The 58,475-nt window shown below is 36.9% G+C and overlaps 3 protein-coding genes and 1 long non-coding RNA gene across 5 annotated transcripts; 2 read left to right on the forward strand and 2 right to left on the reverse strand.

Annotated features, from left to right (window-relative positions):
* Window positions 1-1,458: 1,458 nt before the first annotated feature.
* Window positions 1,459-9,708, forward strand: hpdb (4-hydroxyphenylpyruvate dioxygenase b). Its single transcript, XM_048210727.1, has 15 exons — window positions 1,459-1,590; window positions 4,260-4,408; window positions 4,515-4,541; window positions 4,777-4,839; window positions 5,278-5,382; window positions 5,516-5,558; window positions 5,640-5,722; window positions 5,823-5,912; window positions 6,482-6,585; window positions 6,684-6,761; window positions 8,259-8,421; window positions 8,509-8,580; window positions 8,707-8,829; window positions 9,017-9,133; window positions 9,302-9,708. The coding sequence occupies exons 2-15, from the start codon at window positions 4,406-4,408 to the stop codon at window positions 9,410-9,412; spliced, it is 1,182 nt and encodes a 393-aa protein (XP_048066684.1). The 5' UTR covers window positions 1,459-1,590; window positions 4,260-4,405; the 3' UTR covers window positions 9,413-9,708.
* A 4,965-nt stretch (window positions 9,709-14,673) lies between these two features.
* Window positions 14,674-32,433, reverse strand: setd1bb (SET domain containing 1B, histone lysine methyltransferase b). The gene is made up of 19 exons (XM_048210409.1): window positions 32,110-32,433; window positions 31,847-31,989; window positions 31,581-31,679; window positions 30,664-30,928; window positions 30,394-30,515; window positions 27,928-29,268; window positions 27,000-27,665; window positions 26,734-26,889; window positions 25,626-25,713; window positions 25,241-25,425; window positions 25,006-25,093; window positions 22,536-22,952; window positions 21,792-22,010; window positions 19,002-20,198; window positions 18,580-18,743; window positions 18,176-18,301; window positions 15,686-15,805; window positions 15,393-15,530; window positions 14,674-15,234 (listed from the first exon to the last, which is right to left on the reverse strand). The coding sequence occupies exons 1-19, from the start codon at window positions 32,150-32,152 to the stop codon at window positions 15,061-15,063; spliced, it is 5,751 nt and encodes a 1,916-aa protein (XP_048066366.1). The 5' UTR covers window positions 32,153-32,433; the 3' UTR covers window positions 14,674-15,060.
* LOC125280090 lies at window positions 31,934-32,458 on the forward strand. The gene is made up of 2 exons (XR_007187527.1): window positions 31,934-32,065; window positions 32,196-32,458. It is a non-coding gene; the product is annotated as an uncharacterized LOC125280090 (long non-coding RNA).
* Window positions 32,459-40,520: 8,062 nt separating this feature from the next.
* On the reverse strand, window positions 40,521-57,544 carry LOC125279229 (class I histocompatibility antigen, Gogo-OKO alpha chain-like). 2 transcript variants are annotated; one of them, XM_048208678.1, is made up of 6 exons: window positions 57,209-57,544; window positions 46,460-46,711; window positions 45,971-46,246; window positions 45,491-45,781; window positions 44,241-44,366; window positions 40,521-40,777 (listed from the first exon to the last, which is right to left on the reverse strand). In XM_048208678.1, the coding sequence occupies exons 1-6, from the start codon at window positions 57,255-57,257 to the stop codon at window positions 40,671-40,673; spliced, it is 1,101 nt and encodes a 366-aa protein (XP_048064635.1). In that variant the 5' UTR covers window positions 57,258-57,544; the 3' UTR covers window positions 40,521-40,670. The 2 variants fall into 2 exon arrangements, with proteins under 2 accessions (XP_048064635.1, XP_048064634.1); XM_048208677.1 differs by having other exon boundaries at window positions 44,241-44,372.
* Window positions 57,545-58,475: the final 931 nt, after the last annotated feature.

Below are 58,475 nucleotides of genomic sequence, written 5' to 3' on the forward strand. Positions count from 1 at the left end.
ATGCATTTTGGATATTACATTGCTTGACCAGCAGGTGTCGCTACCAGCTTATGTGATAATAGAATAATCGAAGATGTGCACTCTTTTGTGGTATGTTGTAGTAGATAATGCGTTGTGGAAAATTGAGTTATATTTTCATTTTTAATCTTTCAGATGTGACTGCCTTTCTGTTGTTGATGTTGTAATAATAATAATTGCTTTTAAATTGCAGAGGGATATATCATACATTTGTCTGTGCCTAAATATATGTGAGAGAATATGAACTGTTGGCATTAGGCAGTTGTACTGTTTTAATCTGATATGGGGATTTTTATTAACAAAGTTCATAGTTATAGGACCGATTTGAACTTTGTAAGTGAAATGCATAATTTAACAAAACAAAACAAAATTACATGCAATGAACAAGTTATTCCTTGGTTTCACAGACAAAGCTCAACCTAGTCCTAGACTAAAATGCATGTTTGAGCTGTTTTAACATATCTTAAAACATGTCAGTGCCATTATTTTGTTTTGTCTCACACCAGAAATGATTTTTTTTTCTAGGGCATGTTTATAAAAGCTACTTAAATTTCCTAATATAGGACTAAATCCTTGCTTAGTCTAAGCCCTGTCTGTGAAACCAGGCCTATAAGTTCTAATGGAACTGTATGCAAATATATGCAAATGAAATACAATACAAATGAATGAAATTGTAGCATTAATTTCTTTATTACTGACAATATACATTCAGTAATGTGCATAAATAATAGCAATGTCATACCTATAATGACATGTGCAAAGTAAATGTAAACAATTCGTAAAATCGTAATTATTAAAATTGTGAAAATCATAAACAACAAAATAACATTTTACCAGTCACAATTTGTAATCTTATTTTATATCTTATATATATCTTTTTTCTTTCTTTTTTTATGTACAAAACATTACACATGCCTTACTGTTCATTTGATTAATACAACTGGACAGTACAAATTAAAATACATAGATTAGGATCCTTGAAGAAATGTATATATATATATATATATATATATATATATATATATATATATACAAAGATTGAGAGAGTTTAAATTGTACCTCATCCTGTATAGGCTATTTTTTATGTCTTAGTAATCAGTATTATACATACTATTCATCTCCTTGGTGCATCTATTTTTTCTTTGAGATTCATTTTGTATGATTTTTCTTGGTCGTCTTCAATAATTCCACAGAATAGCACAGAAGAGAACACTTGTGCTCCTCAGCTCTCTTCGCAGCTGTTCATATTGAATGATCTTATCTTATGATCTCTATCATTGATTTTGAAAGTACAGAATGATGCTGGTGTCTCCCCTCATGGCATTTTAATGACCTTTTCCAAATAACAATAGTGTTTGGGTCGCAGACCTTTCTAGCATGTTGGCTTACCAGTGCGAGTCCTGCTTCGCAAAACCTTCTTGCCTTTCTGTGCAGGAGGCAGAGCAGGAGGCAACGGCCCAGGAGGATGACTTACCGCCTCATCTCTCCTCAGCAACATCAGAGCGCTGTTGTTGGTTTCAGCACCCCAGCCCCCCAGTGGCTCTGAATTGGAGCGAGGCCCCAGGGACAGAGGTAGGCAAGTTTTAGGGGTGATAGTGGTCATTGTGCGGTTGAGCACTCGTCTCCTAGTTGTTCCCAGGGGAGGCATGCTGGGAGGTCTGTGTTTCTTGGTCTCCATGGGTTCGACTGTGTGGTTTCTGGGAAGTGCAGCGGGAGTTGTGCGAGCCAGCGCTTGTATCCTCAGTAAATTAGTTAGGCGGGTCTCCAGGCCGCAGAGCGCCTGCTCCGTGTAGCTTTCCATCTCACGGCGAAGCTGAGCGAGCTCCTCTCTCAAATCCTTCTTTAATGTCTCTACGTTCAACAGTATCTCCTTTAACAAGGCTACACATAATTCTTCACCTCTCTCCTTCTCTCCAGTCATTTGCTCTTCTACAGTCTCTTCCTGGACCGCCTGATCCGCTGCGTTCTCCTCAGATGAGCTGATCTCGACTGTGGGTGTAGATTCATCATGTTCCTTCTTGTTCTTCTCCAGTTCCTTGATTTGGTTTACAACATCCAGTATGCCCATGCGCTGACCATCCAAACCGGCCTGCGTCCGGATTTGACTCCTCACCAAAGAGAATACTGAATGGACTCTAGACTGCTTTTCTTTGTCCGTAACCACCTCTGCTGCTTCATTCTTCTCCACCATTTCTTCATGAACATCATGTTCCTCAGCTTCAACCTGCATGTTTATTTCCTCCTTCTCTCTGTCATCTCTGCTTCGCGTCTTTTGCAACCATTTCTGCAGGATGGCTGGGTTTTCTGCTGTCTGCTCATTCATGATGCTTGGCTTTCTTTGTTCTCTTTCCTTTACTTTTCTTCACTCTTCATGCTTGTTTTATAATCTTTTTATAGCTTGCCTCATGTTTTATTATCTCTTTGTTGTTTCTTGGCTCTACTCTGATCTCTCTTATGACTTGTGCTGAGATCACGTTGAGCTAAGAGAAACCAACAGTGCCGTTTTTCTCCTGAGAACTGTAACTGTCCAATCAGTGTCGGCCACAGACTGTCACTCACTGTTCTCTCGGGAAACATACCTCATGTGCATCAATATCTTTCCCCTAAACGCTCACACATGCTCATTTGTATTACAGCCAATGCCAGTCTACTGCTCAAATACCTGTTCTCAGTAGGTTTATACCTCTGAGAACACATGCATCAGAGTTTCACACTTACATCAGATGGATTCACGGTAACAGTAGCACTGTGATGATCATCTGGTACAGTTCAGCAAAGAGTTTTTTTTTTTTTAGGCCATGCAAATGATGCTTTTATCCAGACAGAAAACTGATGTTAATACTTTATGAAAGCTCCTCAATGCTTAATGCATTATATGCATAATATTAATATATTAAGCCACTTAAAGTGTAAACGCAAATTATTATATGTTACATCACACCTGATATAACTGTCCTCAGCATCAACATTGTTCTCAGCGGCAGCTTAAACACTGTTAATGAAGTCCCCAGAGGGTTAAAAGCATTTTGCAAGCTATTTAAGAGGGGGAGAGGGGGCTGCTACAGTAAATGTTATATTTATGTGGCATTTTCTAGTTGGAAGGGGAGTGACAGGGAGGAGTTTGAATTTTAGGAGTCAGTATGACACTGCAGTTCTTTGGAATCATTTAAATTGATTGTTTCCATACTGAAATTTAACACGAATAACTAGGAATTGATTTGGTTGTAACTTAATGTAGCCTACATTCATATAGTCAGAAATACAAACTCGCATGTAAATGCGTTGGTTTGTGCAGGTTTAATATTGAGGAATTATTAATTATAATGGAGTCTTGTTGATTTATTTTAAAGGGATAGTTCACCCAAAAATAAAAATTCTGTCATCATTTACTAACCCTCAGGTTGTTCTAAACCTGTATAAATTTCTTTGTTCTGAAGGAAGATATGTTAAAGAATGTGAGAAACTGAACAGTTCTGGGGCACCATTGACTACCGTAGTATTTTTTTTCCTACTATGGAAGTCAATTTTGCCCCAAAGCAGCCTGGTTACAAACTTTCTTCAAAATATCTTCCTTTGTGTTCAGTAGAACAAAGAAATTTATACAGATTTGGTTTGGGTGAACCATCCCTTTAAGGACTTTCCGCCATAACCAAATGATGTAGCCTATTTTGTATCTTCTGAATCAAACATAATAACACAGAAAAGGTGATGTCTATCTCTATTTTGATGGTCAAGGATTATAAAGATACCATATAAAACATCATTAATTAAAAGTTTAACTTAACTTTTAAAATTTTACCTCAGAGAGAAAAACGTGTCTCAGTCTTCAAGACATCGTGAACTAAACCGTCTCACATACTCGCACTGAAAACTACAAGCGCAACTCAACCAGCCAATAGGGTTGAAGGAACCGTGTTCCTCCTCTTTTGCATTCAGACAAACAACTAAAGTTACGAAAAAAAACAAAACCTCAAAAACCGCAGCATGTCTTATTAAACGGATAGAATTCGAATATCGACTAATCTGTTGTACATTTAACTGGTTTTGTAGGCTATTTTTAGAGTTAGCCTAGATGTTTACATTGCACTTACCTACTCCTTAGACTGCCGGTATAGTTTTAAAACCATAATAATTAACGTTATATAATAAACTAGTTTTATTATGAAACTAGTATGTTATATTATATATTATAAAGGTATATTAAAATGTATAGTAAAATAGTATAACTTTTATATCAACAGCAGAGCATCATGCAGTGCTGCTCTCCTCCTCACGGAGCGCCGCTGGGCGGAGTCTCACACAACACTACAAATTCACATCTGCAGCATCTGCACTCACCACCTCACCTCATTTCTGCCACTGACCCAAGAAGAAGAACCACTAAAAGATGGTAAAACACTTGATTTTTAAGTTATTTTAAGATTTTGATGCATTTTGATTTGCTAACTGACCAAACAATTCAAACAAGCCTAAATTTCTCATTTCTTTTACCACAGACAACCTACACTGACAAAGGTGAAAAGGTACGATAACATTATATTTTAAAAATATATGCCTGTGTAAGAAGATACTCTAATAAGAAACTTCTCCTAATGTTTCACTGCCACCTGCATGCTGGACTTTATGTTTCTAATTTTACGTGTAGGCTACATCATTATAACTCTTCAGATTCTAGATTAATTCTGCTATGAAACTTCTTAATAGAAGAATTGAAGATTAAGTGCATCACAGTCATTGCTGTTTTTAATATGTCAACAGCACGAGCAGGGCAGGTTTGTCTGCTTCGACCACATCACTTTCTGGGTTGGAAATGCCAAACAGGTAATTCTTTTACAATATAAGTTGTAGATTTTGTTTGTTTCTGAATATTAGAGGAGGTGTCCAGTAGGGAGATGCTATTGGCTCTTTTCAGGGGTGGGGGCAATAAGCATGCAGCTGCAAAAACCACCATCCTCCACTCAACTAATGTCTTCCATATTGAGACTTTTTGGGCACTTTCCCCAGTAGATGGAGCCATTACCATTCTACACATGTAGAAAAACAAAATATGTCTGTATGTTTTCACTTTGAAGATTCAGTTTGTGAATAAGTTTCATTTATATAAATGTATATAGATACAGATATAGATTAACAGTTTATTTAAAATTCATATAGCCATATTCTTTTATTGTATTTTTTTGAAACTTTATTCAAAATGGTTCAAATCTCCCCATCTTGTCATTCTCTCTGTTTTCCTCTCTGTGCTGTGATGCATCTCAGGCAGCTTCTTATTACTGTAATAAACTTGGTTTTGAGCCCTTGGCATATCGTGGGCTGGAGACAGGCAGTCGTGATGTTGTGTCTCATGTAGTGAAACAGGGGAAGGTAAGAGTCAGATTGTGTCCATCCTCTTCATTCCTTATGCATTCTGAAGCCTGGCCAGTTTGATTTGCTTTGGGTCAGAATTTAAAAAGGCCACATAAAGTGTTCGCTGATCAATGTTTTCTATTTCCTGTAGATTATTTATGTCTTCACCTCTGCCTTGAATCCTGGTAATAAAGGTAAGACTGATTTGATATTTGGTATTTGATTATATTTTAAACCACATTCTGTACTACTAATCTGTCCTTTTCCTTGAACAGAGATAGGAGATCACCTGGTGAAACATGGAGATGGTGTTAAAGATGTAGCTTTCACTGTAGAAAACTGTGACTTCCTGGTGGAGGTAAATGATAATGGTTTTCGCTCATGTTTTATCTCTTAAAAACACTTTCTGGGGATCATTTGCAATAATCACCTATTGGTTTATTATTATTTTCCTGCAGAAAGCGAGAGAACGAGGTGCCATTATCGTTAAAGAGCCTTATGTTGTGGAGGATAAGTTTGGCAGGGTGAAGTTGGCAATACTTCAGACAGTATGTATAATTTCATTTTTTTTAATAATACTTTTATTGAGCAAGAATGCATTAAATTGACCAAAAGTTACAATAAAGTCATGTATATTACAAATGATTTATATTTCAAATAACTTTCTATTCATCAAAGAATCCTGAAAAAAAAGTATCACGATTTCCACAAAACTGTTAAGCAGCACAACTGTTTTCAACATTGATAATAATAATAAAAAATGTTTATTGAGCACCAAATGAGCATATGAGAATGATTTCTGAAGGATCATGTGACACTGAAGACTGGAGTAATGATGCTGAAAATTCAACTGATTGATTGATTGAACAAATTGATTATGCTTTAAAATGTATTAAAATAGAAAAATGTTATTTTAAATTGTAATAATATTTCACAATATTCTTGTTTAACTGTATATTTGATCAAATAAATTCAGCCGTGTTGAGCATAAAAGACTTCTTTCATTAAATCCTACTGACCCCAAACAATCAAACGGTAGTGTGTTTATGTATATGCATTTAAATCTTTGAAATTTTGTCCCACTTCCGCTCTGATTCCTATTTCCTTATTATTTTAGTATGGTGACACCACTCATACTCTTATAGAGCGGACAGGATACAATGGGCTTTTCCTCCCAGGATTCCACGCTCCTCTGTTTTGTGACCCTTTCTTGGCAAAACTGTGAGTGTGTTGATGTGTCCTTGTCTTCTCATATAAGAGGTCCATATCTCAGATCATGCATGGGTGGATTGTTATATAACGTGATTGTTCTTTCACAGGCCAAGCGGGAAGCTGGACTTCATTGACCATGTGGTTGGAAATCAGCCAGACAATGAGATGGTGCCAATAGTAGAGTGGTACAAAACTTTTCAAAACACATTGTTGAACTTATTTCAAATGCGAAATTGGTAACAGGTAGACAACATCAGACCTCTGTGCCAGGGTTGATAAAGGATTAGTTCACTTTCAAATTAAAATTTCCTGATAATTTACTCACCCCCATGTCATCCAAATGTTCATTCTTTCTTCAGTCAAAAAGAAATTAAGGTTTTTGATGAAAACATTCCAGGATTTTTCTCCTTATAGTGGACTTCAATGGAGCCCAAACGGTTGAAGGTCAAAATTACAATTTCAGTGCAGCTTCAAAGCATTCTACATGATCCCAGGCGAGGAATAAGGGTCTTATCTAGAGAAACCATCGCTCATTTTCTAAAAAAAATTTAAAAATTATATACGTTTTAACCAGAAATGCTTATCTTGAACTAGCTCTCTTCTTCTTCTTCTCTATTTGAATTCAGTGCTAAGTGTATTACTGCCCTCCACAGGTTAAAGTTTTAACTAATTGTTATATACTTGCACTAGCATATTGTATATGACAATTTAGTTCAAAATTTGACCTGTGGAGGGCAGTAATACACTTAGCAGCGTCTACACTGCTGGAATTCAAACAGAGAAGAAGAAGAGAGCTAGTTCAAGATGAGCATTTATGGTTAAAATGTATATAAATTTTAATTTTTTTTTTAGAAAATGAGCAATGGTTTCTCTAGATAAGACCCTTATTTCTCATCTGGGCTCGTGTAGAACACTTTGAAGCTGCACTGAAACTGTAATTTTGACCTTCAACCATTTGGGGTCCATTGAAGTCCACTATATGGAGAAAAATCCTGTAATGTTTTCATCAAAAACCTTAATTTCTTTTTGACTGAAGAAAGAAAGACATGAACATCTTGGATGACATGGGGGTGAGTAAATTATCAGGAAATTTTAATTCGAAAGTGAACTAATCCTTTAAGACTGTAAAGCATAAAAGAAGTCACGAGAGGTATACTCGCTTAGAACATCGCAAGTCTTTGGGGGGAAACTCCCTATCCATGCCATCCAGTCAGAATACACCAAGAGCCCCTCCCCAGTGATCAGTCAGCAGTGTGTCTCCATGGTGAGGATAGAGTAAAGACTCCGAGGAAAGATCAGAAGAGACTCAGATAGAATAGACGGAGACAGCACATGTTTGCATTTCAGTCTGTGGTAGTGGACGATTGAATATTATGCAAGAAAACTCCTTAGTAATTATGACTCAGCAAAATTACTTTTCAAAGGATCTGAGACACCATCTGGAGACAGTTAGATACAGTGGGGAGGGGGAGAGGGAGGAAAAGAGGGTGGTGAGGGGTGGGAGTAGCAGAATTATCTAAACCAGACCCCATCACATCATGTCCAGCTTTTGTTAAAGGGTTAGTTCACCCAAAAATGAAATTTCTGTGGTTTAAATTTCTTTTAAGTTTCAAAAGTATTTATGCAGTGCTTTTCACATCAGGATCACTATGTTAAACTGACCTATATGTATTTGTATGAAGGTATCAGAGGAACCTGCTGTTCCACCGATTCTGGTCGGTAGATGACAAGCAGTTACAGACTGAATACAGTGCGCTGCGCTCCATAGTGGTGGCCAACTATGAAGAAAGCGTGAAAATGCCGATCAATGAACCAGCAATGGGAAAGCGCAAGTCCCAGATCCAGGCACGTATTACAGACATGACATATACTTACTTTCATCTGTCTATGCATGCATCTATCCATTCATCTAACTATCTTTTCTCCTTTTAGGAGTATGTGGAGTACTATGGTGGCCCGGGGGTTCAACACATCGCCATGAACACCTCTGACATCATTACAGCAGTGAGTAAAACAACATTGATACAGGGATAAATTAAATTTGTAGTGTGCAAAAGGTTAGAATTGTTCTTTGTGAATGCTGAAAAAGTTTACTTTAGGTATATTGCATTGACAAGGATATGTTTTCAGATCCGTAACCTAAAGGAACGTGGTATGGAGTTCATGTCAGTGCCTGACACTTATTACCAGCAGCTCAGGGAGAAGCTGAAGCTTTCCAAAGTCAAAATTGTTGAGGACATCAGCATACTGGAGGTACAATACAGTTATCAATGTGTTTAAGCTTACTATCAGAAGGTGAATCAATGCAGAGTCTAAATTGACTTTTTAGTTGAAGGGAAGAGTTGAAGAGTTATTGGCCACCTAATGGTCAATTTAAATTAAAATTTCTGTTGCAAGTCTGAAGCAGAATGTGAAAATAATTTGGTATTGTTTTAAACAGGAACTTAGAATCTTGGTGGATTATGATGACAATGGCTACTTGCTCCAGATCTTCACCAAGCCAGTACAGGACAGACCCACCGTGTTTCTAGAGGTCATCCAGAGACACAACCATCAAGTAAGACTGCTATTATAAATCTCAGAATGTAGCAAATATTGTTTCAGAACATCCATCCATCCATCCATCATATTTAAATTTGCAAAAACTATTCTTCAGAAATGTCACCCAAATGTGTAGATGAATGGTAGTCCATAAATAAGTAGTGCATTCCTCTATTTTTTTCAGGGTTTTGGTGCTGGAAATTTCAAATCTCTGTTTGAGGCTATTGAAGCTGACCAGAACGCCAGAGGAAATCTCACCATCCTTACACCCAATGGCATATCAGAGAAACTCTGAACAGGCTATTCATAGTAACTGCATGGTACATGTTAAAATATGAACAGCACTCTTGTTTGGTATATTTGGCATATTTTTGTTTAGCTTTCAAGCATGTGCCATTATATTTTGTACCCACATGTTTCTTTACCAAAAGACACTTTTGACCCTGTGGACTTTTAGAAAAGAAACCACCACAGTGTCATATCCACAACATCTCAACATATGTTTTATGTTTAACAGCATTCTGTGGTGGAAATAACTGTAGTGGAAATTACATTTTTGGAATAAAATGTCTTTCATCTTAACAAAGCTAATTTCATTGTTTATGTATCACTTCACTTATGCATAATTTGACAAAATTACAGCTTGACTGGAAATGAAGCGCAAAAAAAATAATAATAATCTTTTCATGAGAATAATCGTGATTTTTTGTTTGTTTCACGTCTTACTTTTCTTCTCATATTCTTAACTGACACTGCCTCCTTGGTAAACAAGCACACTACGTTTACAATAAACTTTATGGGCAAAAAATATTTATTGTGTTGAAAATAAATTCGTGTAAAAGAATCATATAATATAAATAAAGTCATTATATGACCAATCATACTTTTTTGATAATAATGTATCCACCTGTTTCCGCGGGGCGCTACTGTAAAAGAGAACGTGGGTACAACTTCCGGTGAGGCGGCGGAAGCAGCATACCAATAGTATTTTGTGTGCTAATTAGCAAAGAGGCTAAGTGTTTTTTGGATCATTGTTTACTTTGTAAAGTTGCAAATCTTTATGAGAGATGTCATTACGGTGCTCAGGGACAACATCTCGGTTTACTACATTATTAGTTAATATCACAATACAATAAACAGTTTTCGTGCCCTTAATTGCTCTTTACTTTACTGACCTTCCACAAAAGTGCTGCTGCATGACTACAAGAGCATCCTGGCCCTGCAATACATGAACAACCCGCTGTCTGTACTTCACCTGTCACTGATGCTAGCACCAAAGCCTTATGTGATATTTTACTCCTAACATATCGTGCGTGCCAGAGCCAGTCGCGTTTCCACTGTATGCGATGCTAAAGGCTACTTATGTTAACCATTGCGATATTAAATACACACGTTTATGGAAAATATCAAAGACTGCTTGAGGAACGAAGACAATTCTTATGTGATTATAATCGTGTATTTATTTGGTTTAATGTTTTATCTGTCTCTTCTCTGTGCCTGTTGATTCCTGACAAATGCATATCTTTCACAGATTCACGCACTCCGGTTAACTCGTATAACTCATGAGCTCCCTCTGTTGCTCTGTTGCTCTGGCTGAAAGGATCAGGATAGATAGACGGAGAGATCGCGCAAACATCCTCGGATAGCAATAATAATTTAGAGGAAAATAAATAGAAATGCTCAGAAAAGTGACGTAAACATAGGGTATGTTATCAATATATTTCTAAATGTGTAAGCCTTTGGATTTAAAAGCCTTAGTGGAGTAACTGAATAGGTCTGTGTTTTCTTTTTATGTCAATATAAATATCAGTTAGATTTAGCATGATTGATGTGGACTCCTGACATAAATTAATACATTACTATTACTGTAACATTTTTTTTTATTGTAAAACATTGTTCAAATATTGATGCCGGAATCTTAAATCTTTAAGTAAAAAACAAACGTTCGCAAGTTTGGATCGTTAAATCTTGAATGACTGTCAACTGTTGAATGAATGAGTGTCATGTCCAGCTTGTTTACTTCGAACCGGAAGACGCTCCTACGTTTGACGCAAGGCCTCATGGGGCGTAGGAAACTTGTGTAATCGCCTACGTCACTGTGACGTCACCGCTCTAGCTGGAGGCAAAACATAAGGAAGAACTAATAGCAGGCGCGCTAAAAGTTTGAGGTTTTGACTTTAAAATGTCGTCTTGTTGTGTTTTTGGCAGCCAGAATAGAAGGAACAGCACTTTTGGTTCAAAACTAAAGTTTTACCAGATCGCGGCAGACATTTCTTTATAGAAATCAAGAAGACAATTGAGGTTGAATGCAATACGGCGTAAAGACTGGACTGAGACGATCATAAATAATGCTCGTGTTTGCAGTGCACACTTCATATCAGGTAAAATAATCGATGCATATGTAATGGTGTGTTGGTTTTATCAGTACAAATCAGCAAGTTTCTGTTTTATTGGTGAAAAGTCGCCAACCTTCAGCGCACTAGCTAGCTTAAATGTTAAACAAACATACAGCGATAGATGTGTGTGCCATCCTTTGAATGGTCTCTTAAAATAATCCACATTGCTAGCCAAAATCATAGTTAGCCCAGCGTTAGGTTACATTAGACCAGTGGCGTAGATTTCTGAGCGATTTTTTTAATTTTCATGTTGATTTGTTACACTGATGCATATGCTGCGCGGTAAAATGCAACAGCTGTTTTTAGACTTATTGGTTTGATTATTTCACGTGTTGCGCGTAGCCTCTGCTGTTATTATCTTTGCGCGTGAGAGTTCGTTATTATGCGGTGAGTGGCAATGTGAAGCGGCACCTGAGGCTTCCCGTTTCCAGGACGCGCGTCATCTCAATGCAGTGAAATCCGGTGGAAGCTCGAGCTCCTAACTCTCCATTCATTTTAACCAATAAAAAGTTGTTAGAGAATCAAGAACCTCTGACTGCAGCGCACACAGCTTTCTTCTCGTCATTATAGTTAATTTGAGGCAGTTTACGTGGCGTTATTTGCTCTCGCTCAGATATTGCGTGTGTGGCTGTGCGCGCTCAAACTTTGTTATATGTAAATCAAACATGCTTTTTCTCTAGAATTGTCTTCTCTCCTGGATTTAATGTTTCTAGAAGCTATTAATCATCAAACTTACATAACTGACTGTTAAAATAACACCTATAAATTGTAAAGAAATTAAGTATCTTTTTATATAATAACTCCATGTACAAATTATATCATAGTCAGCCAGCTATCTAGATATTTTTATTATCTATTTAATATATATTTTTAAAGTTATATATTTAAAGTTGTGTTTATTGTAGCCTAAATGCTTATTATTATATTTAGCGAACCACTACAGATCATCAAATAGTACAATATCAGCATGAGTGTAATCAAAATGGTTATGAGTCTGGATAATCTGTAGTTTTTAGAATAGAAATAACGGTTTTTCCACGATTCAAAAAGCAAATTACACAATCAAACAAAATATGTAGGGATAATTTACTTTAGGTTATGACAAAATTTTATTGTTTAAAATTAATTTATAAATGGTTTATGGTCTGGTCTATGTATCCCTGCCTCTGCTGAATTATTTTTATCCCTGGTGGGGATAAAAAAAATATCCCTCCCGGGTGATGCTACTCCACAAACCACCAACAGAGCATATAAAATACCAAAAATAAAAATCGTTTTTTTAAAACATCGCCAAGTAAAACGATGCGTTTATATAGAACTGTCTCTTTATGACACAACAAACAGGACACTGTTCAGACGCGCATTCTGACTTCACCTCAGCGCCAGGCACAAGTCAAACGAGCGCGGAAAAGGTAACGTTAAGTGACGACGAGGGAGCTTCAGTTGAACAACAGTGAACTGCGGTCAGATGAGATATTGTTAGGCTATGTCGGTAAAACTGTCAAATCAGTCATTATACTGTGCTCATGGCGCGCACTCAAGAATTGCATGCGCAAATGCGCCGGCGCGCGTTGTGTAATTACTTTATTATAGCTTAAATAAAACGCAATAGAAACTACGAGCAATGACCGTCGTTTGAAAATGAAATTGCCAAACATGCGATTAAAGCTGCCTCATGTATTTGTTGACATGGTTTTAAAGCTATTGTTATCCAATTTGTTGGTCTTAACGTCTTAAAAATGCACATACACCAAGGAAATCTACATTTTCTCGGGGGAGCATGCGCCCCCGTACCCCCCTAACAAACTACCTCTGTAATTATGAAACTCTGCGTACATGTTCTATAAATTCTATCTAATGAAATCTGAGGTAAACGTGTATTTCTACAAATGTGCGCACTTTGAGAGTAAAAGTTTGTATATATAGCTAGTATGCACTGTGATCAAAAATAAATGGGACCAAACGCAATTGAATGTAAAGTTTGTGTCTCGTTATTCTATTAATAACTACCGATTGATTTTGAAATTAAGAATTATAAAATTAAAATGTAAAAAAATAATGTAAAAAAATAAAATTCTGGCTACGCCACTGCATTAGACAGTAAGCCTTGAAAAAATTCCCCGAACCACCCGAAAGTAATTCATATGTTGTCTTGGAAATATCCAAAACTTAATTTAATTTACAAAAATAGCTGTCACGGTCCCGCAGAGTCCGTGACAGTAATACATATTCGGACAGTTCTGAACCTTCTTCTGCATCCATGTTTAATAAATCCCTCCTAAAACATGCTAGCTTACGCCTCTTTTTGCCTCCAGCTAAGCCCCGCCCACCAGGAAACGTTGCAATGTTTACAATTTTTTTTAAGGGGTCTATGGGTTTCCTTTCCATTTTGATTCAAATGCTTGTTTTGTTTTGTTTTTTAGTCTATGGCCATCCTACGCGAGTCAAGAGTGACAAGATGGGGGTTGAATAGGCGTATTTTGATGCCGTGAGCCTTTCACATCCATAAGTGTAAATTTACCAATAAGAAACCAAACTTTATGATCTTATTGACTGAAATATCTATATATATTGACAGTATCAGAGACTCTTTAAACAAGAAAGCTTTAAGAACTTTGAAAGCTTGTGAACTTTATAATACGTTTATTTGATTTGTATTGTTTTGAACTTTTATATTTACTTCCCCCTGGCTCCCTGTTTTATTTGTTGTAATTTGTTCTTTTCCTTTTTTCTTTTTTTTTTTTTCTCTTCTTCCTTTTGATATTGTTTCATGTTATTGTTCTTTGAATAAAAAAAAAAAAAAATTCTCCAAAGACCCTTTTTTCCTTTCGTCAAAATTGTCAAAGATTAAAAAAAAAAAAAAAAAAAACACAACGTAAAGGCGTTACAAAGCTAAGCAGTGTTCAAGAAAAAGAAAAAAAAGCCGACTGAGCCGAGGAACCCTTATTGTGAAGCACAAAACAAAAAGTAAAAGTGGTGAAATTAAACATGTCTTTACCCTAGTCTATGAAGATAAGTAAAATTACAAACTAACCAAATCCTTTTTTTCATTTGTTGCATTATTGCAATGAATGTAGGCTACATTTTTTTAGCCATACACTGCCAAGGGTTATAACTAAATTTAGAGGTAATTTTAATAGGCAGAAAATAAAAACATTTATATGGAAAAATACACATTTTTATTTTCATTTATATTTTACAATAAAACTCATGAAAGCATATTTAACTTGAATCCAATTCAAACCTTCCAACAATAAACATGATGAAAACATGATGAAAAGCAGATTTAACCAGCGATGGCCTGAAATTTTTTTGCTCTGGACATTTTCCAAATCTACAAATGCTTTCTGGAGATGACATCTCCATGTTAAACTGTCATTTGCTCCTGTGAAAAATGTCTGCGACAGTCAGGAGTGTGTTATGTCCTTGTGAATATTTAAAATTCCTTATTCCTAAAAGACTGAACAGGAGTTTGTTCTTAAAAAATAGGTTTATGTTTGAAACTTGTTTACTGCTAATACTTTGAAATTGTGAGAATAGTCCTTGTCTAGTTGAGGGTTCCTCTACAGTTCTCTGCAGCACACAGGCAGGGGATCTTCTCATCCTCAATAGGGAATTTGTAATCATAAGTGATCTCTTCATTTACACCAATAGGTTGCCTAGAGTAGATGACTATCTTCTTTTGAGCTTCTACAGTGATGACTTTGGCATAGCAGTTTGGCTATGGACAGAAAAACATAAATAAAACTAGTAAGCACAAAATGTTAAAAATGGAAATTAATTAAATTCATAACAAACTCTAAACAACAAAAGGAAACAATTATTTGGCATATTGACAATGTATATGACTTAATGACTTAAAAATGTTTCTGGTCGTACATTGCAACTGTGATTGATGAATCTTGCCAGGTTACCACACTTGGTTGCATCAATGATAGTGTCCTGGTCGACCCGGAACAGATAGCTGCTTCCAATGCCCTCATTTTCATAACGCCTTTCACGCATGTCTGCTATCACCTACAGGCAATATTTGGGATATGATAATAATATATATTTAATAAAGTACATTTGTGTTCACACTAGTGAATTTGCATGAGAGCATCAATTTCACTGAGGTCTTAACTCAGAAATGAGCGCTGAAATTTCAAAATATGTTTTTTTGTGTATCTCACCTGCCGAATGCTCTGGCCTACATATTCAATTATCATTTCATCTGCAGCGATAGGTTCCTCTGCAAACAGCCCCCAGTCATGAATACGACTCTTGCCAAAACGCAGCTTCTTCTTACGAAACTGTAAAGAGGGAAATATACAGTAATTGTGCTCCATGTGGGCCATATTAAAAATGCTAAACTGATCTGTTATGGACTCTTAAGCACCATTTACATGAATAATAACTATATTAGTGTCCTGTCCACACTAATGCACAATATCGTTCTGCAGTGCAAAAAATGACTCTCTTCCTCTGTATTATTGTCTTAATTTCCAGTTCAGATATCTAAACAAACATTCTTAAATCAAGATAAATCTACATGAAAAGCAAAATTACATGAAAGTAAATTTCCACTGTGTCATTTTTGTTATAGTTGTGGTGTTAACTACCATATTCTCATAGAATTAGAATGAATATTTAAACTTTATAGTTATCGTTATATTTATTGACCTTTAAACCTTTGAACAGACCTTTAAAGGATTAGTTCACTTCAGAATTAAAATGTCATAATTTACTCACCCCCATGTCATCCAAGATGTTCATGTCTTTCTTTCTTCAATTGAAAAGAAATTAAGGTTTTTGAGGAAAACATTCCAGGATTTTTCTCCATATAGTGGACTTCAATGGCTACCACCAACAGGCTGAAGGTCCAAATTGCTGTTTCAGTGCAGCTTCAAAGGGCTCTACACAATCCTAACTGAGGAATAAGGGTCTTTACTAGCGAAACGATTGGTAATTAAAAAGAAAATATATATATATATATATATATATACTTTAACCACAAATGATCGTCTTGCACTAGCTTTGTGATGTGCCATGCATGACGTAATCATGTTGTAAAGCGCGTGACACAAGCAGAAGTCAGGGCCGGGTCTGGGGGGGTCTGGGGGGGCTAGGGGGGGCATTGCCCCCCCAGAATTTCCTTGTGCCCCCCCAAAAATGTGCAGCCAACAATAAAAATGAATAAGCCTACATAAACATTAAAAACGTCTTATCTATTGAATAAGGATCGGCCACTTTAATCACAGAAAAAAAAGTGAATATTATGCTTATAATGATTGAGTGATTTAATCTCACAAAAATGGACTTAAAATCCAAAAACATGCGAACTGGGAAGTAACGAACATTAATCAGAAAACACGTCGAAAACAAGTGTACACCTAATCTTCAAGCAAGTAGCCTAAAAAAAATATCACAATGAGGATCACATCTGCATCAGCCGAACATATTTTCTGCATGCTGAGATAGCTGTCAGCGAACATTTCCTCAGTAATTTCGTTAACAATGAATAATTTGAACATTATATCCAGGGGCGGCGCTAGGGGTGGGCTAAGGGGGCTGGAACCCCAAATGTTTTTCCAAAAGCCCTGAATCTTTCAGGTTTGAGGTTTCTGTGCTGCGTGTTTTAAAGAGAAGTGTGCATCCGAAAATACAATGTAGACTGAGACTCTATATCACAACTAAAAAGATGTTTGAGCCCTCTTTCATGACCAGGTACAAGTCAATGCTGTTTCTTTGTTCCATTTGCACTCTGTACATGGGTTGAAGCTCTCAGTTTTGAGCTTCCAAAGTGCACCAGACTGATGCATTTAACCTTAAAATACACAAAAAATTTTAACCAACTTTAACCAATACTACAAAAAATGCTCCTTTCAGGTCAGTAAATTAAAATGTCATTGGACAAATATAGATTTCGGTTAAGCCCCGAATGTTTACAATGTCTGGCTCCGCCCCTTATTATGTCCATAAATAATTCACATGGCCTACATAGCCAGTACAAATTAGGCTATAGCCTATAATTTGTTAGCCACAAAACGATTCTTGATGAATCAAAAAAACAAAAAGTTAGCTATGAATATTAGCCTAGAAAATGCTGCCCTACCAAAATTTGTGATTGCCCCCCCCCCAGTCCAGCAAGCCTAGTACCGGGCCTGGCAGAAGTACCAAGCAAGTGTTTACAAAGTGAATGTGCAAAGACTAAGTCAAACGCCCTTTACAAAAAACGATGTCAGACGATTTTGATTTTGCCCTACTGCAGTACTTCTGCCTTTTTGACCTTTCCAACGTAATTACGTAATGTATGGCGCATTGCAGAGCAGTGCAAGACAAGCATTTGTGGTTAAAAAGTATATACATTTATATATTATATATTTTTTTAGAAAATGGTCAATCGTTTCTCTAGTTAAGACCCTTATTCCTCAGCTAGGATCGTGTAGAGCCCTTTGAAGCTGCATTGAAACTTAACTTTGGTCCTTCAACCCATTGGTAGCCATTGAAGTCCACTATATGGAGAAAAATCCTGGAATGTTTTGCTCAAAAACCTTAATTTCTTTTTGACTGAAGAAAGAAAGACATGAACATAATAATCCTTTAATGTTTAAATAAAAATAGTTTGTGGCTTTAGCATCTCATAAGCTGTGTCATGCTGTTGTTGGGACAGCTGGTCTTACCTTGAGTTGGTTGAATTTGAGGAGGTCACTGTCACAGCTGAATGAGGACAACAGACGACGCTGTTCCGCTCTAAGTTCTGAACCTGATCTGGATGAAGGTGGAATCTGAGCTGGCACGCTCTTTCCCTGCACAGACCAGAACATAAATCTCAAATTACTGTCAATTACTTTTAAACTTGCAATTACTTTAAAACATGGTCTTGGTTTTTATACTGACACCTACTGGTGTGGATGCATGAAGTTTTAGTTATGTCTCTACATGGTGGCCATGGTAGAATAAAACAGCTTTTTCTAGGTTATTGATATTGCTGAGGCTTTATTTAATCCCCTATTTTATTTTAATTCTGAAACCAGTTTTAATTGTTTTAGTTTTAGTTAACAATAACAACACCATTTTTTCTCACCTGAGTATCTACAATAAACTCTTCTGAAGCAGAAAGTTCACAGAGATATCGCAGCTTTTCCCTCTTGCTGATGAAGTAATAACCCTCACTACGTGCACAACCTGTTATGTGATTCCTGATCCCATCCAGCCATCTTCTTGGCCTATCATCAGAAGTGCTGGTTGGTGCAGCAGAGTCAAGGAACAAACAACAGAGCAATGCGCATTTGGAAAATAGATTTGACACAATGTTGCATGACACAATCCACTGGATGAAAATTTCCTAACAGCAGCACAGTGTCGGCCCAGATCCAGCCCACATCTGGTTCGCATGTAATCCACATATACCAGATGTGGTCCGGATCTGGGCCACACTATGTTGCTGTCTGGGTTACATTATCAAGTATTTTGACTTTGACTTGTTTTACATGTGTTTAAGGATATGAGGATGTGGGATCCAGCGTGTTCTGCTCAACCAATCACAGTCTTTATCCTGCACCACAAGCCTCTCATAGGTGGCCTTCAGGTGCCTGATCTCCTCCTCATTCACCCCTTTAGTCCACACAGCATGGATGACCAACTTTTCTCTTCTCTCAGAGCGTGGAGAGAAGATTAGTTGACGTGTGGATGGTGATTCTCTCCATTTTCTCCATTCAAATGATGACTCCTGAAGCCTTTGATTCTCATTCAGTTGATGTTTGTCCTCTAGCAAACACTTCTGTCTGTGAGCTTCTGGTAGTGTTTGTTCTGTCCTGATATCTGAAACACAATCCAAATGCCCCAAAACCTGATTTGAAGAAGATTTAGCTGTCACATTGTTCACTTGTAAGGACGAATGAGTATCCATATTTGGGTATTGTCTTCTCCTTTGTAATTCAATCATTCGTTTCCTCATTTTAAGCCGCTCTCGTCGCCTTTTCAAACGTGCCGAGTCCAAACACGCTGTTTGACTTGAGGAGATATGGCGGTTATGAGGTGCATGACTATTATCGATACTAAAATTGTTAGTCTGTGCATCTGGCTGTGCAAAACTGGAGTTGCGATGATTGAGTCCACTAGTCCACAGCTCTCTATGCTGAACATTTCTCTCTCCATGGTTTAGGACAGGTGGAGATGAAGACATGTCTCTCCCTGGAGTCCTCGGGATCATGCTGTCAGCACATGGAGACAGAATGGAGTTAGAGGGGCTTCCCATTCTTTGTAAGGCCTCTTGCAGTAATCCCATTGGTGTTATTCCCTCAGAGTGATAAATGTGGCTGTGACCACTGAAGCAGCCTGGTGTTTTTGGTGTTTCCTCATATGTGGGGTATAAGAAAGTGAGAGGAGGACAGTGGTAAAGGGGCGAGGAGGGAAGTTCCTGGTTGCCTGTGGGAGAAGGAGGAGGTGGTAGTGGTGTAGGTGGTCCTGGAGGTAGAATATGATCCTCAGACTCCTCCATTTCCAGACATCCACCAGGTGTGTGTGGCAGCTCCACCTCCTCAACTGCAAGAGGTGAAAATCTACGGCCAAGCTCCATTTCAGGGTCACTGTCGGACAAGGATCCAGTAGGTGTGATGGGTCTGAGGTTCTCAGAATCCTCCAGTGTTTCTGTAATGACTCTCTGGTCCTCTGAATCTGTAGTATATTGTGTCTCCAAATCATCTGAAAGCAGAAAGATCCATGAATTCTGCTACTAACAACTACTTGATAATCTGGTGAATATTTATTTCATTAGTCTCATATTCTAAATATGCAAATCACATTGCGTTAGTTACGCTTTCTTTGCAAGTTGAATATGGAAGGCAGTCTGGCAAAAGCTAGATATTTTACTTTATAACGTGTTAAATATGGATATTTTAACGCATCGCTTCAGAAGGCCTTTATTAACCCCCCGAAGCCGTCTGAAGAACATTTATAATGGATGGATGCACTTTCTTGAGCTTCAAACTCATTGGCCCCATTCACTGCTATTATAAAGCTTGGATGCATCAGGATATTTATCAATATAACTCAGAACGAAGAAAGTCATATACACCTAGTATGGCTTGAGGGTGAGTAAATCTTGGGGTAATTTTCATTTTAAAGTGAACTAATCCTTGAAAATGGAATTTTTACTCCTGAAAAAACACTTTTTTTTTTTTATATGTCCACACTTGGGTTTACAAAAGCTAACATACATTTTTCAGTAACCATAAAGTGAACAGAGATTTTAAAATATTCCTCTGCTTTAGTTTGTATAGGGCACACCCACAATGTTTTTGACCAATTCAGTATAAAATAATAATAATAATAATAATAGTTGTGATTTTTATTGTGATTATTACTAAATAATATATTAAATAAATTAAGAAATGTATTGTAATATTGGAACTGTTGTACAATAAAATAAGAAATTGAGTATTTAACAAAAAACATTTAACTGTAAAATTACAAAACAAATTTTTAATCTTCGCTTTTAAAGGGTTAGTTCACCCAAAAATGAAAATAATGTCATTTATTACTCACCCTCATGTCGTTCTACACCCATTAGACCTTCATTCAAAACACTTTCAAAACACAAATTTCAAAACACTACTTCGAATCTTTTTTTTCCAAATCAGTGATTCGGATCGCGTGTCAAAGTGCTAAACTGCTGAAATCATGTGACTTTGGCGCTCGGAATCACTGACTTGAAACAAAAGATTCGAAGCAGTGTTTTGAAATCGGCCATCACTAGATATCATTGAAAAGTCATTATTTTGTTTTTGGCACACAAAAAAGTTTTCTCGTCGCTTTATAATATTAAGGTTGAACCACTGAACTCACATGAACTGTTTTAAATATGTTTTCAGTACCTTTCTGGATCTTGAGAAGTTCAATGGCATTGCTGTCTATAGAGGCCTCACTGAGCCAACAGATTTCATCAAAAATACCTTAATTTGTGTTCTGAGGATGAACGAAGGTCTTACAAGTGTAGAACGACATGAGGGTGAGTAATAAATTACATTATTTTCATTTTTGGGTGAGCAAACCCTTTAATCTTCGCTTTTAATCTTAATTTCATTTTCAAATGTTAAACCACCAAGCTTTTATTTTGACAGGTTGCTGGCAAATTGATGTATTCACTTTGAAGAAAATGTTTTAAAAATTACATATGTACATGTATACAGTATGTATGTGTGTTTGTTTGTATACATTGTGTTTTCTGTAAAGCTGCTTTTGAAAAAAAAAATGTATTGGAAATGTGTGATAGATCAGTGAAGGGTAAACCCTTACCTGACAATCCTCTGTATGTAGGAGATGGTGGGCTCGGAAGCTCTGATTCGTGTTCTGAGAAGAATATCACTGGGTCTGGGAGCTTATATTTGTTTGTTAAACAGTGTTTAACTGGGTCCTGTAAGGTGTATCTGAGAGGCTCAGACAGTTTCAGACCTTGCATGTACACTCTTACGCTCAGTTCCTCCTCTGGATCTTCTGTTCTCCTTGGACTCAAATCTGCAAGAGCAGAACAAAAAAATACATTTCAAATGACATGAATAACAAATTGCATCAAAACAGATGATATAGATGTTTCTTAATGTTTTGCTACACCAGCTGAGGTCAGAAAACTAACTCTGACAGACCTACAAGATATTATTAAGAATTATTAAGATATTATTAAGAATTTGTAGAAAACGTCTCAGGTTACGAGTGTAACCCCTGTTCCCTGAGTAAGGGAACGAGACGCTACGTCAATGATGTGATGGGAACCCATCACGTCATTGACGTAGTGTCAATAGTTCCCACGAAAGGGAACTGAAGCACATACATCCTTCTTGTAATGTAATGTAAATGTAAATTTAAAAAAAAATTATATGTCCAGTTCCAACTCTAAGTTATCTCTAAAAATAACAATTATACAGATAAAAAAGTATGTCTTTTCTATACAGTGACCTCTAGTGAACATACATAATGGTGTTATTTTCATTTTGGAAACGTTGATTTTTGCTTTATGTGAAAACAGAAAATCAATGAACTAACCAAACAATTCATGGTCCACATCATTTTCAACTAAATCTGGAGCAGACGGGGTCACAGGAGGGCCGAGATCTTCTTCCAAGTGTGTGAAAGACGAGTGAAATGGAGTGTGAATCATCTCTTGGTTTTCCTTATCATCCTCATCTGAAGAAATCCATATCTCTTCTATTCTTCTGTCCTCATGAGTTTCAGGAAAAGAACTTTCACCATCCAACTGATCATCCTCACCAGAAGATAGACAGTCTGAGGAGTCGTTGCTTCTGTCATCTGAGGACCCAAAGACAGATCTAGAAGAAGATGAGGAGTCAATAACAGATGGAGAAAAAGCTGAGGAGTCAGAGACAGTTCTGGGAGAGACTAAGGAGTCGTATCCTTGGCTTTTAGAAGCAGACGAGTTTGAACTTGTGTGGCTGATAGTATCTGGAGGATAAAAAGAGAAATGTATAAAAAAAAAAAATAGTCATACAAAATATAGAAAATACAATTATTTAAAAAATTTTAATATACACCGTATGAAAGTTTGGGGTCAGTAAAATTTTATGTAAATGATTTTGAAAGAATATCTTATGCTTGCCAAGGCTGCATTTATTTGATGAAAGATACAGTAAAAACAGTAATATTTTTAAATACTATTACAATTTAAACTGTTTTTACTTTAATATACAGTGCTCAGTGTAGATGAGTACACCCCCTTTGAAAAGTAACATTTTAAACAATATCTCAATGAACACAAAAACAATTTCCAAAATGTTGACAAGACTAAGTTTAATATAACATCTGTTTAACTTATAACATGAAAGTAAGGATGGAGAGTGATGCTCATCTTGTCTCTTCAGAATTCCCCATAGGTGTTCGATTGGGTTCAGATCAGGAGCCACTGAATCACTTTCACCCTGTTCTTCTTCAGAAATCCAACAGTGGCCTTAGATGTGTGTTTAGGATCATTGTCATGTTGGAAAAGTGCACGACGACCAAGTGCGTGGAGTGATGGTAGCATCTTCTCTTTCAGTATGGAGCAGTACATCTGTGAATTCATGATGCCATCAATGAAATGCAGCTCCAGACACCAGCAGCACTCATGCAACCCCACATAAGGACACTGCCACCACCATGTTTCACTGTAGGCACCATGCATTTTTCTTTGTATTCATCACCTTTGTGACACCATACAGTTTTGAAACCATCAGTTCCAACAACATTTATCTTGGTCTCATCACTCCAGAGTTTAGAGTCCCAGTAGTCTTCATCTTTGTCAGCATGGGCCCTGGCAAACTCTAGGCGGGCTTTTTTGTGCCTGGGCTTTAGGAGAGGCTTCTTTCATGGACGGCACCCATGCATGCCATTCCTCTGCAGTGTATGCCGTATTGTGTCACGGGAAAGAGTCACCTCAGTTTGGCTTTCTACTTATGCAGATAACTGCAGTGAATTTGCATGCCAATTTTCTTCAACTCTTCTCATCAGAAGACGCTCCTGTCGAGGTCCATGGACGACCTGGACGTCTCTGTGAGATGGTTGTAGTTCCATCTTTTTTAAATTATTGTACCACTTTTGCTACAGTATTCTGACTGATAAGTAAAGCTTTGCTGATCTTCTTGTAGCCTTCACCTTTCTGGTGTAAATAAATTATTTTCTTTCTCAGGTCTTGTGACATTTCTCTTCCATGTGGTGCCATTGCTGACAGCATGAAATGGGAAGGAGTTTTAACACCCTTTTATAGTCAACTGTCTGCTGGACACCTGTATAATGAACAATTAGACTCACCTGTGGTTGGATTCTTTTTAAATTAGACATTTGTAGTCTAAAATTTAGCTTTGCTCCAAAGACTTTCAGTGGGGTGTACTCATTTTTGCATCACCCTAATTTGAGTAAAACTGAAAATGTTGTTCTCCGAGTTATATTATTAACCTTACTTTCATGTTATAAGTTAAACAGATGTTATATAAAACTTAGTCTTGTCAACATTTTGGAAATTGTTTTTGTGTTCATTGAGATATTGTTTAAAATGTTACTTTCAAAGGGGGTGTACTCATTTACGCTGAGCACTGTATTTTAATATTTAATTTATTCCTGTGATGGCAAAGCTGAATTTTCAGCATCATTACTCCAGTCTTCAGTCACATGATCCTTCAGAAATCATTCTAATATGCAGATTTGCCGGTGAAGAAACATTTATTATTATTATCAATGTTGAAAACAGTTGTGCTGCTTAATATTTTTGTGGAAACAGTGGCAAGTTTTTTTTGTTTTGTTTTTTTTTTCCAATTTGATCATTTTAACATCCTTGCATAATAAAAACCATTGATTTAAAAAAAAAATAATAATAAAAAATAATTACTGACTCCAAACTTTAGAGCGGCAGTGTTTATATTTGTATGTAACTTAAACATATTGTATTATAAATAATATATTATTATATATTATATATAATTAAAATAATTATTTTATATAACAATTAACAAATATCAATGAAAACCTGAATCTGAGTAATCTTCATCCTCTATAACAAAGGCATGACTCTTCTTATCTTTATGTACTTCATCAGCTTTCATCTCATCACCCTCCTGAAAATCACAATAGAAACCATCAAACCTGTGTCCATTCATGACAGGGAATTGATACTCTACTGAATACAGCGTTATCTCCCAAGCAAAGTTCAAAATTTCAGCTCAGTATTATTTATTTTGTATATCAAATAAGTGAAACAATACCTGAGCAGACACAACAGCTTCCTCAGATTTTGGATCCTCCACCTTCTCAGAATTCTCTTCATCTTCTTCCTCCTCACTTTCTAACACCAGTGGCCTGGAATGTCTGCGTTTCACCATGGTGTCTTCACTGGCATTTTTGGCCATATCCTCTCCAACATTATCTGTGGCTGTTTGCTGCTCTGGCTCTTTATGAAATAAATGTTGATCATATTTTCAGTACAAGATCTACTTAAACTTTATATTGTGAGATATAAACTCACATTGAACATTGAACATTGAAATTTAAAGTCAGTGAATTAATTTCCACAGAAAATAGATTGTTTTTCCACACTCAACAATCAAGGGTTTTTCTAACTCCATGTAAAAAAGCTAATGCCAAACTGACCTTCATCCTCAGATTGTTCAAGACCAGGAGAAGGACAGATCCTTTTAACATCACTGGAGTCCTGACCTAATGGATCCTTCCTTTTTAACTGAGCATAATGAAAAGGGGACAAAAACAAAATTCATATTGATGTGATATTTAGTATAAACCCAGCGGTTCTCAACCAGGCAGCCTCAGAAAAATTTCTAGGGGACCTTAAGATGACTTAAAAATATGAAATAAGACAAAGCAAGCCCGAAAGACAATTGAAAATCATATTTTACATATTTCTTATTTTAATTCATCCCTCCAACAACCCCAACAGCCTTTTCTTTTTGAAGAAGAAGAAGAAGAGCTAAGGTTCCCACAATCTTGAAAGACCCGGATACACAAGGTAGCCTTAAACATATGATTTCTTGACCTTGAACAGTTAGGTACATTAATAAAACTGTATAAGTCCATGGTAATTTTACAATGTATATTAATTTTTGTAACCAAGCTACATACTACAGTCAAACCAAAAATTATTCAGACTTTTGTGATATTTTTGATATATTTTTACTAGTGGATGCAGGACACTATAGTTCATTAATGTAATTGAGGATAGCATTATATTATAACCAAAAATTCCTCATACAGTGGACTACCAGTAAAATTGATAAAAATTTGGAACCAAAAATTATTCAGACACTTTGACCTGACCATGTTTTGCTTAAGTGTTATCTGACATAATTAAGATTAATTTTTTCTGACACACTTTAACTCTGAGATCTTGTCATATTTTATTACCATTTTTTTTAAACTATAGTGAACAAACCGTAATAATAAATACAATGTTTACATGTCTGAATACATTTTGGTTTGACTGTATATTGGATAAAAACTGAGGTTTTTTTTTTTTTTTTTTTTTTTTTTACAAATTCCGTAAATCACTGGAAAATGAATGGTGTGAAAAATGTTGAGAACCACCTCTTCATTATTCATTACAGTTATAAACCTCTTATAAACTTCCATTTCAAAACATAATAGTGCAGGCAATACTAAAGTGTATAGCATGCACTGATCTACAGAAAACATACTAAATCCATTCTTCTGTATTTTCTATGTATATTAAGTGCCATATTTGTACCTTAAAAGATGGTAGTTTAATGGCACCATGGAGATTCATTATTTTTCCTGTGCCCAATACAGAGCCTTCTCCCCCAGCAGTCATTCTCAGGCATTGCTCCATCGCTTTGAGCTTGATGTCTTTATTTCCTCCTGATTTAACAGATGGGGTGGATACCTGGAGGTGCACAACATGATATATATGAAAATAATGTTGAAATGGTAATGGAAATATAGATCGGCACAACACAATCCATCATTGCCGCTGAAATAAGAATCAAAACCCACCTTAGCTGCCTGTTCTTTGTCATCCCACCACTGATCAAATGCTTTGAAGGCCACAATCTCTATCATCCTGCGATGTATGTCTTTCTTTACGATAGCCCGCAGCTCTGCCGCAACAACAGCTAGAACTTCATCCACTGTGGCATTATGGGGTGATTCTTTCATAGGGACATAGCCTGGTGGAGGCACTGAGGGGTCAAACCTGGGCATAGGGGGAGGAGGCCAAGGTGGTCTGAACCTCAACATGGTAGATGAACACCCAGCGGAAGGGTGAGGTGGGCGATGAGTCATGAAATTGAAAGGTGGAGGGAGGAAGGGGTGTGAGAATGAGGTTTGCCCTTGTGTTATTCTAGTAGGAATGGGAAGAGGTTTTGCACTACTCTGCCAGTTGGGTGATCTACAGACTTGCTTGTTCTTTGGAGGAGGGTACAATGAACAAGAAGTAGGTAGAGTGTAACCAGGTAACAATGGAGCCCTAGGAGGAGGAGGAGGACCCAGTTTTGTTGGCATATTAGGAGGCGGAAGGGAGGGGTAGTGAGCAGATGGTGGTATAAGGATTGGAGGTGGGGGTATTTGAGGAATCGGAGGGGGTAAAGAGCTCCTGTTAGTGCAGATCACTGGTATACTAGATGGCTTATCTGAAGTATCTTCATCTTCCTTTGGGTTGACCTAGGGTGGAGATTCATATTGATGTAAATGCTTGATAATAGAAAACATATTAATTTCTATTCAAAAGGGCTGTGTGACATTCAGAATTGAACTGAGAATACCTTTTATATTCTTAATCAATTCTAGAATTTGACCTAACTCAGCAAATGAGATGCAGAATTGCAATTTTAATGTAAGAAATTCTTATAACTTTTAACCAGAGCTAAATGTTGGCATGACATGCATGGATGGATAGATAGGTAGATAGATAGATATCTCTTACAGTAGTGCTAGAGAATATCCTGGACAAAGGCTTCTTGGTTGATTGAAGTTCATCTTTTGTCACATCACAGAGTGGAGTGAGCCTCGCATCCTCAATGCTTTCTCTCAGATGAGAGCCAGTGTTTTTTGCACTAGCCGATGTCTGGTCACAATTTAGGACAACATCTATGGAGCAAGAAGGAGAGTGGCTGGGAGCTTTGGGAGAGGGCTGAGGAAGATGTTCTGGATCAGGCTCTTCAATAGCAGTCTCTGAGTCTGAACTTTCTTGGTTCAAAAGGGATAGAACTGGACTTCCAGCACTGAGAAGCATCTGGATGCGAGAGTCTAGGCTTTCAGGCTTTGATTCCGGAGCAGGAGATTCAGGAGAAGGACACTCCTCTATGGGGTCTGATAGATCTTCTGTGGTTTCAGAGGAAGGACACGGTTTTGGGGTATATGAGCGAGAAGACTGGGCTTGTGGTGGACAATGAGTTTGGTTCACCTCTTGAGTTTTGCAAGATACTTGGGAATCAGTTCCAGTGAAAGTATTTTCTGCATTTATCAGCATATCAGAATGAATGTGATGAACATCGACTCCAATAGCCTTTTGCAGCAGTTTCGAATTTCGAAGTGATGGTGGATCTTCAGCAACAGATCTGTGATTAACACTGAGGCCCTTGACTGAGCCAGTAAAGTTTTGGACTGTGAGCTTATCTGAATATGATGGTGTGGTGGGATTTTCCTGAAATTTGCTAAAAGGCATTTGATTGGCCGTAGGTCCAGAGCGGTAGTGACCTCGCCTATATACAGGTCTATGTACATAGTGGTGCTGTGGCCTACGGTTGTAAGCATTTTGGTACTTGCTCTCGAGATGTCTGACCCGGTGTCCTCCACGAACGTGGTTACTAAGGTGAGGATTGTGTCTTGGAGTTCTTTGCCTATTCGGGAAGCTACTGTTTTGAGAAGGAGCTCCACCTAGCATCCAAAAGTTTTGCACAGCACCTTGAATAATGCTAGGATTACTTGAGGCTGGTTGAGTCACATGACCAGGCTGTAGCTGTGAGATGTTAGGGATGGATTGTTGAATAAAAGGGACATTGGAGGCACTGGTCATCAGCGCAGACTCAATTGGGGTCCTTTCACACTGAGATGGTGTGCCTGGTCTACTGTGGGTCAGAGAAGGCGTACAAGGGGTATCTTGGTATTGAGGGGTCTGCCAGAAGCTACTCGGTGTGTCCTGATGCATGCTGGAGTAGGCCGTATCCATGGATAAAGGTGTAGAACAATCCAATGAAGGAGAGCCATTACATATTGAGGATGATGATGATAATGTGTACGACAGCTTCTTCAGTGATTCACACTCCTGAAAGATTGAAAGATTTACAAGTGAACTAAAACAAGTTTCATAATAAAAAAACCTTAATTTCAGCTCTTCCCACACATAGACTTTACTTGGGCGGGCCGCCCAGGTGTTTTAATGGCCGCCCAAGTATATTTGGAGACACATTTTTGCTTTTATTATTTTTATCCTTTCATACTTTTATATACGCCCAAGGTAATGAAACCATCCGTGATCGATTAACTAGTCGTTTCGTTTCGTACCTGCGCGTTTTGTGTGCATCAATTTACTCCCGCTGACATGCCACGGGCGATGCATTTTGCAAAGTCACAAGGGGGCGCTGTTGCGTGTTCTACAGGCTCGCGCAACAGCGCTTCAGACTGCTTCAAAGTGATTCCCAATCAATGAAAAGCGCAGATTTATGTCAAGCGATTGCCAACGAACTCAAGTTGATGAATTATTACAATGTCTACTTCATGTCCTTTATATAAAATGTTTCATACGGTTGTAAGAATCTGAAGGATCAGACTGCAATAGTACAGACATTTCAAAATAAGAGTCCCGGTGTATTTCGGGCTTGTTTTTTCTTTTTCTTTTAGGCATTATTGGTATTTTGGTTACACAATAAATTTAATTTTATTTGATTTCCATTTCATTCATATTAAACTATTGTAGTCTCCCCCACAGGAAGAAAAGACTAAGAACATTATTAACATTATTCATTATATAAAATCTGTGTCCCATTCACTGAGAGAGACACTATATGACAGCAAGGAGAACATAGGAAAAGGAGAACTGTTTATATGCTGTAATTTTGCACAATTTATAATGCATAATAATGCATAATATTAGTATGTAATTAAATGTAATTGTATGCTATGTAGCCTAATTAAAATAATAAAAAAATAAAAATAAATTCACTGTTAAAATTCACACTTTATTTGTTTGTCACATGTAGTAGACCACTTTTGTGCCGAGGGTAATAGGAGGATTTTTCACCCGGCTACCACCGCAAGTATATTTCAAACCTGTGGGAATCACTGAATTTGCAATGCCAAATGCTCTTAACCTGTTTTCAGCAAATGTGAATTTTAGGGGCCTGAGAAAGGGGGTGAAAAAGACAAGCAATGCCTATGGTCTTGTACTTACAGCGAAAGAGTCAGTGATGGAAGATGGCGACTGGGGTCCCCAGGCCTCGTCTCCAACAGGGAGAGTAAAAGGTGTATATAAACCACTAACAAGCATACGGAAGTATCGGTTCCTCTTCACACCTAAAACCAGTCAATAAAGATCATGAATCATATAAGGCATGCAAATACAGTAAATGTGTCTGCAGAGACATGTTTATGAAAGCCTTTTATTTGGAACTGATAAGGTATTAAGAAAAAAATTGAGAAGTGAGAGGTCGAATGTATTTACCTTTGGGGTCAAACTCCACATGGATGTTGTTTCCCATTACAGAAGTGTTGTGGAGGTTTTTTACTGCATTATTTGCTGCCTTTACAGATTCAAAAATGACCTTTGCTATTCCTAAATGCTTCTTATTTTTAGGATTGTACAAAACTTTCAAATCTTGAACCTCTCCAAAGTGTTTACACATTTCAGACAGGAAACCATCTCTAATGTTGTCATTAAGCCTTGCAAATGTCAACTCCTTCGGCGCTCCAACATAATTCTCATCAACCTAAAAAAGAGATTTATTTGTAAGTAATGTTAAACAAACATCAACATCAGGTTGATACTTCCTGACTCTTTTTTTTTTAAAATCAGGAACTGATAATAATAAAATGATTTGTAAAACCTTAATATGCTTCAGATGTCTTCATGGAAAATGTTACATGACTCCAGAGAATAAAACATAAATTAAATGAATGTTCGCATCCTAAGATTCTCAAAATGATGTAAAGACCATGGAGATACACTCCTGCCCATTGTTTATTTACATGAATTATATTATATTTTTCTATAAAGTGTTTTTGCTCAGGTCAAATTCATCACAAAGACAATGTTACAATACTTTATCGCAATCACCTTTCTACTTTCTGTGGAAATCTTTAACAAGATCTTGTTTATTATTAGGTCAGAGAAACTAGGTTAAATAGATTAAATATATATATTTTTTTAAAAATAGAGGTTAAATAGGAAAACAACAGGTTAGTTTAGCAACTATAAATAAAACAATAATACATAGAAAATGTTTAAAACTTTTTTTCTCTTGGACTCCAAACAGAGATAAAGTCAGTATCAACAGAACATAATGTTTATCATTTTAAAAACCTTGCTTTTATTGTAGGCAAAACATTAGACAATAAAGTGATGCTGTATCTAATACTAACCTTGAATTTGGGGACCGGGAGATCTGTTTCTTTGAATTTTGTCCAAAAACGAGCAATTCTGGGATCTCGTACAACATCCACGGGGAAACATTCAGGATGCTGACAGATAACAATTTAGTAAGCTTCATTTGTACTATGATAAATACAACTAAACCGTGTAAATATGATAATTGGCCTACATCTAATTCGTTAAGTTTGATAACTAAGCATTATGTTTCATTTATATAAATATTAGTAGGCTATGACTGCATTGAAATCATACTTACTGGTGCGCTGAAGTGCTGTCCATCATAGCGGTACAGTTTCTGACTTCCGCTGCTCAAATCAGGATCAATAATCAGTTTGTAGCAACTCCAGTTTGGAGTTGCATCTTCCGGGGGATCAAAACTATCGGCTTTTATTAATGCATCTAAATTGGAGAATCACAACACACGATGAAAAAGACCGTTTCTACACGACGATAGCTCTGAGTCATTAACATCCAGGTAGGCCTACTACTAATATATTTTGACAGAGCTTTATTTCTTACCGTTATCTTTCCGTTGACCCTCCTTTTCGACGCTTTGGTACATGATTCGCAGTCATTGTACAATGTTAGTAAATTTCTCTTTATAGGACGCTGATTAAAAACGATGTTTCCTGTAAATATCCGAAGGCTGTTGTCAGGAGTACACTGTACGTCTTGTGTTTCTCCCAAGAGAAGCAGCACATCATCACTGCTGACAACAGGTGGGAGGAACCTGCCGCCACACCCGCACTGTCATCAGGATAGATGGAGCGCCTGGGAGAATCACTGTGGATCAGCTGAATCCTGCTACTGACACTGAACAGTAGGCAATATGAACAACACAGATTGTAACAAACAAATAAAAAAACAAACAAAAAATCGAATATCTGCTAGTGTAAAATATTGGATACAAATATTGCAATGATTATTATTAACCATTCATATTTTTGAAATACACTGTTTTGCTTTTAGCATGAAGTAAGTTTATTGGAAAGTCTGTTGGACACAGGCTACCACACTGTTCATATAATCTATATAATAATAATATTAATAAACCTTTATATTTTACATAGAGACTTAAAACAACTTCTACTTCTTCAGGAGGATGTGTAAAATTGATTTTGCTATGTGATTTGCTAGCCCTTACGAAAATTAACCATGGTTTTATTATAGTAAAAGTGTAGTAACCATGTTTTTTTGGCTAATTGATTACTATTTATATAACCACAGTTTTACCACAAATACCACGGCTAAACTATGGTTAGAGTAGCAAAGCCATGGTTAATTTGTGGTTACCATGGTTTAACTATAATAACCTTGTTTTTTTGTTTTTTTTTTGGTTTTATTTTTTAGTAAAACCATGGTTCATTTTCATAAGGGAGCTGGGTAACGGAGTTAACTTACCCAATACACCACTCGATCTACCAGTAAGAGTAAGATCTCCTGGGATGGGGAAATGTGGGGAATTTCCAGGACAGTCACAATACACTCTCCAAAAAGATGTTGTTTGAATGGCCAATGTTGCACTGAAACACATGATGAAAATAGCCTACTTTGACTGGCTGATTATAAAAGAATGCATTTTATGACCATTCACTTTTGGACCACATTTAGAATAACATAATTAGGGGTTCAAGTGTGTAGTGCTGAAACTCTATTGTAATTGATAAATTTCCAAGGATCAGCATTCTCCCTTAAAAGTGATCGAGCACTTCAAACTTTGAGAGCTGGTAGTATACACACAATCTACAATGTCAGGAAGGCTTGCCCCGATCGGCCTGACGGGGGCGCTATAGTGGTCAAAAGTACGAAATGGCTCATTACTCCTGAACCATGAAGCCCTGGGTATACTTTTTTTTTTTTTTTTTTTACACGAACGCTAGTGTACGCGCACAGTCGAACGCACAGCCTTGGAAAGTGTACTTTATTTCACTCGAACGCATACACGCGTTCAACGCATGCGCAGTTTTGAGCAATCTCTCACCACGAGTTACAACCCATGTAAACATCTTTGTATTCTTTCATGCTAGAGTTGTACAAATGAGGGTTCTTTCTAACCTATTCGCACAATCTCTCGTCTAGGCCTCCATTGTCACTGTAGCTTGGTCTGTTGAATCCGGTCTGTTCTGTACAAGTATGCGAGGTTACAAAAATATGGTGGCGCACATACATCATACAGTATGCACGTACTCTTTTGATGACAAAATTCGCGTCACGCGCACGCGCTGACACTCATGTACGCGTAAAAAGTGAACTATACTTTGAGCTTTAGGCCCAATAGGTGCTAAAAATTTATTGGCCGATGGTGGTCATGTTTTTCAAGATACACCAATGTCCTTATACTCAATCATGGCTCCTTGGACCAAGACACTGCATGCCAATTTTCAAGTCAATTAAACCAGTGCAGCCAGATTTTCCAGAGTGATTTTCATTAATAATAAAAAAAAGTTGAAATTTCAATTCACGGTCCCCAAGGGCCGCCAAAACATTCGGAGTGGGTGTAGCCACTTTTACTAAAATATAAGCTATAACTCGTGAATGGAATGAGATATTTTCACCAAACTCGGAACACCATGGGCTCAATCTTTGGGCACAGTAAAAAAATCACGTCGATTGCACTATAACAGGAATAAAATATGAAAACAGCTATAACTACGCAACCGTTAGTCCGGTTGACTTGAAAATTGGTGTGCAGTGTCTTGGTCCAAGGAGCCATGATTGAGTATAAGGACATTGGTCTATCTCAAAAAACATGACCAATATCAGCCAATAATTTTTTGCACCTATTAGACAAGGTTAACGAAGGCCTAACAGAACGAAACTTGGTGGGCATGTTTGACTCATGGTCCTAGAGGTCTGTGAGAATTTTGAAAGAAATCAGCCTCTAGGTGGCGCTAATGAGTTTTACACCTCTGTAATCACGTGGTGTTTCACACATACACAAAATATTCATATCATTTGTTAGATCTCTTCATATTGAACAAATTTGTCTCTTGAACCACTGCTGTACAATCAAATCATTCATTAAATATTCATGATTATGTAAAAAACGAGTCCTAGGTTTAACGAACTTAACGAAGCATGCCAACTTTTAAAAGTTTTAAAACCCATATATTTCCACTGTTAAATTCCCTGTATTGGCTGAAAAAGGTCTTTCCCTCTATGATTTAAGTAGTTACATAAAAAACAACATCTTTTTTTGCAAGTGCCTACTTGAACCCAGATAACTGCTGCTCGGAGCTATATTTGTTGAATATAATTTTTATATTTTTTGGTTTTATTATGACTATGCTTAAAAACAGAACTGTATCTTGATTCATATAATGACATTGTCCAAAATTGACCATTGCTGGACTATGTAATAATGACATCCGGGTGTCATAAGGATGGAGGCGGTTGCTCATAGTTATGTCTGGTGGCTTGGTATTGATGATCTAATTGAATAATTGTCAAAAACCTGTCACTCATACCAGTAGACACAAAAAGCTTCTGGCCTCTCACTATTATACCCTTCAAAATGGCCAGAGTCACCTTGGCAAAGCATACATGTGGACTTTGCTGGTCCAATTGAAGGACACATGTAGTGAAGGACACTCCAAGTGGCCCGAGGTGTGTGTGATGGAATCAATTACACACACCCACCATAAAGGAATCACCTGCTATGTTGTTTCTGCACCGCAGGTTGCGATCTCGCTTGGATATGTTGTAGCCTAATGTTGCCTCTGTGGTTGAAAAAGCACAAAGCAAACTGTGCCAGCAACGTCGAGTGCAAGCTAAAGACAGAACATTTTCAGTGGGTGACAAAGTATTAGTTTGTGATTATTGGAGGTGAAAGAAGTGGACACCTGTGTTGTTTCAGCAAAGACAGACCCTGTATCATACACTGTTGATGTGGGACTTTCAGTTCACTGGAGGCGTCATGTTGATCAGATGCATGTCTAACTGACTGTGACAATGGAGATGAGATTGGACCAGAGGTCATTTATGTTCCTGAGGGAAATCTGACAGATCTTTGTGAACATCTAGTGTCCGAAGAAACATCACTTCCTTTTTTGATCCAATCCAGACTGGGTCAGCACATCCTGTGGATTCATTTCCAAGTGAAACAGTGGAGGTGTTGCACAATCCACACAAAGAAACAAAGAAATACTCTGAACATACCAATAAGTAACCCCAAATACGGTATAGCCCTTAAGGTTTACAGGTGGTATAAGTCGATTCTGTTGTATACATTTTGATAGTCATGGCACTGAGTTTAGTTTAACTGAATAAGCACAACACAATTCATTGAATGATTATACTGCTTAATCACAGTTGTTCTATATTTCTGGTATTATTATTACACAAGTGTATAATTTTATATATATATATATATATATATATATATATATATATATATATATATATATAAGAAAAAAGAGAAGAAGATATAAACCTATTGTTCATGTTAAATGTATGTAACATTGTTACTGAAATGAGTATAACAACACTATGTGGGGAGGAATCATAGACTGTAAAAAAATTATTGACGTAGTGTCCATGACGTCACCCGTAGGTATCTGAAGAACATTTTTGAAGCCTAAAGTGGACTGTCACTATCTTGAGAGCGCATCATCGCGCGTCACTCCCGGACAACTGAAAATGGGCAAAGAGGCGAGACGTGGTTGGAACTGAGGTGCCTGGTTGCTGAAACCACGCGCGCCTAGCTCGACGTGACCAAGTTAGCTCAGGCAAAGGAGCTATCTATCTTAGATACTATCTAAAATATTAAAGGGCACCTATTATGCCCCTTTTTACAAGATTTTAAATAAGTCTCTGATGTCCCCAGAGTGTGTATGTGAAGTTTTAGTTCAAAATATCACACAGGTTTTTTATAACATATTAAAATTGTCAATTTTTGGAAGTGAGCAAAAACATGCCATTTTAGTGGGTGTCCCTTTAAATGCAAATGAGCTGCTGCTCCCAGCCTAAGAGGGCGGAGCTTCAAGAGCTCATTCTTCGGTGTCAGGAGTCAGGATGCACTCATATGTCAGAAACTGTCAGACCTGTTCAGTCCGAACAGATTCGGACAATAATGCCTACAAAGCCAGAGAATATGCTGCATGGAGATAGAACAGGTATAGTTTAGTTTGATTACAATTATAACTTAAGTTGATTTTGATTTTTGATTTTTTCCATTATTATGGAAAATTTTATCCATTATTAGTACAAGCCTTTTATACCGGATCCCGTCCAAATGATGGCCAAAACTTTACTGGTGATTTTATGACATTTATTGTACTTCATACAAAAAATAAAGCGATTTTCAATCAGAAAATCACTGTAAGAGCTGAATAAAACACAGTACAATAAGTGTACATTAAAATATTATCTATACATTCTCTCTCCCTTGCATTATCATCAACATACACAGCAATTACACAGAAACACTCATAACTAACAGTAAACAAATATATACAGACCCTATGCATTTTCGGGGGGTACTTAAAGGCACAATAGGATTTTTGGATTAAAATATCCAAAAACCACTAGAACGGTGTTATATACAGTATTTTGTTGAATGTACTTGCATTATCCCAAATGTTTAAATCCAGAGAAATAAGTAATTTTTAACCAGGACATGGACGTGCCTGACTGTCCGTGCATCGCCTATCAGTGACATATACCTGCATTACCCTCGATTTCTAGTTTTATTTTTTAGAAACCATGGAAACTCCAAAGACGCTTTAATATATTACATGTTTTATTAGACAGATGTGCAACTGTTTGGTTACATTTATAGACAGAAAACAAATTATTCTTATATAGCTCAACACGTTTTGTCTTATTTTTTTGAATCTCGTTTTCTTGATTTTCCGCAAGTACCATGCTTTTACCAGAAAAAACACTATTTTGTCAAGTAGCTAACATCATATAATCAGATGCAGCTTTATTTTTAGTAAAAGTAATAGCCTACAGCATTTTCTCCATCATACAATAGGCTACGTTTTGTGGTAACACTTTACAATAAGGTTCATTAGTTAAACATTAGTTAATGTATTAACTAACATGAAGTATCTATGAGCAATACATTTGTTACTGTATTTACTAATCTTTGTTAACTTTCCTTAGTTAAAGAAAAAAATACAGCTGTTCATCATGTTAATTCACAGTGCATCAGAGGTGTAAAGTACTTGAGTTATTTTACTTGATTACTGTACTTAAGTATTATTTTTGGGTATTTTTACTTTACTTGAGTACATTTAAAAATCAATACTTTTACTTTTACTTGATTACATTTTTTGAGAAAAAAGAGTACTTTTTACTCCTTACAATTTTATTTACAGTCAAAAAGTACTTATTTTTTGGAGATCACTTCATTCTATTTTCCTTTGCTATTACCAAACCAATTGAATTGTGCTGATGACCAGTTTAATTTAAATGTTATTTATTCAATGAGATTCATTTTCACATTCCATGAAATTGGTCAGACATGTTCATTGGTCCTTTGGAAGTGACGTCATGTTGCATCAATTACCACAATGCACAGCACCTTGACCTCAAAGAATATCCACTAACAAGAAGTGACACTCAACAGAACGTTCCATTGCAACACCTGCGCCAGCAGCGGCCTTGCATTTCCGCCATTTTGGGGTGAAGGCGACTTGGCATTCCACTAGTTTCTATGGCAATATCAGCTGCTTTGTTAAAAAAAAAAACTTTTTCACAAAACCTTTTTGCTCTCAGTCAGTTTGGGTTAAAACTCTTTAAAAGATCTAGTATTAGTATTAGACTTATAAACACTGAATTAATACCGACATATGAAATTAAATTATGACATGCATCAGAAAAATTGGGAATGTTGGACAATAAATATATGAATATAACAGCTTGATTTTGCAGTGTTGTCTAATGTCCATTGAAGTAAAAGTGGGAATAATGCAATAACGGACACAGCAACGCATCATGTATTATAAGATCATTATGTTTGTAGCGTGATCCATTAAAATGTACAATATAGCTTATTTTAATTCAGACCTAGATATTATTACTATTACTCCACTAGGTCTGAAATATATTGTTCGCTGTAAATATGATGATCTTAAATGTATTAATTATTAATTTACTATTAATAAATGTGTAAAGTTGCATAAAATGGAAATACTCAATAAAGTAGGCTAACTACGTTACCTCAGATGGATGAATGGTTGGATTCCACAACTAGTAAAATAAAACATATATAAGACAATACAACATTTACTGTAGGATCATACAATTTATTGGTGACTTAATTTAAAAAACTGTTCTACTGTGCTTCTGATTTGGCAGTGAAATTCGCCGATTTTGGGTGCGTAAGATGTGAAGGATTCAATGCTCCAGTTAGTATTTTCACCCCATAATGGCGGCCGCGCTACCGGAGCGCCATCTAATGACTGTTACCTAAAAAGTATCAGAGTGTCATCTCTTGGGTTCTATACTCTTTGTTGACCTGGAAATTATAACAGTCAGTGGAAGAAAATGGAGGAAGTCAAAAATCAGCCACAGAATCAAGAGCACCCATGGCCAACAGTTCATCTGCTTCTTTGAAACAGACAACACATGAAGCCAGCAAATAGTTGGACGGATATCTGGCCTGTGTTTCAGACATCAGTGTTTCAGGCACTGCAGGAGTGATTTTTAGCCCCAAAAGAGCTAGGTTTGACACTCACAATTTTGAAAATCAGCTTCTGCTTAAGTTAAATCCGAGGTTTTGCAACTTTGAGTAGCATGTTGCATACTGGCATTAGGTAGTAGTCTTATAGTTTTATAATTAAATACAATTAAACACAAACAGTTCTAAAGGAGGATAAAACCTTGTATGTGGTTCATTCACTTCATGTTTTTAGAGATTAAAAGCTTAAACAAGAATCTCTAGTTTTCATTCTTGCTGTTACTTTTACTTTTTTAATACTCAAGTACAATTTTAATGTAGTACTTTTTTACTTTTACTCAAGTATGATTCTGGCCAGATACTTTTACTTTTAATTGAGTAAAATTTTCACTCAGTACTTGTACTTTCACTTGAGTAACATTTTTGAGTACTTTTTACACCTCTGCAGTGCATTAACTAATGTTAACAAGATTTTAATAATATATTAGTAAATGTTGAAATTAACATTAACAAAGATTAATAAATGCTGTATAAGTGCAGTTCATTATTAGTTCATGTTAACTAATGTAGTTAACTAATGTTAACTAATGAACCTTATTGTAAAGTGTTACCCATTTTAAAATTATTTGCTGCAAGTTTTATATCCGTTTAACAACTGATGAACTGTAATAAAGTGCATGCTCTTCCTTCATCACTGCCGTATCCAGTATCGCTCCAGAGACTGTAAGCTGGATCACGAACAGTTTTTAGCAAAGTAACTTTTTAGCAAAGTAACAATCCTTGACTAACAACTTTTTAGCAAAAACTGTGTTTTGTATTGTCCCTTTATATTGACATTCATTCACAAAGCAGTTTGGTGTAAAATGATTTGCACAGACAGCAAATTTAGGGGGCGCATTCCCTTCAAAAATAAAACTAATCCACTGCATCCTAAGTGGCTCAGATGCTGGGAGAAGATGAAGACTCATACATCCAAAAACAACACCGGGATTGCTGGATTGTTTGATACATGCTCCGAAACACTGATTCGAAACAAAAGATTCATAAGGCTTCAAAGCTTCATACAGTAGTGTTTTGAGATCACCCATCACTAGATATTGTTGAATAGTCATTATTTTGTTTTTGTTTTTTTGTCAGACAAAAAGTATTCTCGTCGCTTCATGACACTAAGGTTGAAACAGTCACATTAAAGGATTAGTCCACTTTCAAATAAATTTTCCTGATAATTTACTCACCCCCATGTCATCCAAGATGTCCATGTCTTTCTTTCTTCAGTGAACATGTTAATTGTCTTGCTGGCAGGGCAGGCCTCATTGAGCCATCGGATTTTATGAAAAATATCTTAATTTTTGTTCCGAAGATGAACGAATGAGGGTGTGTAATTTATGACAGAATTTTCATTTTTGGGTGAACTAACCCTTTAATGTTTCTGTGCACTAGAGGGCACTCTAGTTCACTTCCTTGTATGTTCTGCCGAAGTAAGCAAGGTGGTGTTTTGGTTATTGGGGGCCCTAAGCAAATCTCCAGGAAGGGGCTTCGTGAACATCCCAGGTCCTCGTCCTGAATACAAGTGACATAGTGAAACCAGAATAAACACAGAGGAACACTACAGAAACATAACACTACATACTGTGAACTCTGAAAGCATCTAAAAGAACTGGGGCCATATTCACAAAACATTTTATCTTACCACTAAGAGTTCTCCTAAATAGCAGTAAAAGTTCTTAGCTAAGAGTTTTCTCTTAAAACCTATTCACAAAGCTGCTGAGACAAACTTTTACTAAGGAATAGACTGAAGTCTTAAGCTAAGAGTAAGGGCGGGGTTGACCTCGTTGCTATGAAGTAAACACACAGTGATTGGCTGATGGGGAGGAGTCATAGAAATATTGTAGAATGAGGTGTCATGTTTCCATATTAAAATAAAGGTTTTAAAATACAAATGTTGCCATATTCAAACAAATATTTTTTAATTAAAATGTTGCCATATTCAAATAAAGGTTTTAAAATGTAGGCTAAGTGTCACTAATTAAACTAATATAGTTAATTGTCCACCTCTTGGATGTCTGCATCGCAAGAGAATGCAAAATGCAAGCGACAAATTATGTTTTATAAACAAAGTTTGGGAGAAACACATTCAAATGGTCTTTCTAATCAGCTCGAGAGGAGGAATACACAGACGAGAGCCGACTCGCTTATAGTTACTTTGACAGTTTTCTGTATCCCTCTGCCACCCCGCTCCTCACTCTCGGAGAACGGGAAGAACTTTGGGTTTGGGCTAAATTCTAAGCTCAGAGCCCTCGATCCCCTTGGACAGCACACCAAATACGCTTATTTTTATTTTTTTTACTCTATTCAATCATTTGTAAGTGTGAACTCATGAAAACCACTGCCACAGGTAATCGGACAATATTTATTTATTTGTTAAAGTTTTTTTTTTTTTTTTTGGCATCTCATCGTAGATTCAAATCTATAAATCAAAATATATTGCATTTATGAAGAAAAAGTTCAGCACCTAAAGCTCTATCGCTATTGCCTCAATCGTGTACAGTGTCTTTGGGTGGATTAGGACGGTTTGTGATTTGGTCTTAGTGACTTAGGAGTCCTCTTGACTACTCCTAACGTTTCATAGATTTAGGAGCTAGTTTTAGCGCTAAAATGTTTTGTGAAATACTCTTAGAGCAAAAATTTAGGACTCCTAAAATTAGGACTGACACGCCCATTATTTTTAAGAGTTTCTCCTAAATCGGCAAGTTAGGAGCTACTTTTAACCTTAAGATGTTTTGTGAATACGGCCCCTGATGTTTGGTGTTTTTTCTACAACCCCGATTTCCAGAAATGTTGGAACGTTTTTTTAAATTTGAATAAAATGAAAACTAAAAAACTTTCAAATCACATAAGCCAATATTTTATTCACAATAGAACATAGATAAAATAAATGTTTAAACTGAGAAATTTTACAATTTTATGCGCAAAATGAGCTTGGTGTTGGAATTTGGTCCCATTCTTGCCCGATATAGGTTTTCAGCTGCTGAAGAGTTGGTGGTGGTCTTTGATGTATTTTTCTCCATAGGTGAAAGATCTGGACTGCAGGCAGGCCAATTCAGCACCCGGACTCAAAGCCGTGCTGTTGTAATAGCTGCAGTATGTGGTTTTGCATTGTCCTGCTGAAATACACAAGGCCTTCCCTGAAATAGACGTCGTCTGGAGGAGAGCATATATTCCTCTAAAACCTTTTTATACCTTTCAGCATTCATAGTGCCTTCCAAAACATGCAAGCTGCCTGTACCATATGCATTTATGCACCACCATACCATCACAGATGCTGGTTTTTGAACTGAAGACTGATGACACACTAGAAGGTCTCCCTCCCCTTTAGCCCAGAGGACACGACATCTGTGATTTCCAACAAGGATGTCAAATTTGGATTCGTCTGACCATAGAACACTTTTCCACTTTGAAACAGTCCATTTTTAAATGAGCCTTGGCCCACAGGACACAATGGCGCTTCTGGACCATGTTCACATATGGCTTCCTTTTTGCATGATAGAGCTTTAGTTGGCATCTGTAGATGGCACGGCGGATTGTGTTTACCGACAGTGGTTTCTGGAAGTATTCCTGGGCCCATTTAGTAATGTCATTGACACAATCATGCCGATGAGTGATGCAGTGTCGTCTGAGGGCCCGGAGACCATGGGCATCCAATAAAGGTCTTTGGCCTTGTCCCTTACACACAGAGATTTCTCCAGTTTATGCACTGTAAATGATGAGATTTGCAAAGCCTTTGCAATTTGACATTGGCTACTTTTACATGCACCCAAATAATCCATTTGTGATCGGATTGACGGCTCAATCGGTTTGAAAAACATTCATGTAAACACCTTAAACGATCCGATTGAGCTTGATCCGAATTAAATTTCGAGTGTATTGGAAGGGGTGGTTTATTCCTTTTCTAATCCGATCCAACAGCAAAAAATGACCATGTAAACGCTTGAATCCGACTACTTTCTCAATCGTACTCAGAAGTCTCTGAGGCACATGCGCAGTGCAATGTTGACACGCATTATGCAGTGCGCAAATTCACATTCACGTCTTTAGTTGTAAAGATGTATGCCAAACCATTTTAAAACAATAAGGAAAGTGAAAGTAAAAAGTGTCGGAGCTGTCTGACGCTGCATTAACAGAGCATATTCTCTCAGAGACGAATTTCAACATAATATGCTGATAACGGTATATAACTGTCTTAATTTATTCCATTACTTCTCTTGTGGCTGTACATATAAGCTAGTGAAACAAATGAGAATAATAGTATTTCGTGTTAAACAGGCTGTTTTTTTTTTTTTTTTAAGTTGGTGCTTGAAGTAAGTCAAGTGTGCTATTAGTATTTCTAGTACGTATGATTTATAAAGAAAACAGATATAGGCCTATTCCTAATTCTGAGTATCTGAATTTTTGTGTAGGCTATTCCACTGGTAGTGTAGCTACATAGGAATGTACTTGAAATCTACTTCACACTTTCTTTGCCATTGACTGAATTTTCAGGCCATATGGTAGGGGCGCTGTTATTCCAGTATACTTGTAGTACAGATGCAGAAACGTAGCTGTGAACTAATTGTGTACTTAAAGTTTACTACTTTTACAATTTTCATACTTAAATTGGGCCAATTTAGTCCCAGACGGTATTAAAATAAAATAGTACACTTACAAGTTAAACTTACAAGTTACAAGTTATACTTACTACATAAAGTATACTTAAAAATATACTTGAACATTACTTTAGTATACTTGATACTTGAAGTATACTTCTTTTTCATAAGAGTGAGCTCATTTAGTGGATAAAAGTGTAAAATTTCTCCGTTTAAACATTATCTACGTTCTATTGTGAATAAAATAGTAGATCATGTGATTTGAAAGTCTTTTAGTTTTTATTTTATTCAAATAAAAAAAAAAAACGTCCCAACATTTCTGAAATTCGGGTTGTAATTGAGCATTAGATTAAATGAACTGGGCTGTACAGAACATTTACCAGAAGCACGACTCTTCTTCCTCCATATGATGATTGCAGGTATGATGAGAACAGCCACACACAGTAACACCAGCACACTGATAACTACAGACAGACTGAAGGATCCTGGGTCAGATTCAGCCACATCTGAAACTGGGGTGGGATACAGTGAGATAAACAACAGGAAAATAAATTTGTAAGATACAGACATTTATTGGAATTATTTACATTTAAGTTAGTGAAAAATGTTATTCTATTGTAATCTAGTATTGTTGCTTTCTCTGAAAGATGCTGTACACTGTAAAAAATTACTGTGATTTTAACAGTAAAAGACTGTAAAAATGCTGCGGTGAAAAACTGTTAATTGGTTTACAGAAAGTTTCCGTACTATATACGGTGAATAACTGTAATAGATCTAACGGTACATTTAATGTAATTTTACGGTAAAATACCGTTAAATTCACAGTTTTTGAAAGTGAAAAATAACAATTCATTGTAAAATTTACAGTGAAAAACCGTAAATTGACATTCCCACAATTCCCTGCGTGACACTTCACATTTGATATATTTTTGTTGAAATAACTCTGTTTCTTCTTAGTTTTTCTCATTTTTTTCTAATCAGTTATGTACATTAGGGTTTTATGTTACATCTAATGTTGTTAAATTAATGTTTATTGCATTTTTAAAATTTCATGCATGTTACCATGATGGTGTTTAGTGTGTGTGTGAATGACACTGTGTGCACCTTCTATATATTAGTATTGTGCTTCTCAGCTTGTGGAAAAGCTGCTTGTGATGAACTTTGATTCATCATGTGACTCTCATCACCACTGTGTTTGGTGACTGTCAGTGTATTATAAAGGTACAAAACAGATATTAGTACTTCATTAGGTTGGTAAATTAACATTATATCAGTTAATGAAATACGTTATTTTACCGTAAATTTTACTGAGATTTTTTTTACAGTGTGTAACAATGATGTTAATATTACTGAAATCCAATGTTAAATATACATATTTAAAATGTAAAATTCACATGTAACTCCGTAAGTATGTTTACGGTTTGATGTCATTTTTACAGTATTGTTCTGGTAACCACAGCTGCCGGTATTTTTCCGTAGAAACAACGGGATTTTTTTTACAGTGTACACAAAATGTCATTGTCTTTTGCTCAGTGGCAATCAAGTATCTTGAATCTAATGTTCTAATGTTCTAATGTCTAATGTTATTCATTAGTTTTGTTTGTTCATGTGATTGTCAGTTTTTCAATACCAAACGTAATGTCCAGTTTGTTGTCCAGATTGAGGTGCTTCATTGTGCAGCTGTATTTGTGTCTTTTACGTAGTTCTTCTGTGCTGATCACCAAACTCTTCCTCATCTGGTAAGTTCTGTCTCCATTGGGCAGAATCTCTCCTCCTGTGATCTGATCATCATCCACAGGCTGATCATCTCTGAACAGAGTCAGGTTAATGTGACGGGGGTAAAAACCAGTGGCCAGACAACTCATCTGAAGCCCTTGAGAGTCTGGGAGTGTCTTCTTCATGATTCTGACTCTGGGTTTCACTACAGTGAAGGATTAGAAGACTTACTGTTGTTAAACTGTTGCATCAGTTATTTATTTATGGTTCTCATGATTCACAAAACAATTAGAGGCACATGCATTTTTTGTCAGCACAGCTGTTTGGGTCATATTTGTTGATTATATATTTTTTTCTATCTTCATACTTAAGTTGATCAATAAGATTCTCTCACCTTTTCTCATCACATTGTTCTTTTCCATATTCAGGTACCGCCGCAAAACTTTAATGCAAATAGGATGAAAAACATTTTCATATATAAACTTTAGTTTAAGCTGTTTCACTTGGTTCCATGGTATCCATGTCTTTTTCATCTGGATATCGTTTTTTTCCAGGTCATATGTGAACTCCATTATATTTTGACCATCTAAGGCATCCCAGAAATGAAGTGGACCTGGTTTATCATCATTCAATAGTTCACATCCAGCAAGTCTCTGAAGAACATGTACACCTTTAAATAAAGAAAAAATGTATGTTTTAATTTAATATAATATAATATAATATAATATAATATATAAAATGTAGTGAACTGAAAATAAAAATACTAGACTTTATGATTACCATCTTACATTAAAAGCTTTAATAAAATAATAAAAACACAGAAGCTACATCTGTTATTACATGATTTGTGTTTTAATAGTGATTTGTAGGCTATAATTCTCACCATCTGTGATATTTAAGTGTTTCTTAACAGAATCAGTTTTCATTTCATTATACATGTCTTGAAATAAAACACCAGCATCACTTTGCTCTTCATCATAGTATTTTGAATCACTGTGAGAGCGATAGACAGCTTTCCATGTGGTTGAGTCATAATATCCTATTTGCAGATCATCCAGCATCACTACAACACTGAACTCAGGAAATGGTGTCTGTCCAACTATATATGTTACCAATGCCATCAGTGAGTGAGAACCTGTGGATACACAAGGATGAGAAAATAATATTAGTACAGTGTCAAATTGAACCATAACATATAACATTCCAGACGTATCCACCTCTGGCATTATAAATGAATATACATATGATAAATATTACATCACATATTTATAAATTGCAAAGCTAATCAGATAAGTTGTCATCCATTAAAATATACGAGAAGTAGGTCCACCTGTTAAGAACCGTGTACTGAATCATGTACTTGATGTGAAACAATGAAACAGAGATCAATCAAAATCAGAAATCAAGAGATTGAGAGAAAAGATTTGGATGGTTGTTGCAGCATTTTCAACCATGCTGAAAAAGGTGAAATAATATAAACAGTAAATAACAGGCAATGTTGATGCAGAGACCAGCTAATTTGAGTCCAGGCCTGAGACTGAAGTAGGTTTACAAGACCATGATACACTGTTAACTATATTTGTACAATTTTACAATTAACATAAAAACATGAACAGATATTTCACACATATATACAGTTGTTCACCAAACAGACACATTATCTATAATGTCTTTCGTTGCCGACCAGAGAGAAGAACGGGATATGCGAAGAGATCTGCGGCGGCCTGGCCGAATCTCTGCCACACCATGAGCATAACTTGAGAGTGGGGTCTCCACTCCCCGTACAGAGGATTCCCTCTGGACAGTAAATCTGCTCCCTGTTCATTATTGCTGGAACATGCGTAGCGCGTAATGACAGGAGGGTCCTGCTGCTCCACATAATCAGGTCTTTCGCTAACAAGTGAAGCTTGTGAGAATGCACTCCTCCCTGTCGATTTATGTAGGCTATCACCATTGTATTGTCTGTCCTGACCAATACATGATGATTCTTGAGAAAAAGCACAAAATGTCTCAGAGCTAGTAACACTGTCAGTAGTTCTAGAAAATGTATGTGCTTCTCTCTCAGGGCAGGAGACCAAACTCCCCTCACTGTTCTGCCCTCGAACACCGCCCCCCAACCCGTGAGAAATGCATCTGTTGTCACCACTTTCCTCAATACAACAGGACCCAGAGGACATCCTGTCCTGAGAAAAGACGGGGCTCTCCAATGACAGAGAACGCTCATGCATTCTGGTGAGACGCACACTCTGTGGCTGAGACGGCTCATGGGGCGAATGCCCTGTGACACTGTCCAGTTCTGAAAATCCCTCATTAGCAGCAGTCCCAGGGGAACCACTGACACTGTTGAGGCCATCAGACCCAGTAGTCGAAGACAAATTCTGAAAGAGACTAAACTCCCTCGTTGAAAGAGGAAGAGGCAGCTGAGAAATGTCTTGATGCGTTCCTCTGATAGAAACGCTCGAAACATAAGTACACACAACACAAGTAGACTATTTCCTGCGAAGGAATTAGACAACTCTTCGTCTGGTTTATCTTGAAACCTAATCTTTCCAGATGCGTCACTAGTGTGTGTGTATCGCTCTCTGCTTGCCGCTGGGACAATGCACAGATGAGCAGATCATCCAGATATGATAAAACTCTGATTCCTCCGTTCCTTAACGGTGTCAGAGCCGCTTCCACACATTTGGTGAACACCCTGGGTGCTAAAGCAAGGCCAAAGGGGATCTTCATATACTCGTATGCTGTTCCCTGACAAGCGAACCTCAGATATTTCCTATGAGCAGGAAAAATATCTATGTGAAAATATGCATCCTGGAGGTCCACTGAGGTGAACCAATCCCCTTGACGAATACTTTGACACAAAGTTCTGAGCGAAAACATTTTGAATTTGTATTTTCTGAGGTGTTTGTCGAGGACCCGTAAATCTAAAATGGGACGGAGACCTCCCCCTCGTTTGGGAATCACAAAATAATGGGAGTAGAAGCCCATCTGGCTTTCCTCTGTTGGAATCACTCTTATCACTCCTTTTCTCATTAAAGAGGATATTTCTTCCTCTAAAACCTGAGCTGCTTCCCCTTGAGCCACTGAAATTACCACTCCATTGAACACAGGAGGTTTGACAGCGAATTGAAGTCTGTATCCTCTGTCTATCACGGTTAAAACCCAGGGATGAACTGCGCATTCCCGGCTTTGCTCACTAGCAGTACTGTGGCACACTCTAGTGGTGAAAGGGGGGGAATAACGCTCCATTGAAGGAGTTATATTTATAATTTTTTGTGATTGTTTTAATCTTTTGTGATATTCCACTCTGCGCCCTTAGCCCTTGGCCTAGATGCGACAGAGAAAACTTTATTTTTGATGGGATGCATGTGCACTTTTCTCTTTCCTCCCTCAGAACAAACCTCGTAAGTGGGGGGAGCCAGAGGAACATGGGCCATTTTCCCGCGAACAATGGACTTTGAACTGACCACACAAACACATTGCACATTTAAATTTCTTCTCCGTTTCCCCGTGGGAGGGAGAAAGGAATCGTTTTGAAGGGATAGGACAAAGAAACCCTGAGTGCTGTCTCCAAGCCCTTCTTGTTGCCAAACTGATGTCTCAGGTCAACTGCCTCTTTTTGTTCCCCTGAGGGGTGGCCGACCGGTGTTTCGAACGACTGCTTCGGTTTCACGAAACCAGGCTTTGACTGAGGGCCCGCACTTCCCGGCTGTTGTGGTGGAGCAGGATGGGAAGGTTGATATTCAGAATGACCTCCTCTACCTGAAGGCCTGAAATTCGGACGGTTCGGGTGATAAGGGCGAGCTGCCGGCTTTCTGGGGAGACAGACCTCGAATGCTTCTCCCTCTTTTTTCTGCAGGTCACATTGCTGATGTATAGCTGTTACCGTCGCTCCGAACATGGCCTTTGGATCGATAGGGGCATCCAAAAACTCCACACTTTCTTTGTCAGAGAGGCCTAACAAACCCAGCCATAGCGATCTCTCTTCCACAACCGCTAAGCCCATACTGCCCATACATACAAATCTGCAATGACGCATATCTCCTCCCAGAACGCTGGGTTGGGAGAACTGGAGTCCAGCTGACGCCCCATCTCCTCTAATAACTCTGCTTGATAGGCCGTAAGGAGGAATGTCGCGTTCAAAGCATGGATGGCCAGTGCAGAAGATCTTCTGAAAAACAGAGGCGGCGAAGCGCTCTGTTTTCCCTGGCAGCGAGGCCCCGGCTGAAGAGAGCGCTGCCCTGCGACTCGGAGCAAATGATTCACCACAGATGATTCTACAGGGGGAGGATCTGCCATCCCCAAATCCTCCATTCCCTGAACATCTAGCCTTGAGAAGCCCTTAACAGGAACTCAGTGGGAAAAAGGCTTATCCCAAAACCTTTTCATTTCAGCCAAACAAACAGGGATGGCTGGAATAAACTACTTTGCTGGAGGGAGACGTGACGGAAGTCTCTTTCCGTCATACAGGTCTCTTTCAGCTCCTTGACCTGCTGGTTGGGATGGCCAGTTGATCGACAGTCTAGCCGCAGCCCTGCGACAGACCTCGAGAAGATCTATATCCGTCAGCACAGGGGAGGGTGAGCTCTCATCCTGCTCACTCAGCGGACGCGACTGCATCGGGGGAAGAATAGCATCTTCATCATCGTCATCCTCGTCCTCGAGGATGGACGACAATACTTCGTCATCGTCATCTTCCTCTTCCGCTAACGGATCTTCAAACAGCTAGGGGAAGGACGGGTGACACCTTCTCCATCATCTCACCCCAGGAGCTGGAGGCCTGTGGACAATCCATCGGTTCCTCTGTGGGTTGAGCAGAGAGGCATGGGTCCGATTTCCAAGCTACTGCAATGCGAAGCCTTCGCTCCCGGGGTTTAACCGAGAACGTCGCGCAGTGGGGACAGCCCTCGGGGTTGGACAGCACTGCCTGAGCGTGTTTAGCAGAGCCCGATCACACGAAAATGCGTATAAATCGTACAAGTGTGTAATCTCGTAGAATATATACGGCAAAATGAGTTTTGGCGTGCTTATGGTACACAGTTTTTCGCGTGCATATGATACGCACTTTATGGCGTATTATACGTACGAAACCCCCACCCCCATCATACCCAAGAGCGTGTCATATACACGCCATAAAGTGCGTATCATATGCACGCGAAATACTGCGTACCATAAGCACGCCAAAACTCATTTTGGCGTATATATTCTACGAGATTACACACTCGTACTATTGATACACATTCTCATGTGATCGTGTTGGTTTAGCACCCAAGCAGGAGATGCAGAGACCATGTGAATCCTTCGCAGAAATCCACATTCCGCACGCACATGGATGAGGAGGACGGCCTTTTCCTCCGGGGCTCTCCGGCTCTTTTTGCATTGCTGTGTCTGTTATCCCATAATTCCCACTTGTGGACACAGTGGCTGTGTTTTTTTGTTTACATAGTCTTGCTTTAACGGACAACACTGCAAAGACATTTTACTGTTATATATTTATTGTCCTACATTAAAATTTTCTGATGCATGACCTTAATTTAATTTCATATGTTGGTATTAATTAAGTGTTTATAATGCTAATACTTGAACTTCAAATAATTTCAACCCAAACTGACATGGTTTCTAAAGAGCAAATATTTTGTGGAGAAAAAAAAAGTGGAAGACTTAAACAAAATCTGTAGTCTATAATAAACCGTTAAATGGATTTGATGATCTCTAGTCTAGTTTTTGTATATTATTCTGTGTTGTCATCATTCAGGTTTTCAGCTAATTTCAGCTTTAATGTTTTTTTTTTTTTAACAAAGCAGCTGATATTGCCAAAGAAAACTAGTGGATTGCCGAGTCGCTTTTACCCCAAAATGGCGGAAACGCAGGGCTGCTGCTGGGTATGAGAAGCCATTCAAGACTTATTTCAAACGTTACTCGTACACACACTATCAAAGCATTCACACACACTATCAAACCCTATCTCATACATTACTATAACATCTCTCACTCACTATCAAAACATTCACACACACTACCAAACTCAATCGCACACGCACTACCAAACTATGGCGCGGACTCCGTGCCAAAATCAAGCATCCAAACAACCGACCGATCGATCGAACGTCAAACCAAACGTCTATCCGAACATCTTGTATTTTGAGCAACTAACTGAGCGGGTGACCCACGTGACGATCTGACGTGTCGCCAGCATCTTGGCATCAAATTAGTTTTTTTTCAACTGCTTATACACAAAATCCTTTTTTTTTTAATTACAGTTTTTTTCAATTGCTAACATACTTTTGTCCAATCTGTAGTCACATTTTCAAAACTCTAAACACATTTAGCAGAACATCCGTCTGTTGTGACCATACCATTAACACAATTCATGTCGTTTTCACACAAAATGCAGTCAATTAACACGTTTCTAAAATGCTTACATTTTCATTTCATGTAAGCTTACCCCATACCAAAATCATGGATCTTTCTCATCTTATTTGCAAATACTTAAACAAAGCAAGTCAGAAATGAAGACCTAATGTTCCAATCTTTAAATATAGGATAAAACTTATACTTTTACAACAACAGCAGTACTGGAAAAGTACTGGAAAATAAATATAAAACAAATACTGAAAGAATTGATAAGCATTTTAAATTAGCAGCTCACTTAAATATTTAGAAATAGCAGATTCCAATCTCAGTTGGAGGCATAGTCAGGTGTTGAATTTATTTTCATTACATGGACACACAGTAAAATAGGATTCTTCGATTTGTTCAGTGTGTATGAAGAAAACACAGAGGAGCAGAGAGAAAATAATATCTGGGTAAGGGAGAGGAATAGATGAAGGAGGAGAGGAGAAGTTGGATCAGGAGAAGGGAGAAGAAGAGGTAGAGGAGAGGAGGAAGAATGTGTGCTGGACTGTGCATCTCTATGGTTTTTCCCCCTTACACATGTAGAACCTATGAAAGCTTATTTCTGCCATGCATAAAAAATAAAAAAAAGATTGTAACTTTTTATCTCACAATTCTGACTTTTTTTCTCTCAATTCATAGTTTATATCTCACAATTCTGAGAAAAAAAAAGTCAGGATTGTGAGGCGTAGACTCACAATTGCAAAATAAAAAATATTTTTGATAAAAAGTCACAATAACCTTCTATGCTTTTTTTATTCTGTGGAGGAAAAAAGCTTTCATAATAACCAAAGATTAAACCACATTTAAGGGGTTACTCTTCTGGTGAAAGTTTTCAGACAGCTTTCAAAATGACCACCAGACAGTGTGAACACATGAATACCCATATCTCAGTGTGCAATGGTCTGATTTTCTTGGAATTACAGGAGGTATGTAGTAACAAACACATCAATTGGTTAAGACATCAAGTTGGATAATACATTATTTTTTCTTTTTATAATTGGAGCTCAAAGATGGTAGTGTGCTTAATGGGTACTTGAGCTTAATAGGTACCCTATTTATTTCTTTACCCTAAAACTGGCAACGTATCCTGTGGGATACAAACATTTGAGAGAAAGTGGTGAGAGTCAGGGAAAGTTTAGGTCTCATTTCTTGGTTTCATGTTGAAAGGGTGTTTGTTGTGAATATTTAGATATATTGACTTTGTTCATAAATTTTTTGTTTAGCTCATGGGCAGCATTTAAAAACAACATGACCCCCTGTAGTGGGAAATCTACTCACCTTCTGATAAAACTTTATAAATTTCACATATTTACAATATTTGAAGGGGACTTACATGTTTAAAAAGTTTAGTGTTAGCTTATTACATTTATGTTGAAATAAATTAAATAAATTTAATTTGTACATTTTTTATAATCTTCCTATAAATGTTTGTATCCCACATACGTCGCCAGTTTAGGGGTATAAATCAGCTGAAAACAACATTATAGCCAGATTTTTTTAAAACATTTATTCTCTCATAACTTAAAGCAAACATTCTTTGTAAAATTATGTTGTACAATAAGAATAAGGCCTATTAATGAATATATTAGCCAACTTTATCATATTTAATATGCACATTTCTAGGGTCTATAATTTATCAATATCGCCATAACTTTGCTGAAAAACCTGTCATACACAATCTACTTCATGACTTCTGTCCTCTGATTGGTAGTTCATAATTTTTTTTCAAGTAACCTCTTTTTTTACTCATAAATCTAAGCAATAATAAGCAATTTTTTTTGCAAATCAATGATAATTGAGAAATGGACAAATAAATGTGCGCCAAAAGCCTGTTGTGTCATATTTGACATTTACATTAACATGTACAAATGGAAAAAAAGTAGTCTTTTAGTATTGTAAATAGTAATTTTTAACATTAAAAATGGTGTATGAATATGAATAATCAAATTGCTTCAGTACAGTAATTTTTTCTCTTACATTTACTTTATAAGTATGAACTATCAATCCGAGTACAGAAGGCATGAAGGAGATTGTGTATGACAGGGTTTTCAGCAAAGTTTTGTTCATATTGATCATTTATTTGCCATAGAATTTTAAGTATTAAATATGATACAATAGACAGATATATTAATAAATAGGCATTATACTTATTGTTCAACAGAATTTTACGAAGAATGTTTGCTTTAAGTTATGAGAGAATAAATGTTTTAAAAATCTGGCTTACCAATTTGCATTGCCAAACAAGCATTATTTTTTCAATTAATTTATACAGCCAAAGGGGTGATGTATCCTGGAGATACAAATATAAAAATAAACAAATGATAGTCTTTTTTTTTAAAGAAATCATGAAAATGTATTATTTATGTCCTAATTTGATGGAAAATAGCAATAAATTAATTTTCTGATTTCTCTTTGCTCTTTTTAGGGCTAGAATGAAATTTATCTGTGTTGCATTAACTTAAATGAGTTTTCAATATAAATGTATTCGGAAATATTGTTTATCACTTATTCATAAATTTTGTTTATCACTTATTGTTTATCAGAATATGTCACAAAGAATGTTTATTATGAGTTATTAGAGAATAAAATGTTTTGAAATTGTTTAAAATGTTGTAAAAGGCATTGCCAAACAAGAATTCGGTTTTCAGTCAATTTATACCCCTAAATAGGCAACGTATCCTGTGGGATACAAACATTAAAATCTAAATTAAAAGTCATATTTTGAAAAAAATGATCAAGTTGTATTATTTGTGTCCCAATAAGATGGAAAATATAAATAAATAAATTTTCTGATGTCTCTTTAGGGTCTTGCCATTTTTAGGGTTAATATAGTAGCCTAAATACACTCTTTCATACCAGACCTGCTAAGAGCGGACCACGAACAAGCGATCGATGTGGTTTGGTGGTCGGGCACTTTAAAAAGCAGGCTATCACCTACCACATGATATGTTGCACAACTTTTAAATACCATCTCGCTTCTGTTACACTAGGGGCGATTTCTCGTTTTGGAAATATTACTTAAAGCTATATAGCCTACATATAGCCTATAATATATATATATATATATATATATATATATATATATATATATATATATATACACATACACACACACACACACACACACACATATATATATATATATATATATATATATATATATATATATATATATATATATATATATATATATATGTGTGTGTGTGTGTGTGTGTAAAATTCATCTATTTAAATAGAATTCATTACAAATATTTCCAGGCATTTCTCTTTATTTCCCTACAGCTTGCTTTAAAAGAACTGTCTCTTGTTTAGTAAAGTTTTTTTTTATTATTAGGCCTATTGCATTTGCAGTCTTCTTCAACAGCGTGCAATTTGTAGCATATTACTGCTGGATGGTATGAGGAAAAGACGGGAACAGGAAGCTGACCTGTGGCTGTGCATCTCTAAGGAGCACCACAATACTACCCTCCCTCCTAAAGCAGGGTGTGGATGAAGGTCCGTAGTAATTGATTCACTGAGTTCCTTCAGTGTATTTAATAAATGCGTTGTTTCAGTTTTACTCCAGTTTAATTTTGCCGCCGACATTTTGCATTCTGACGACCCCTGACCGCTTGACGTGATGACGTAGACGCAAAGTAATCAGTTTAACTCGTTTTTTTTTTGTTTTTTTTTAATTGTTCTTTAATTGTTCTGAACATGGAATACAAGAACTCGTAGAGGTAACAGCATAGTATAAACTTAAATAGGCTACACTAATAGTCAGCATCAAATCTTCAGGGAATCCACAATAGGCTATAATTGAGGCAAGAAAAAAAATACAAACAAACAAATAAATAAATAAATAAAATTAAAGCACAAGAAATTTGGACATGTCCAATGATAGGCCTATAGCCAGAACCGGCTTGAAATGGAACAGGTAAAAAATAAATGTTCTAGAGATTCATCAGAAACATCACAAAAGGCACACCCCGCCTTGTCAAATTTAAATCGCTTATGAAGAAAATTGGAGACTGGATAAATTTTGTGACATATTTTAAAATGTGTTTCTTTGACCCTATGCGGAATTGGCCATTTAACATAGGCCTACTTAGAAAATGCCTTTCCCAACATTTCAGAAAGGTCTATCACATAGTTTTTATTATAATCATGGAACAATTTGGATTTTAAGAAAAGCATCCGTGGCAGCCTTATTATTAAAATTTTTATCTAGTAATTTATAACGGCCAATTAATCAATTCGGCAATGCATGAGTGATTCGAGTAGCCTAAGTCAAAGTATTCTGGATTAGGTGGATCAAGGCTAAAGCAATAGCTTTACAAATTCTTTTATACTCTATGAGTACAGATTATATTAGATCGTTCCACAAAGCTGTTATGAGTCAGTAAAACATCTTTACAATCCACAAGTCAGTCACAAAGACAATTCCTTTATCAAACCAATCAACTTTAAATACTGATTTTCTGTTTACATGTATTGCTGTATTATTCCACAGAACCAAACCGTGTGGAGTAAAGTTGTGTGAATATAATTTTCCAAAACAAAAGTATTTGACTATGAAATTTAGACAACGCAAGTAGAGTCTCATTAATATCGAAATCACATCTTAACAAAAACCACCAAGCTTTAGCCCTAGGTAGGCCTATGTGAAACCACACAGAGCTGGAGCAAGCAAAAAAAGTTCTTAACCAGTTTATTCTGAATGATCCTATCAAGGCTTCAAAATCCAAGGCTTTTAAACCGCCATTTTTATATTCTTTAACTAAATGGGCCCTTTTTAAATAATGCGTTTTATTCCTCCATAAAAACTGAAATAAAACTGAGTTGGCCTTCCAAATACTGTTCGAAATAAACAAAGAGTGACATGGATATATTAACTTCGACACACCTTCAGCTTTAGATAAGATAACTCTTCAAAGTCATCAGAAAATGTTTTGATTAATTTTAGTGCAATATCAACTATACTTTTATCTTTTAAAAAGATCGTCTGCAAATTGGCTAATCTTGGTTTAATTCGTTTACATGGCAGACTTTTTATTTTGTTCGGTTTATAGAAAGATTTATCCCACCTCTCTCAAACCGATTACAGTTTCATTCGGTTTGGGCATTTTTATTCCTATTGAGGTGTTTATATGCAGCATTTTCATTCGGATTGGACTTTTAAACCGATTACAATGCTTCATGTAAACGCACAGAAAATAGCTTACTTCCGCGTTGCAAGATGAGGTCGTTAACTTACCTGCATTGACGACTGTCAAGCATGACAGCAGATACGCAAGCTTGAGCATTCTCTAAATTAATGAATCCAGTTGTTATGGATCTCTGTAAAACAATTATGCACGTGCCGTGTCCCTTCTTAACACCGATGCAAAATCGGTCTTCAGACACACAGGTGATGTGTTGCCTGGTCGTGATCGTCTATTGTAACTTAGCTGGCATTAAAAGTTAAAAGAAAGACAGTGGCATTTTCTTCCTCCTGTGTTACGATGTATTTTACCTGGTCCTCTTTCGTTTTCTCTTGTTCTATTTTACTTTCACTTCTGTGTGGATACCTGGCGCATGAGTCTGCTGTAATGAAGTTGTGAATATGATTCATGAACCTTAGAGTTGTGTCACATAACTCGCGTCGGTTGCGCTTGGGTCGGAGTGTTGGAGAAGCGCAACGCATTGTTATTAACAAGCTACTGGAGATGGAGAATGCGGACATTGTACTGTAGTAGCCTAGATAGTTTTATTTGTTTTATCAAAACAATTGAGATAAACTTAACTGTTAACAGGAGAATCCACAGCAGATTTAAGTATGGGAACATTGTGTGGCAGAATACCTGCCATAAACATCTTTCCATGCATCAAAATGCAATGTCATTCTCTGAAGAAATATTACAATTTTAATAATACACAAATTTAATAAAACACAGATCACCTTGGATTAACAAGAAAAAGCATGGAGATAATATTCTTTAAAAAAATTAAGATTTCAGGCCAAACAAGTGCATTTTTATATTCCATACTGTTATCATTGTGTACCAGCCTAGATTACAAGTCAAGTCACTTTTATTTTAAACAGCACTTGACTTAATACAATACAGATTGTTTCAAAGAAGCTTTAAAGTAGAGCCCCTAAAGGGACGTGGTGGTGGTAAAAACATTAGGAAGGAAGGAAATTTTAAGTGCTGGTGGAAAAAAAATTTGGGATGGGAGGATTTTTTTTTTTTTTTTTTTTTTCAAATCTTTTACGTTCCCCCGAGAAACTTTGCGTTCCCTCGCAAAGTTATAATCATTCCCTTGCTGTGAGCTTGGACAAATTTAGTTCATACTTCACTGCTCTCCTGCTGGTTAGGTACTACAACACTTAGTTTGATAAAAAAAATGCATAACTTTTATGATTATTAAATAAAATCAATAACTTCACTGTTATTAGTAGACATATTAAATAAATTGAAAGGCCATCAAATCCAGTAAGCAATTATCATGCAAAAGCTGTTGTATGTATGTAAGCTGTGTAC

Source organism: Megalobrama amblycephala, linkage group LG12, assembly GCF_018812025.1.
Source record: "Megalobrama amblycephala isolate DHTTF-2021 linkage group LG12, ASM1881202v1, whole genome shotgun sequence".
Classification (NCBI taxonomy): domain Eukaryota; kingdom Metazoa; phylum Chordata; class Actinopteri; order Cypriniformes; family Xenocyprididae; genus Megalobrama; species Megalobrama amblycephala.

What these genes read in the sequence shown, in the direction of transcription:
- hpdb (XM_048210727.1), top strand. An exon ending in CTTGAATCCTGGTAATAAAG is followed by an intron (nt 5,559 to 5,639) that starts GTAAGACTGATT and finishes TTCCTTGAACAG; the next exon opens with AGATAGGAGATCACCTGGTG. An exon ending in CCTCTGACATCATTACAGCA is followed by an intron (nt 8,581 to 8,706) that starts GTGAGTAAAACA and finishes ATATGTTTTCAG; the next exon opens with ATCCGTAACCTAAAGGAACG.
- setd1bb (XM_048210409.1), bottom strand. Translation starts at nt 32,152, where the DNA reads ATGTACCAAAGCGTCGAAAAGGAGGGTCAACGGAAAGATAACG. An exon ending in GACAGCACTTCAGCGCACCA is followed by an intron (nt 31,680 to 31,846) that starts GTAAGTATGATT and finishes GTTATCTGTCAG; the next exon opens with CATCCTGAATGTTTCCCCGT. An exon ending in ACGCTGGATCCCACATCCTC is followed by an intron (nt 18,744 to 19,001) that starts ATATCCTTAAAC and finishes ACTCTGCTGCAC; the next exon opens with CAACCAGCACTTCTGATGAT.
- LOC125279229 (XM_048208677.1), bottom strand. Translation starts at nt 57,257, where the DNA reads ATGCTCAAGCTTGCGTATCTGCTGTCATGCTTGACAGTCGTCAATGCA. An exon ending in ACACTTAAATATCACAGATG is followed by an intron (nt 46,247 to 46,459) that starts GTGAGAATTATA and finishes CTTTATTTAAAG; the next exon opens with GTGTACATGTTCTTCAGAGA. An exon ending in CAAACTGGACATTACGTTTG is followed by an intron (nt 44,373 to 45,490) that starts GTATTGAAAAAC and finishes ATCCCACCCCAG; the next exon opens with TTTCAGATGTGGCTGAATCT.